This window comes from Andrographis paniculata, unplaced genomic scaffold, assembly GCF_009805555.1.
Source record: "Andrographis paniculata isolate CXL003 unplaced genomic scaffold, ASM980555v1 Contig1END, whole genome shotgun sequence".
NCBI lineage: Eukaryota > Viridiplantae > Streptophyta > Magnoliopsida > Lamiales > Acanthaceae > Andrographis > Andrographis paniculata.
The window spans coordinates 1-55,397 of record NW_026137480.1 but is presented as its reverse complement, the minus strand read 5'-3'; the positions used below and the strand labels follow the sequence as shown (position 1 = coordinate 55,397).

Here is a 55,397-nt window from a genome sequence, read left to right as displayed (position 1 = left end):
ACAGGGATATCCAGTACTTGACAGACACGATGTAGTTGAAGTAGTCGTGCTGAATGTTGAATATGACCATTAATACAATTCATTAGTTTAATCATACCAAGTTGATTATGTAGTCGATAACGAGTTGCTTTAGCACCTGATCGCATTTTAATACTTCCATCAAGCATATGTTGGATATATCGTAGTAGTCGTAGATCTTCAAGTCCCATAGTAATTTCAAGAGAAGTATATCCTTGTTTACTAACTTGAATACTTCCATCACCATCGATAATTCCAGCTAGCCACTCACAGAAGGATTTAGGATAAGTTGTTGCGCATGTAGTCTCTGAGGTTCCTACTAGACTGCTTTTATGTCGTTGGTTACCTGCTGATTGTGTCTTAGATACTCCATTTTGACTAGATCGGGGTTTTACTAGAAAACCACTTATGAACATAGTAGGAGTCCCATTAAGCAGACAGTCCCAGCATACAGCGCAATGCGTATTCAGATTTGAATCTGAAAAGGGCCATTTCAAACCCCATCACTCCAGCAATGGCACCGAAGATGAAATATAGAGTCCCTATATCTTGTGGTTAGTGGAGAACAGCCATCGGACCGGATTTGTCATAAAATGGAGATTCTTTCCTTTCCTTCCTTATCAGAGAGGGAGGGGCCATTTAAAGTTATGGCTTATGAAGCGGGGCTTATTTATTGAAAAAGGGTCCGTGAGGGGGTTTTGGGGAAGGTCCGGAAAGCCCAACCTTTATTGATGGGACATTTGGATCCTCTTTTCCTCTCACCCGGACCCGGTTCTGGTTCAGGAAAGGGTCAACGCAAGGATCTTACTTCGAAGCAATCTCTGAGTTTTCCCTTATCCGAACGGGTCTTGCAAGAAAAGAAAATTGAATATTGAGCGGAAAATATACGCTATTGGGATGGGATGGCTCCTACTAGCTCCCCCCCCTAAGAACCGCACGTGCGAGTTCCCCCGCATACGGCTCAAGTGGCGGAGGCCTTTCCTTCGCGCTTGGTAAGCGCTTCGCTGTAGCCAAGCTTCGACCGCGACTGCTCTAAGCTTTTGGCCGCCTTATTCCGTCACCCGAGATCCAAGTCAGCACCGGCAAAGATCTCTTGATTCCTCGCGGCCGGGCTTTCTAGTGGAAAAGGAATCAAAACCTCTTGCCTATCTCACCCCCTTTCCCCTTTGAAGTTTAAGGTAAGCTTCCCCTCCTTCCTCTCCCCTCGGTCGAGCCCCTAAACTCCCGAGGGTTAGGTTCAAGGGATCGGTCGAGCGGCTTTCGCCCCTGACTTCTTTCTTCAACCAAGGGTGAGCCTTCGCTTTTTGGATCGTCTTCTGCCCAATGCGGTATCCCCGTTTTTTGGTTCCCATTGGGTTTACCTTGTTCACAGGTCGACCCCATGGCAGCAAGAAAAGGCGATCTTGTGCTATACTCCGGTGATCTCTTTCCTACCGAGGCACGCAAACTCCCATCGTGGCCCAGATCACATTCCGTGAATCGAAAGGGGAAGCCTACTCATCTATCAGCTCCTCTCGTAGATCGGTGCGGTTTTACGAAGCGTCTAAGCACAGTTCACTCACGTTGATCAATCAAGAGGTTTGCCGCCACTCCTTAAGGTTACTTCTATCATACACTTCTTGCATTCTTTCCCACGCTTCATACCCCCTCTTTCTTCTTAAGGTAAGGTAAAGGGCCAGGCATGGTGGGAGGAAGTCGGCAATCTTTTTGGCTTGACCAAGAAGTCTTATGTCCTCCGAGTCGCACGGCGTTTTAACCGAAAGAACTTCTTGCGCAATTCATGCCTTTCGGTTTTTATGACAAAAAATTGGTTCTTGATTTTCATTTCAAATTGTTCTCTGGACTTTTTATCAATATGAGGTGATCGTAACACAGTATATAAGACTCGTGATTCAGGCAATCCAATCCGCCTTGTGTAAGGCGGAAGCCCCCAAAAATGGTTTTCAAAAAATGGGTGATCAAAAGATTTCATTACTATGCCTATCTTGGTGGTCGTTACTTTCGGTGATCTTTCTTTTTGGCTGACTCCTCTTCTTCTTCTATTGATCAGAAGCATCCAGCAGCGCCACGCCGGTTTTGAATGAGATTCTAAGGGCTAAGGCCCGGGGGCATAGTTGATCAAATCGAGAAAGTTCCCAAGATCCTCAAAGAACCAACTAGTGGCTCCCCTTAAAATAACATCATAATAGGTATCTTGGAGATGTCCTGGGATTTGAAGAGCGTCGTTTCCCATAACAGTGCGAATAAGATCGGCCATGTTCCACTCCGGCGGGATTTGTCTATTCGACAATAGAACCAACTCTTCGCATTTCTTTTCTATTTCAGCAAATAATTTTTCGAATTCAGGTGGAGCGCTTTCGACCTCGGATGCAACCAACACATCTTGGGCACTCTTGTTAGCCATCAACTCCCACAACTTCTTGCGTATATCAGATGGAAGTTCCACTAGACGTTCACTGGAAGGGTGAAGACCAGGGTGGTCCTGAAAAATCCCTTCCCAAGAAGAAATTTTATGCGAAAGTCTATCAATAGACATCAAACTCTTATGACTCACACTATCAATAGACATAGATGAACTTTTCTTTTCCATGATCAATTATTCTTTTCTATTCCCTCCATACAGCTTAACGAAGCTATATATATAGAGTATAGATAGAGTCTAGTTCAGAACGAAAAGAGAGTTCTTTCTATTTTCCTTGGTTTTAGACTTTGATCTAGGGGATCTAGGGGATCTAGGGGATCTAGGGGATCTAGGGGATCTAGGGGGAAGAATGAGAATTTACGGAACACAAACCCAACCTCGTCTACGATTGCCCTTTCTCTCTTTAGGCAGGAAGATTCTTGGTTTCTTCCCCAGCTGCGGACCCGCAAATCACTTACTTCCTCAGACCTTCCCCCTTCCGCTTTCCTTCTTTCTGTTTTTGATTGAGTTTCTACGGATTTAAACCAGTTCTATTTGGATCTAAGACCACCTTCCTTCCTTAGAAGGCGAACATCTCATGCATCTTTAGAACCATGGAACTACCATCTAATATGGGCGAACGCTAATGCACGCTATATCTCTTAGTAGTTTGGGTTTCCCATGAGGGAGCTCACTCTCTGTATAGGGAATTAGGTAACGAAGGGGCGACGACGAAGGAGAAGGTAACAAGTATCGGAGCGAAGGCTAATATGTTCGAAATAGTTGTAGTCGCGACGAACGCTCCAGACTATGGCGATTAGTATCGAAGATGGTTACCTTCTAAAGCTAGGGAAAGCCCATCGTTCTATGTCTTGGCATTGCTTTCTTTCTCCGAGTCGTGTAGGGCCTGTTCAAGTTCCGCAGGAGTCGTTTCGGTTGGAACTTGGACGCAAGCAAGAAACTTCTTGAATATATCCTGATGGGCGGGAGAGGTCTGCAGCAAGTAGGCGAGGCGAACTATGCTTTCTATCTTTCAATCGGATACTCATTGCTTGGATGCCTTTGAACTCGAGATGACTTGCAGAAAAAATGCTTTCTAGGTTTGTCTTGTGTCTCCGAAATAAATGGTCCATTTATTGATGGGCGAACGACGGGGATTGAACCCGCGCGTGGTGGATTCACAATCCACTGCCTTGATCCACTTGGCTACATCCGCCCCTACCCCCACACAGGTTTCAGTCTCCATCTACGATCAGATCCTTTCTGAACGTACCTATGACTGCTATCAAAGAGAAGCTTTTTCCTATACTATAGTTGCAGGTCTATTGTTGTCTTTCGGAATTCTTAGGGGAAAGAAAGCTTCAAGAAGTAGAAGCTTCCTGGCAAAGCTTCCAACTGCAGAGGTTGGGCTGTTCACTTCATTGATTTGACTTCACTTTACTTAAGATTAAAGATAGGGGCCGGGCGGGCAGTGAAGGCTCATTTAGTAGACAGCGAGCGAGCAGCAAGCACCTACTCCTATAAAAATGAAAAGCAGCAAGCGGAACTTGACGAAGCCCTTTTCTACAAACCTTTCTAGTTTAGTTTATTAAGAGAAGCTCGAAGAGCTTTCTTCGCATGCTTGAGCGCCTTTCTATTAGTAAGGTTCTCAAAGGGCTAGCGATGTGACCGATTCATAGATCTTCATGCACTACCATGTAATATGTTGGGCGACAATAGAATGCATGCCGGAGAAAAGTCAAAAGTCTTCCGCGAGATGTAATGTCCAGGAATCTGCTTGGTTCGAAGGAAGTGCAGCAAGTACTTGAGAAATTCTTGAATATCATGCCCCACGACAGATATACTTACCGACAAGATCAATAGTAGAAGAAGGAAGGGAATGCGCTGGTGCCTTGGGGCAGAAGCTTCGGTTTGCTTTATACTAAGGAAAGTGCATCTCATGCCATGGTTCTTGTTTGCGTATCCGCGGTTGGTCAACTATTAGTTTCCGCTGCAAGTGCTTGAGAAATCAACTCAACCAACGAGTAGGTCGTGCTGGTCTGGAATTCCGTTCAAGAGGAGATGTGGAGATTGGTAAGATCGGAGTCCTGGGCTGATAGCAGTGCGTATAACGGAAAAGAAATGAAAAATTATGCTCCGGTAGTGAATCACCTACTCAAAAAATGGGCAGGGCGGTTCGGTTTCCTATCTGTGCTCTCTCTCTTCTGTCATGTCTCTTGCCGGCTAGAAGCCACAAAGCAAGAGCAGATCTGATCGTATACCCTCATTCGATCTCAGATGGGCAAAGGAAGGCAGGGAAAGTACTATAGTGCCGAAAGGCAAAATGTGAATGCTGGAAAATAGGTCTCAAGGAAAGTTGGCTCCAAAGGCCCCCAAAAAAATAGAAAATATTGTTTAGTCTGAATCTGAAATGGGCTTATTATGAAGTTTCTTTCCGGGGATTTCGTTTCAAATAGGCTGCATTTCAATGAATTATTGAGGGGGGAACTGGAGGATTGATTTCAGTAGGGATAGCAGCGCCAGAACCAAACTCAGGATCTGGTTCAATATGAATGACATCTTTCTCAATCCTTGCTGGTAATTCACGACTAAAATCACGAAGTTCCTCTTCAGTAGCAGCAACAGACACCTTGTCTCCTGTAGAATAACATTTAAAGGGGTCTTTGCGAATTGCTCTTGGTGATAGCACAGCTTGGGTCTCAACCTCCGCACCTGAGATCTGGGCAGTTGGAGCAACTGGCAACAAGTTATTGGTAGAAGTTTGCCCCACGGGTCACATGTATAGGACCAACTGGAACAAGCAAGGGCTTTCGCGCATCCCTTTGATTGCTGGCCATTGAAAGCAATTCTTAGGAATGACACATCTGGCGTTGGATCAAAGAGCTAGTGAGAAGTGGTCTCTTGCGGGGATGCTTGAGGGTATTTCCCGGGATTTCTCTTCATCCATAGAAAGGATATTTTCTTTCTCGGAGGTTTTTCTTTTCGTATATATAACCTCTAAGCAGTAAGACCTTGCAAGCTAGGATCTCAAAACGATAGCACAAACAAAAGCAGCATTTTCTGGCAGCTATAGAATCAGTTGCAATTAGCTCTATTCCGCCCTCTTCGCTCCTCTTCGATGAAAGGGCTTACTGAGGCCAACAGCCTTTGAAGAGAAAGACCCCTGCCCGGGATGATTGCCTATTGTTAGCTTCCTTCGGCCCTTGCTTAGAACTTGACCGCTAGCTTATTTATATGGGAAGGACTAGCCTTTGTTGAATCCAAAAGAGATGCCTTTAGATTCGATAATAGAGTCCCTTTACTTTCTCATTAGCGCCTACGTTGCTTTGCCAGTAGAGTTCCTCTGAGCTTACATCGCTTACTGCTTTATGCCTTTCGCCAGACGGTCTTTGCTCTGATCGGATAGTTTTATCTCAAAATGCCGGGTTTGAAACCCTTTCATCGACACTTTCACTAGCTCTCAGTCTACATCTGAAAGCAAAAGCAACTCCTAAGCTTCTTCTTTAGTTTATTCGATAGAGTCATTTGTATTTAATGCTTTCTCTTCTCACTGTGCTATTACTAATGAGTTTACGCTTCCTTGAAAATGCTTTTCCGAGTGAGATCGTTGACCCCTTTCGTCTTCCTTGTTGGCGAATGAGAGCTCTTACCTATGATAGCTGCTTTTTAGAGCATATAGTTCGAGAAAGTGGGTTTCTGAAAGCTTGGAACCAATTCCTTTCCCGGTCCGTACTTTATGAGTTATGATTCTTCTTTGCTTTGTCGAGATTGTCTGGGTGCTCTATGTACCGTCCCTTTGTCTTTGCCCATCGCGTCATTAACCCTTCCCTTGGGGGCTGGCAGTCTTATCCGGAGACCGCGGAGTGGTCAAAAGTCTTCCCCAAGAGCTTGCTATGTATAATAAAGGGGGCTGGCGGCTAAGCTTGCCTCAACTCAACGGCAAAGTCCCACAACTTAGAAAGCGGTAATAAACACGGCCTGTAACACACTTGCTGGTTACGGAATAGGGGATTAGCCCCCGACCTGTCGATGCTCCGTAGCAAGTCTGGTTGTGTCTCGGGTAGTTCGAGTAGTAGTTGTAGTAGTAGCGAGCCAGTATATACATATATTATTCTATTGAATCAGGATAAAGACCCTTCGGAAAGGCTGAAAAGAGCCTTGTTGCTTGCTTGGCCGTCAAAGAGAGGATAGGAATTGTTAACTATCGGAGTTGCTAGCAGATCGAAATCGGAGGGAAGCGGAATCAGTGCCAATCAGTCACTTATACAGCCAGCCTTGGAATAAGATCAGTCATTCCAGCAAACGTAGGCTTGAAAGCCGGAAGGAAAGAAAGCGAAGTAAGCATCCAACTCTGGTACTAGCAAACAGCGAGTGGTTATCCGGTCCCTTTCAAAAAAATCCTATTCCAAACAGGGATGTCGGTTCGGTATCATACATCTCGGATTGTTTTCCGGACATGTGATCCTAGCTCAGAGAAACAGGCTTTCTCACCTTTGGAAGCAGCTCGTAGAATAGGTCTGGCAGCTTTCTTGCCAGATAGTTCTATTGCTAATTCCTTGTGATCGGATGCAGGGAAGCCTGAGATAGCATGCCCGCTAGCTTCTACGTGAAACCTTAGGCTGACGACTGAAAGATAGGCAGAGGTTGCTTTTGCTATTCGAAGTCAAAGCTTATGAGTTACTCTTCGATGGAAGTTTCTTGGCTTATACCTTGCTCCTTCCCCGGTTGTTGAGATAATGGAAACTTCGATGGAAAGTCAATATCAGCCTAGGTGGGATTTTCAAGCATTTATTGTAATTAAAGTAAAGCTCTCCTTAGTTGTGCCAGTAGTCATTCTACGATTGCACCACGTATACTTTAACCATATGCACCCCAGGTCAAATAACCTGCAATTATCTAAGGCATCCCTTAAGTCCTGAAGTTGCCAATTTTCCCTAAGAGAAGCCCCCTTCCTTTTTGCGGCTATCCATAAAACCCTGTAAATCTCCATCTAGGTTGATTATCGCTAATTTCGTAAATAGCATTAATATGCCTTTGGGAATAGCTCTGAACTACCACCGAAACCTCCTTATCCCACAAGAGTGCCAGCCCTCCTGACTTAGCCCTCACTTCCCCCGCAATGCAATTCCAAACAACCTGAGTGATTCTTTTCACTTTTAGATATTCCCTTACATTTCGTTTCACTAGGGAGGGATCTTCTTTACGAATGAGCTCACGGAGAGCTCGAACTTTTTGTTCCCAAGCCCTCGACAGTTCCAAACGAGGCAATTCATGGAGACCTAGGGACTGGCCGGACCCAATCTCCGCCGAGTTTACAGGTCTGGTAACACGTTTATTGGAATCCATAGCTTCATTCAAGTTAGCCTTACTCGTTCTTTTGAAAGCCATCATCTAAATCTGATTTTCGTTTCTGACCTGCTTCATTCCATCTGACAAAGAACAATGGAATCGATGGTAAGAGTCTTCCTTTCCTCTCGTACCTCTGCTCTCTTCCAATGACCTGTCTTCCTCTTCTTCACACCGTGATCCTTGGCTTTTGAATAAGAGGTCGGATCGGGCGTTTTGGATACAGGAATTGGGCTTTTCCCTTCCTTTGTCTTGAACTGGACTTTTCCGAAAAGGTGCTTTGCACTATTTGCACTATATGCTGGTTCACCCGGTCAAGCTCTTGGCTAAAAAAGATTCACACTCCTCAGCCCCAGGACAATCTCTCAAAATACATTAAGATGTTGTTGACCTCTTTTTCTTTTCTTTGCTGATTCCTCTCAATGAAATTTGCCATGTTGCACTAAGTTACTTACGGATGTATGCATGCAGTCCGGGAACACTTTGGGGTGAACACCCATCCAAACAAGTAGGGTCAATAGTTCAGCATTTAGGCCGTAACATTTAGCAACAAAAAAATCTTTCACCCAACAAGTGCTCTCCGAACCAAGCTAGATAGTCTCCTATCACTAGGCTCACCAACCAACCTGGACTTTTTTTTTTTATTATTCCTGCCGGATATCAAAACAACCCAACCCATAAGGGTTGTTTCCAGCCATGAGTTCCCCTATAACATAAGCGCTCTTGGGTGGAGTGGGCCATCATTCGCCAGGTCTTTGAGTGCCCGTCGTACCACGTGGTTGGTGCACTAGGCTGATCCGAGACTCGACTTTTCGGATCTGGAACCTGCGCCCGGCCTGGTCTGCCAGCTCTTAGTGGCTCTACGTCCGGTCGTGCGTGGTATGTTCGCGATTCGTACAAATGGAACGCATCGCGTACTAACACTTTCCTTTTGGGGCTGGGCCATTCCATCAAATCTTTGAGAAGGAGCCCAATCTCTGATGGTCGGCGTGGCGATAGGCTTTGCTTCTACGACTGCCTTCCCAGCCGTTGAAACACTAAGCGAGAACGGTAAGGGGCGCACAATGTTGTTGTGCGGGGATGCGATTTGCCAAGCTGGGGCAAACAAAGCCGTCCGACCCTACCGGATTAGGAATGCGAAGGCCTCTCCAGAGAAAGGAGACCGGGGAAAGAAAGAGCTATGCTATTGACCAACCCCTTTTTCTCATTTTGTTTGAAGTGGGCCAAATAGAGAATGAAATGGATAAAAAAAATAGGGGAAGGGTGTAACTTTTTTTTGGTTTAAGGGCTTTAGCCCTACCGAAGTACCAAAGGCTTTCGGGGCTTAACCTACCTTATTAGACGACCTAAAAAAGGGCTTTCAGTAGCGCTCTTAGAATCTAAGCCTTTTGAAGGGCCAGTAGTTGTAGCTGTGGCCACACCAACCCTTTCGTTCTTATCGCTCCGGATAGAGACCTATATGACCCCCGGGTGGTACAAAGTCAACCTCTTCCGTAGAAGCAGGTAGTAACCTAACCTTTAAGAATTTGTTCAAGGGGGCCTCTTAGAGATCAATGGAAAAATCTCCATGTGTGGCGTGCAAGAAAAGGTATAAATATTGCATCCATCCTAGAAAAGACCGATTGAGACTCCCTACACGGTCCCACGAAGATCTCTACGTACTTGTTCCAGTCCAGGACAAGTGAGATCTTCCGGTCTGCGTGCGTGGGAGCAGCTCAAACAAAGAAGAGTCTGGCCCGGTCTGAATTCAGGCACGGCCCGCCCGTCTGCTGCTAGGTCCGGGAATGGCGCCAGGCCAGGTCGCCGCTATGCCCCAACATGAATTGAATGGTCCTTCGCCCTTCGTTTGATTCCGGCGGCCGGCATAGATCTCATGAGACCCGCCCACTATTACGGAGAAAAAAGCCCTGCCCTTTTCCTTCGCTACTAGGAAAGTAAGCAACTTCTATTAGCGCCGGGCCTTGAGTCGAATTGATCGTGTCATGTGCAACGTCCATCAATGATGGTTCATTAATGTTCATTGATTTAGACTCCTTCCCCCTTCTCAACTACGAAAAAGATCGAGAGGTTCGCTGACCAAGAACGGAAACGGAAGCCTTTCGACTCACTTGCCATTCTCTCAACAATAAATAAAGCTCGCCCTCGAGCCCTGGGCCGGGTCTTTCCCTGTTGTTCTGTTCCCGCCACGAGAAAGACGCGCGGAAGAGGTATGCCCAGCGCGCCGAGGATCCGTTGAGAGTTTGTCTCGGTAGGGAACTGTACGATCTTTTACCCTATTGTATTGAATGTATTGAATCAAAAAAGGGTCAGCCCCCTATTGTTTGATCCAATATTGACCGGGGGCGAGCTTTCTTTATTGTTGAGAGAATGCTTCCATAGGTCCTTGGTTTGACCTCCTAATGAGAATTGAGGTCCTTGCTTTGTTGAAAGCTCCGCGGGGCCAATTTCTCTTACTTGCGACGTGTGCCCCCCTTTCTTCGAGTGCCCCGCCCGGTTCACTGGGCTGTTGGCCTACCAAGCACTTGCCCGCTGCCCCTGCCGCCCGCTTGGCGGGCTCCGCGCTCGTTATCCTTACTTTGCTCTCTGCTGGGGCCCGTACATTGCTCTAGCCATAAGCTATGGCAGCTCCAGCTCGCAACCACAGGGGCCTGCCCTGCGAGGCCAACTAATATCCCAAAGCTCAGCCGTCAGCCTCCATTCGAATGTTGTTAGGGGTTCTTTCGCTTTTGCCAGATCTAGAGAGATACTACAAGTCCTCCGTCCCAGATTCCATCGCCGCGGCCATCTGGTTCACCGGTACTACCAAAAAGTCTCATGCTTACGTTACTCTTACTGATGGTTTGATTATCTTGGACCACGAAGACCCCAGTCGTGCTTCTGGTTTCCATTCCCATCATCATATTGATGATAAATCTCCTCATGCTCTGCCATAAGAACTTGGAGTCCGTATCATGGTGAAGATAAGGTAAGGCTGTGATTCTTGCTCAAAAAAAAGACCGAACGCGTTCGAGTTATTGGCTCGTCCAACCCGGCAGCATTCATGAGTCGCTCGTTCAACTGTCCCTCGGAGACAGGGTCGAGAAGTACCATGCGCCCCCCGTCCTTTCTTTCTATCGGTCCCACCCAGCAAGATACGGCTCGGCCAAAAAAGGTAAGCGCCTAGCACGAGCCTTTTTTGATTAGTTTAGTAAAGTAAAGCTTTGGCTCCCTAAAGAGTAAAGAAATGGATAAAAAAAGGGGGGGGACTTCTGCAACGGGCTATGCCACCCAAACCAACTGAGGGAAGTCGCATCCGTCCCCATTGCAAGCACCTACAATGTCATGATCACATTGGTTTACCCTTGTTTTTTTGGTAGTTTAACGGACGGTCGCCCCTCCAACAAGAAAAGGTATAAATATGGAAACTTCTCTGCCATTTGGATCGGAGAATTTATGGAGGAAATCGGGTTTGAAATTCCCAGAAACCGCACGATTATATAGCCAAAGGGAATAGGCCGCGCCTAAAATCATCCCAAGCGCTGCTAATGTCGCTACTAAGCTATTTCTTTGGAAAGCTCCTACTAAGATGAGAAATTCCCCGATAAAACTGCTAGTACCAGGTGAACTCATATTGGCCAAAGTGGAAGAGAAGAAAATGGTAGGGAGATTCGGCATGGTGCTCACTGAACCTCCGTAATATCTAACAAGTCGAGTCTTATGTCGGTCATATAGAACACCAACACATAGAAAAAGGGCTGAAGAAACCAGTCCATGACTTGACATCGGTAGAATGCTACCTCCAATTCCCTGTATGTTCGATAGAGCCAAAGATTCCCCCCCACGGATCTCCGTACGCCGATTACCCCCCGAACCGTACAAGATAGTTACCACCTATCATACGGCTTTCTAACTTCACTTCTTTTTTCTGGTCGTTCCGCTCTGTCGATCGATGGTAGTATAAGAGATCTGTAACCCCCCACAATTATTTACATAAAGGTTCCTGCTTCCTACCCATAGTTAGCATGTATCTCCCCGGGTCATACTTGAGTATCACATCGTAGACCCCCACCCCAACTCTATCTTCCAACTCAGTGAATCGGAACATAGTGCATAGGTACTCTTCGATGCAGCGGGGACGAGACGACGTGACATACTACGATCACGTACAGAAGTGCTGCCCTTCGTCTCGGCAATATGGAACCTCTCAACAGCGTACGTTCTGCGGCGTGGTGGCAGGACCGCTAGGTCCGTGGCTCCGGGTGTAGATAGGGTGAAATCTGCAGAGGTCATGCAAATAAATAGGCCCCTTCCCTTCTCTTTTGGATGAATGGGGTGCTTTAGAAGGCGCTTGTAGATCTACGGTCCCTCGGAGCGAAGGGTTAGGCAGGTAGTATGGGCCCTCTGACTTCCAGCTATGTGCTGTGCGGCTACCGCGAAGCGAATTCAGGGAAGCTCGAAGAGCTTACGCTTACTCTCAGCCTCTTTGATTGGTAGGCGGGCGGGCTAAGCCCCCTACTTTAGATTCCATTCATAAGGCTAATTGGATCTTGTCGTGACGCTTTGGTTAGGCCGACTACTATTACTATTACTATTACTATTACTATTACTATTACTATTACTATTACTATTACTATTACTATTACTATTACTATTACTATTACTATTACTATTACTATTACTATTACTATAGGCTAGCTACTTCTAGCTTCTATAGTGGCCCTTCCACTTTGGCGTAGTTTTCGTTTGTATTGGTACTGAATGAACATATCAAACAAAGGCGATCATATCATGCAACTATGTATAGAGAGACTATGTATAGAGAGATGGAATAGATGTTCATGGATAGACAAACATTCCATGGATTCAACGTTTTTGGGCTGAAAAAGCTCGTCGATCCAAATGAATCATTCTTCTGGTCTCTCTTCACTCTCCGCCCCGAAACTGACCCACGGCACAGCGCCCATTCGCTTCTTAGCGGGAAGGCAACGAAGTGAAGTTCATCAGACCGCAGCGGAGTGGAGCAGCCGCGACACGACCTTACCTTAGCTGGATCTCGCTGGTGCCACCTAAACGTACGGTAGGCGGCGGATGTGTGACGTTTGGAGTTGTCGTTCGTGCACCTGTCCCCAATGGAAGAATGAGTGATATTTTCCCCTGCATATCATGGCCTTACCACTCGGTCCCCGATGGCCAGCGGGGGATTCGGTATAGCAGCTCACGTTCGTTTGCGCTGCGCGTTCCCGCAGGACTGGACACATCTTAGCTGTAGGAAGTATGGTTCCGAAAGTGACTTCGGTTCGCTAGTTCAGGCTCAACTCCTCGCTTTACGTTAGCGGACCTACAGGTCGGGCCGGGGCTCTGCGCTCTTTCTTTCTGTGTGGGACGATACCGGGGAGAGAAGGGAATGCGTCGAGGCGGCGAACAAGACAAGGTAATTTTGGCTTTTCCCTCCATGAGATGAGCCCAGTGCATTGGACCGATGGATAAGAGAACTGAGCTGGCCTAAAAAGCGCTTGGGCGCTCTATGTACGATGTAGACGTAATCAGATACATATCGATTTCTTTCTTTTCTGATGGATCATGAAAAGAGAATTGTCTCATCAATAGATAGAAATAGGGTTCCAAACCTTATTCTTGATAGATTCCCTCTCTATCTCTAGAGATCTATCAGAACAGATAAGGCTATCTATCAATCGATTTGAAAATAGCACGTTCATATTGCTTTTCGTTCATTTCCGCCGCGAAAAGATAGCCGCCAAAAGAGCGGGCGAAGCAGCTAGAAGCACTCGCTTCACGCCCTTGAATTCTTATTCACGGATGAATTGGGAAAGCCAAGAGAAAGATTCGATATTCGATTCTTACTTTCGTAGAGCCGGTCCTGCTGTTGCCTGCGCGTAGGGCCGCCCTCCACTCCCGTCCCGGGGCGCGTTGGGGCTTTTGTTTTTGGAACAGACGGCTTTGCTGACGCCTCGAATCAAGCTTTTATTGCGACATGCTATGTTTTCTCCCCCATTGCTAGTAGGTTGATGGGTCGCACGCCCGGCACACATGTTTTGGCCTTGTGTGTCCATAACTCAAAATAGGTGACCTAACGGCCGCCGCCCGACTAAACATACCAATAGTCACCAGATTCATATGAGCTACTGAGGAGTAAGCTATGATCTTCTTAAGATCGATCTGTCTTAAAGTGGTCGAGGAAGTATATATTATAGCAATCGCGCTTGGAGTATAAATGAAAGGAGTGGAACAAAGTGTCGCTTCGGGAAACATGGGTATTGAAAATCTTAAAAACCCGTAGGTTCCCAATTTTAAAGGAATTCCTGCCAAGATGACGGATCCTGCCGTAGGTGCCTCTACATGAGCTTCGGGTAACCAAATATGAACTGGTACCATAGGCACTTTGACGGCGAAAGAGGCGAAAGAAGCAATCCATAGAAAGATTTGGCGCCGCTCACTAAATTCTGTGGTTAATGAAATTTGTAAATCGGTGGTTCCTGTTTGGAGAAGAATCAACAGAATAGCTAATAGCATAAAAACAGATCCAAGTAAAGTATAAAGGAAAAACTGATATGCTGCCTTGATCTTTCTTTGTCTCGAACCCCATACCCCTATAATAATGGTAGAGTAAGGGGTGGCCCAAAAGCTCTATTGACCGGTGGTGGTTGGTCGAAGCTCCAGTAGGTAGCCACTCCCTTCTCAGAGAACCGTACGTGAGACTTCCGCCTCATACGGCTCCGTCCCGAGCTTCCGTCGTCGGCCTTGGCATTAGACCACTATCTATGCACGTATTTTCCGCCTGGACTCTCGCATCTTTTGCTTCTCGGGTGGTGGCGAACAATGGTGCTTGCGTTGCAGTAGATGCCCGCCCGAAAGAACCGCTCACTAGCTAGCCGGACTAGTGGGGCCCTATTTTCCGACATACTGAAAACCATGCCTTTCGAACCGAACGCAACGCCCGTCTTCCAAATCAAAAGCAAAAAGTGCTCGTTGGGAAGAAAGATTCCGTGCGGCCTGTAGAGCACATGTAAGGCCTTCTAGTATAGATAAGGTTGCTCACGCAGCGGATCTCTCTCGTACTATAGATAGAGAGGTGTGAAAGGAATAGCCAACTGTTATGGCTGCCCCTCGACTTACGGCCTTTACGCTACGACTACTGTGATGTGAGCGGTTCCAATTGGTTTGATCTTTCCCAATCATTCTGGACGGAACTTGTACGGAGGTGCATGCATAAAGGTTTGGAACTCTTTTCTTATCTGAATCTTAAGGACAGGACCCTACCCTATTCTCGAACCCTCTGCCGAGCTCTACCCTGCCCGCATTTCCTTTTGAAGGGGCCAAAAAAATGTCTCCACCTGCTGCCAACATCTGCTTTCTTCGGAATTCTACTGAACGGGTCGATCCTCCCCTCCCCCGTTTGTTTTAGCAACAACTCCTAAGGTCTCCTCACCAAGAGCTCGCCGGCGACGACAGAGGAAGCAACCCGCCTGCTGTGGCGGGGCGGCTTTTTTCTTTCACAATAAGACCTGGACGATTATCCCTACCCTCGGCAGCTTACGAGTTTACGTCCATCCCCGGTCGGGTACAGTTTCCTTTCGATTTCTCCCTTGTAGCCGTTACCCGAATTCGCGCAAGTGTGTCCACACCCCCCATTTAGAGGAATCCATTCTCGCGAACAAACACAACCCCTACACACACCTAGGAGCACCCCTTCCTGCATATCCATACAAGACCCGAGTAGGCGGGTCGAGGTCCTACGAGGTACCCACTACTCTACGTACCCTCCCAAAAGGAAAAAGATGTGTCTGTCAGGTTCGGTTCTTCTTAGTTGGGTTGGGCGGGTTCGACCAGAAATGCTATGCTTACACACAAGACTACCCCTCTTCCCGAAAGCTTCGCGGGGACTACTTTACGACGACGGACGACCGCCCGTAGGGGGTTTACTGCACAAGGCCCCTGCAGAGGAAAAGCTTTATCCCAGCGAATAGAGGATGCTCAGCTCCGCACAACATAGGGATTGGCACACTTTCGGGAAGAACATAGAATAGTAGAGGATCCAGCATGCAGAACACGGCGATCATTAGAAATTCACGAATTAGAGATGCTGTAATATACTCTTTCCCATAACTTCTCATACCAGACCAACCCACTAAAATGCAAATAGGGATCAGAAATGTGGTCAATATCACGCAGAATAAAGAGATACCGTCTATACCCAAATCCAAATTGATGTTTTCATAAGGAAGCCATCGAAGGCTTTCCACAAATTGAGATTTGGCCGTAGAAGGATCGAATTGTATCCGAAGAACAGGGGGATACAAAAAAGTAATAAGAGAGGCGCACAGACCAATCAATCGTATCGGTCGTATTCTTGAATTTGGAATGAAAAGAGGAGTAATGCTTCCTAGCACGGGAGAAAGAATAAGACCACTTAGATCAAAATACCATTGTTCTAACATAGAGTAGAATCGAACATTGAAGAAATGAATTGACAACAGTCAAAAGATGGGCGCCTAATTCCAATACAATAGGGGTCTATCAGTGCAAGTCAGCTGAACACCGTGATTGATGAGTGGGTAGGTGGGTTAGGTGCACCTCTCGCCCAGTGGGAAGTAATGAGGCTAGTCTCCCCCTCCCCCCCTGAATGAAAAAGTATTGGGGCCCCCTTCCCGCGTATGCGCTTTTATTTTCTTTATTTTGAATTTCCAATAGAGAATCTTTCTAACTCAAAAAATATCTCTGGCAAAATGCAATTCGTCGAGTTCAATCCAAGGTGCACCTTGCCTTTTTTCAGGTAGCTTTCTTACGCCTATTCAGCTAGTGGGGCATTGGTCATAGCCGAAATTCGTCGAAGGGATAAAAAGAAGAGAAAGAAAGGAATGCCAAGACATAGAACAATGGGAGTTGAGTTGAATTCAATCCAAATAAATAAGAGAACAAAGAAAGCACTCAAAAATGAAAGTTAGATCAAGAAGTGTCAGTAAGAACTAGCACGTCACTTCTTCCCCCCTTTCTACTTTTCCTCTCTCCTTTTGTCCTGTAACCCGGGCTTTTCATTCTGTTTTATAGAGACCCGAGGAGGAAATTATTGACATCCAAATTCATGTATAAAGGTGAGGATGGATGGAATTCAGCTTTTCTTATGTTATGAAGCTCGGGTGGGGAATATTGACTCTTCCTAATGCGCTATGGGTGAAGGTGTTACGTAGTAAATACATTCGAGATTGGGTTGGTCTTCCTCAACCCGTGGCCAAAGGAATTTTCAAGGTGTGGGATTCTATTCTTAAATCTTAAAGGGATTCAGTGGGTAATTGGCAATGGGCGGATTCCAAATTTATTGAAGGATTCATGGTGGATGAGGAATAAAAAACCTTGATAAAGCTATAGCTGCAGTTCCTCAAGAGGACTTGTCAAGATGCATGGCTTCTTTTTTTTGATGAGAATGGGTGTTGGAAGTGGGATAAATTTCAGCATCTCTTACCAGCGGCATCGTGTCTTAAAAAAGCGGGCATTAAGCCGCCGAATCAAAGAGGTAATGGTGATCGAAGGGGACCATCAAAGAATGGAACATTCTCTAGTTGCACAGCTTATGAGCTCATTGAAGGGGAAAATTGGGACCAACGTAGCAGGGAGTGGGAGATTGTTTGGAAATGGCAAGGGCCTCGCTTAAAAGCTCCTTTGGCTTGTGTTGCATAATAGCATAATAGATAACAAATAACAAATGAGCAGCGGAAACGAAGGCATATGAAAGATGTTAGCACCTGTCCAAGATGCAAGAAAGCTGAGACTACTATAATGCATGCTCTTAGGGATTGTGAGACCATTAAACCTATATATGGCTGCGCACGGTGAAAAAGCCCCGCCTAAAGCTACAAAGCCTAAGAAAAAACGAAGAGGTAGGCCTAAAAGAAGAATATGGAGCCAGAGGGAATGGAAGCTGCTTCCACCTCAGATAATCCTCCGGACTCCTGTTTGCCATTTAGTCTCTCTATTTCCTGTCGCCGTTCGATGCTTTCGTCACCAAAATCCCTATGTACATCTTCTAGCACTTCCCCGGCCTTTTTTACTCAATTACAGCCATCTCAGGTAGTCGTTTTTCGTATGTGCAAATTCTCTTTAATAAACTCCTTAGATCTCTGGGTCAGGTCAGACTCCGATAGTTTCTATTCCTTTATTATTAGTTCGGAAAGAGCTTCTGGGTCAGCAGAAGACCCCGTTGTATATAAAATCATTGTTCGAAAAGCAGAGAATAGATTAGACTAGCGGATCGCTTTCTTTAGGTTGAGTTGACAGCTTCGCTAGAGATTCTTTTTTTAGGGCTGCTAGAATGCGGTTTGTGGTTTATGTCACCTTACACCAATCAAAGGAAAGGAGGTGAAACGTTTGAAAAAGATGCCTTTTCGGCTTCGCGGGATGAGTCTTTTTAACCAGTCCGCCCTGTAAAAAGCAGTTGAACCTCGTAGCCTATATATTCATAGAGGAATGAATTTCTTGAAAGGCTTTCCCCTCCCTCCTAAGGAGGGGCCATTCAGGGGATACTTCTGCTCATGAATAGAATCTTCTACTTCAAGAGAATCCACAGCAATCGATGAACTGAGCCTTATGATTATTGCTTCTTGGAAGGTTGATAGCTATGTCTTGAGTACGTGGTTCTGTGAGTCAAATAGGATCTTTGAAATCTACTTTTTTGTGACCGCTAGTGGTAGACTGCCTTTACTGACTAGCCTCGCCGCTAACTCTTGCTAACTTCTTGCTGGAGGGCCTCTTGCTTTCCGTCTTGAGTTGGCTTTCCTACCTGAACTACCAAAGCGAGAACTAAGGCAGGTCTTGCTTACACTAAGAGTAGGAGCAGACCCCCCTTTCGATCTATCTCTAATTGCTAGAAAGAAGAAGCATTATTGATAGAAGAAAAAAAGCCTCTAATGCTAAGATCTCTAACTCTACTATTGCTATCAATAGAGGAAACGTAGCAGTTCCACTATTCCAATACTGAATTCAGAGTTGAGCTCCTTCCTTCCATTGACTTTATCGTCTTCTAATGCCAAGCCTCAGCCAGTTCTGGTACTACGGATATTGCTAGTTGAGAGCCTATAAGAATAAGAGAGCCCTCCCGTCTTACTAGTAGCTTTAGTCCTCGCCGCAAAGCATCTCTTTTGGATTCAAGAGAGCATGCCTTTATGATTTATGAATAGACCTAGGAAAGAGATAAGCCAATTCTCCAAAGCGGAAGAGTACGTGTCATTGGTGACGGCAAGGACACCAATCTATGGCAATCTGCTTGGCTCAATGGTTATCCCCCGCGTGACCAACCAGCCAGGATCACTCCTTCGCGACCTCTTACTCCCATCTCATCCCATTGATTAGCTTAGGAACGAGAAGATAAGCTTTCACTAGTGAGGGGTGCTAAGACCCAAAGGAAATCCGGAAAAAAGAGTGGCGCTTTGACTAAACTCGTGGACACGATAGTTCGCTCCGTCCCTTTCGAGAGAAATCTCTATTGCTGGAAGGTTGTCTAGATCTTTCTTTTCAAAGTTCTGTTAGGTTCTTAGTAGCAATCGTCGACCTTTTCTTCTTTTACTTCACATAGCTTTTCGTCTCTTTGATAGCTGGAAGTTCGGAAAAAGTATGAAAAGCTGGAGGACTTTGTACCATCCATTCCGGTGTGGTTGGATTCTGTTCAACAGCCCAAGGACTTTCCGCACATCTTTTGTTCTTTCCACTGCTTGAAGTGATTGTTACGACCACGAAGAAACGACAAATCCCAACTACGGATATATAAGAGCCAAAACTGCTAAGGGCATTCCATCCAGCGTAAGCATCTGGATAATCTGGAATGCGACGTGGCATACCCGAAAGCCCTAAGAAATGCATAGGAAAGAAGGTCAGATTAACCCCGAAAAAAGTGATCCAAAAATGGATTTGACCTAAAGTTTCAGGGTATGTCCGACCAAAGATTTTACCTACCCAATAGTGAAATCCTGCAAATAAAGCAAAAACGGCTCCCATAGAAAGTACATAATGGAAATGTGCAACCACATAATAAGTATCATGTAGAGCAATGTCTAGCCCAGAATTTGCCAGAACGATTCCCGTGAGTCCTCCTATGGTGAACAAAAAGATGAACCCTACAGCAAATAACATGGGTGTTTTGTATTGTATCGAACCCCCCCACATGGTAGCGATCCAACTAAAGATTTTGATTCCAGTGGGGACAGCTATGATCATGGTAGCTGCGGTGAAGTAGGCGCGGGTATCAACGTCTAAGCCCACAGTAAACATATGATGAGCCCAAACAAGAAATCCAAGGACGCCTATACTGATCATGGCATAAACCATGCCTAGATACCCGAAAACCGGTTTTCCCGAAAAAGTCGAAACAATATGACTTATGATACCGAATCCGGGCAGAATTAGGATGTAAACTTCAGGGTGCTTCTCTCTTCGTATAATAGAAGCGGATGAATAGAAGAAAGGTGGACTATATCATCAACTTATGTAATTCCATTTGTCTAGGAAAGCTAGCCATGCTTTATGGTGAATACTGTCAGGTTTAAATGCTTTGAGATCGTAAAGACTGTAATATTCCTCAATAAGGAAGAATCGTCGTGATTTATGACTTCGGAAAGTACTTGATTTAAAGTAATCTAGCATCATGATAACATCTTTTCGACTTTGTACAGACCAGTTATAGTAACCATTTTGACTACTAGAAAAGTGGATATTTCCTCCAAATACTACCTTAGTTGACTCTACATCTTGTAGAAGTTTATTAGTTACTCGAATACTTAGTTGAGGTAGTCGATTCTTCATAGCGATACTAATGGTACCATCAGCATCAAAGAATCCTGCAAACCAATTTGATTGAGCATCTAGTGTAATAGGTAGAATTACAGGGATATCCAGTACTTGACAGACACGATGTAGTTGAAGTAGTCGTGCTGAATGTTGAATATGACCATTAATACAATTCATTAGTTTAATCATACCAAGTTGATTATGTAGTCGATAACGAGTTGCTTTAGCACCTGATCGCATTTTAATACTTCCATCAAGCATATGTTGGATATATCGTAGTAGTCGTAGATCTTCAAGTCCCATAGTAATTTCAAGAGAAGTATATCCTTGTTTACTAACTTGAATACTTCCATCACCATCGATAATTCCAGCTAGCCACTCACAGAAGGATTTAGGATAAGTTGTTGCGCATGTAGTCTCTGAGGTTCCTACTAGACTGCTTTTATGTCGTTGGTTACCTGCTGATTGTGTCTTAGATACTCCATTTTGACTAGATCGGGGTTTTACTAGAAAACCACTTATGAACATAGTAGGAGTCCCATTAAGCAGACAGTCCCAGCATACAGCGCAATGCGTATTCAGATTTGAATCTGAAAAGGGCCATTTCAAACCGAAGAACCGAAAGAGATGCTGGTATAATATTGGGTCTCCCCCTCCAGCAGGATCAAAAAAGGTTGTATTAAAGTTTCGATCAGTTAATAACATGGTAATTGCCCCTGCCAGTACCGGAAGTGATAATAAAAGTGGGAATGCTGTCACTAGAACGGACCAAACAAATAGGGGTGATCTATGCATAGTCATTCCAGGTCCACGCATGTTGGAGATAGTTGTTATAAAATTGATAGAACCTAAAATGGATGAAACACCAGATAGATGAAGACTAGAAATTGCTAAATCAACTGCTCCTCCAGAATGGCTGGTAATACCACTTAAGGGCGGATAGACCGTCCACCCAGTTCCGCTACCCACTTCTACTAAGGCTGAGCTTAATAGGAGCAAGAGACTTGGTGGCAACAACCAGAATGAAATATTATTTAATCGTGGAAATGCCATGTCAGGCGCACCTATCAGAATCGGAACAGACCAATTACCAGATCCACCTATCATCGCCGGCATAACCATAAAAAAGATCATTAAAAAGGCGTGAGCCGTTATTAAAACATTATAAAGTTGATGATTCCCACCAAGAATTTGATCGCCGGGTCGTGCTAATTCCATACGAATCAGTACTGAAAAGCATGTGCCCATCACTCCAGCAATGGCACCGAAGATGAAATATAGAGTCCCTATATCTTTGTGGTTAGTGGAGAACAGCCATCGGACCGGATTTGTCATAAAATGGAGATTCTTTCCTTTCCTTCCTTATCAGAGAGGGGCCATTTAAAGTTATGGCTTATGAAGCGGGGCTTATTTATTGAAAAAGGGTCCGTGAGGGGGTTTTGGGGAAGGTCCGGAAAGCCCAACCTTTATTGATGGGACATTTGGATCCTCTTTTCCTCTCACCCGGACCCGGTTCTGGTTCAGGAAAGGGTCAACGCAAGGATCTTACTTCGAAGCAATCTCTGGAGTTTTCCCTTATCCGAACGGGTCTTGCAAGAAAAGAAAATTGAATATTGAGCGGAAAATATACGCTATTGGGATGGGATGGCTCCTACTAGCTCCCCCCCCTAAGAACCGCACGTGCGAGTTCCCCCGCATACGGCTCAAGTGGCGGAGGCCTTTCCTTCGCGCTTGGTAAGCGCTTCGCTGTAGCCAAGCTTCGACCGCGACTGCTCTAAGCTTTTGGCCGCCTTATTCCGTCACCCGAGATCCAAGTCAGCACCGGCAAAGATCTCTTGATTCCTCGCGGCCGGGCTTTCTAGTGGAAAAGGAATCAAAACCTCTTGCCTATCTCACCCCCTTTCCCCTTTGAAGTTTAAGGTAAGCTTCCCCTCCTTCCTCTCCCCTCGGTCGAGCCCCTAAACTCCCGAGGGTTAGGTTCAAGGGATCGGTCGAGCGGCTTTCGCCCCTGACTTCTTTCTTCAACCAAGGGTGAGCCTTCGCTTTTTGGATCGTCTTCTGCCCAATGCGGTATCCCCGTTTTTTGGTTCCCATTGGGTTTACCTTGTTCACAGGTCGACCCCATGGCAGCAAGAAAAGGCGATCTTGTGCTATACTCCGGTGATCTCTTTCCTACCGAGGCACGCAAACTCCCATCGTGGCCCAGATCACATTCCGTGAATCGAAAGGGGAAGCCTACTCATCTATCAGCTCCTCTCGTAGATCGGTGCGGTTTTACGAAGCGTCTAAGCACAGTTCACTCACGTTGATCAATCAAGAGGTTTGCCGCCACTCCTTAAGGTTACTTCTATCATACACTTCTTGCATTCTTTCCCACGCTTCATACCCCCTCTTTCTTCTTAAGGTAAGGTAAAGGGCCAGGCATGGTGGGAGGAAGTCGGCAATCTTTTTGGCTTGACCAAGAAGTCTTATGTCCTCCGAGTCGCACGGCGTTTTAACCGAAAGAACTTCTTGCGCAATTCATGCCTTTCGGTTTTTATGACAAAAAATTGGTTCTTGATTTTCATTTCAAATTGTTCTCTGGACTTTTTATCAATATGAGGTGATCGTAACACAGTATATAAGACTCGTGATTCAGGCAATCCAATCCGCCTTGTGTAAGGCGGAAGCCCCCAAAAATGGTTTTCAAAAAATGGGTGATCAAAAGATTTCATTACTATGCCTATCTTGGTGGTCGTTACTTTCGGTGATCTTTCTTTTTGGCTGACTCCTCTTCTTCTTCTATTGATCAGAAGCATCCAGCAGCGCCACGCCGGTTTTGAATGAGATTCTAAGGGCTAAGGCCCGGGGGCATAGTTGATCAAATCGAGAAAGTTCCCAAGATCCTCAAAGAACCAACTAGTGGCTCCCCTTAAAATAACATCATAATAGGTATCTTGGAGATGTCCTGGGATTTGAAGAGCGTCGTTTCCCATAACAGTGCGAATAAGATCGGCCATGTTCCACTCCGGCGGGATTTGTCTATTCGACAATAGAACCAACTCTTCGCATTTCTTTTCTATTTCAGCAAATAATTTTTCGAATTCAGGTGGAGCGCTTTCGACCTCGGATGCAACCAACACATCTTGGGCACTCTTGTTAGCCATCAACTCCCACAACTTCTTGCGTATATCAGATGGAAGTTCCACTAGACGTTCACTGGAAGGGTGAAGACCAGGGTGGTCCTGAAAAATCCCTTCCCAAGAAGAAATTTTATGCGAAAGTCTATCAATAGACATCAAACTCTTATGACTCACACTATCAATAGACATAGATGAACTTTTCTTTTCCATGATCAATTATTCTTTTCTATTCCCTCCATACAGCTTAACGAAGCTATATATATAGAGTATAGATAGAGTCTAGTTCAGAACGAAAAGAGAGTTCTTTCTATTTTCCTTGGTTTTAGACTTTGATCTAGGGGATCTAGGGGATCTAGGGGATCTAGGGGATCTAGGGGATCTAGGGGGAAGAATGAGAATTTACGGAACACAAACCCAACCTCGTCTACGATTGCCCTTTCTCTCTTTAGGCAGGAAGATTCTTGGTTTCTTCCCCAGCTGCGGACCCGCAAATCACTTACTTCCTCAGACCTTCCCCCTTCCGCTTTCCTTCTTTCTGTTTTTGATTGAGTTTCTACGGATTTAAACCAGTTCTATTTGGATCTAAGACCACCTTCCTTCCTTAGAAGGCGAACATCTCATGCATCTTTAGAACCATGGAACTACCATCTAATATGGGCGAACGCTAATGCACGCTATATCTCTTAGTAGTTTGGGTTTCCCATGAGGGAGCTCACTCTCTGTATAGGGAATTAGGTAACGAAGGGGCGACGACGAAGGAGAAGGTAACAAGTATCGGAGCGAAGGCTAATATGTTCGAAATAGTTGTAGTCGCGACGAACGCTCCAGACTATGGCGATTAGTATCGAAGATGGTTACCTTCTAAAGCTAGGGAAAGCCCATCGTTCTATGTCTTGGCATTGCTTTCTTTCTCCGAGTCGTGTAGGGCCTGTTCAAGTTCCGCAGGAGTCGTTTCGGTTGGAACTTGGACGCAAGCAAGAAACTTCTTGAATATATCCTGATGGGCGGGAGAGGTCTGCAGCAAGTAGGCGAGGCGAACTATGCTTTCTATCTTTCAATCGGATACTCATTGCTTGGATGCCTTTGAACTCGAGATGACTTGCAGAAAAAATGCTTTCTAGGTTTGTCTTGTGTCTCCGAAATAAATGGTCCATTTATTGATGGGCGAACGACGGGGATTGAACCCGCGCGTGGTGGATTCACAATCCACTGCCTTGATCCACTTGGCTACATCCGCCCCTACCCCCACACAGGTTTCAGTCTCCATCTACGATCAGATCCTTTCTGAACGTACCTATGACTGCTATCAAAGAGAAGCTTTTTCCTATACTATAGTTGCAGGTCTATTGTTGTCTTTCGGAATTCTTAGGGGAAAGAAAGCTTCAAGAAGTAGAAGCTTCCTGGCAAAGCTTCCAACTGCAGAGGTTGGGCTGTTCACTTCATTGATTTGACTTCACTTTACTTAAGATTAAAGATAGGGGCCGGGCGGGCAGTGAAGGCTCATTTAGTAGACAGCGAGCGAGCAGCAAGCACCTACTCCTATAAAAATGAAAAGCAGCAAGCGGAACTTGACGAAGCCCTTTTCTACAAACCTTTCTAGTTTAGTTTATTAAGAGAAGCTCGAAGAGCTTTCTTCGCATGCTTGAGCGCCTTTCTATTAGTAAGGTTCTCAAAGGGCTAGCGATGTGACCGATTCATAGATCTTCATGCACTACCATGTAATATGTTGGGCGACAATAGAATGCATGCCGGAGAAAAGTCAAAAGTCTTCCGCGAGATGTAATGTCCAGGAATCTGCTTGGTTCGAAGGAAGTGCAGCAAGTACTTGAGAAATTCTTGAATATCATGCCCCACGACAGATATACTTACCGACAAGATCAATAGTAGAAGAAGGAAGGGAATGCGCTGGTGCCTTGGGGCAGAAGCTTCGGTTTGCTTTATACTAAGGAAAGTGCATCTCATGCCATGGTTCTTGTTTGCGTATCCGCGGTTGGTCAACTATTAGTTTCCGCTGCAAGTGCTTGAGAAATCAACTCAACCAACGAGTAGGTCGTGCTGGTCTGGAATTCCGTTCAAGAGGAGATGTGGAGATTGGTAAGATCGGAGTCCTGGGCTGATAGCAGTGCGTATAACGGAAAAGAAATGAAAAATTATGCTCCGGTAGTGAATCACCTACTCAAAAAATGGGCAGGGCGGTTCGGTTTCCTATCTGTGCTCTCTCTCTTCTGTCATGTCTCTTGCCGGCTAGAAGCCACAAAGCAAGAGCAGATCTGATCGTATACCCTCATTCGATCTCAGATGGGCAAAGGAAGGCAGGGAAAGTACTATAGTGCCGAAAGGCAAAATGTGAATGCTGGAAAATAGGTCTCAAGGAAAGTTGGCTCCAAAGGCCCCCAAAAAAATAGAAAATATTGTTTAGTCTGAATCTGAAATGGGCTTATTATGAAGTTTCTTTCCGGGGATTTCGTTTCAAATAGGCTGCATTTCAATGAATTATTGAGGGGGGAACTGGAGGATTGATTTCAGTAGGGATAGCAGCGCCAGAACCAAACTCAGGATCTGGTTCAATATGAATGACATCTTTCTCAATCCTTGCTGGTAATTCACGACTAAAATCACGAAGTTCCTCTTCAGTAGCAGCAACAGACACCTTGTCTCCTGTAGAATAACATTTAAAGGGGTCTTTGCGAATTGCTCTTGGTGATAGCACAGCTTGGGTCTCAACCTCCGCACCTGAGATCTGGGCAGTTGGAGCAACTGGCAACAAGTTATTGGTAGAAGTTTGCCCCACGGGTCACATGTATAGGACCAACTGGAACAAGCAAGGGCTTTCGCGCATCCCTTTGATTGCTGGCCATTGAAAGCAATTCTTAGGAATGACACATCTGGCGTTGGATCAAAGAGCTAGTGAGAAGTGGTCTCTTGCGGGGATGCTTGAGGGTATTTCCCGGGATTTCTCTTCATCCATAGAAAGGATATTTTCTTTCTCGGAGGTTTTTCTTTTCGTATATATAACCTCTAAGCAGTAAGACCTTGCAAGCTAGGATCTCAAAACGATAGCACAAACAAAAGCAGCATTTTCTGGCAGCTATAGAATCAGTTGCAATTAGCTCTATTCCGCCCTCTTCGCTCCTCTTCGATGAAAGGGCTTACTGAGGCCAACAGCCTTTGAAGAGAAAGACCCCTGCCCGGGATGATTGCCTATTGTTAGCTTCCTTCGGCCCTTGCTTAGAACTTGACCGCTAGCTTATTTATATGGGAAGGACTAGCCTTTGTTGAATCCAAAAGAGATGCCTTTAGATTCGATAATAGAGTCCCTTTACTTTCTCATTAGCGCCTACGTTGCTTTGCCAGTAGAGTTCCTCTGAGCTTACATCGCTTACTGCTTTATGCCTTTCGCCAGACGGTCTTTGCTCTGATCGGATAGTTTTATCTCAAAATGCCGGGTTTGAAACCCTTTCATCGACACTTTCACTAGCTCTCAGTCTACATCTGAAAGCAAAAGCAACTCCTAAGCTTCTTCTTTAGTTTATTCGATAGAGTCATTTGTATTTAATGCTTTCTCTTCTCACTGTGCTATTACTAATGAGTTTACGCTTCCTTGAAAATGCTTTTCCGAGTGAGATCGTTGACCCCTTTCGTCTTCCTTGTTGGCGAATGAGAGCTCTTACCTATGATAGCTGCTTTTTAGAGCATATAGTTCGAGAAAGTGGGTTTCTGAAAGCTTGGAACCAATTCCTTTCCCGGTCCGTACTTTATGAGTTATGATTCTTCTTTGCTTTGTCGAGATTGTCTGGGTGCTCTATGTACCGTCCCTTTGTCTTTGCCCATCGCGTCATTAACCCTTCCCTTGGGGGCTGGCAGTCTTATCCGGAGACCGCGGAGTGGTCAAAAGTCTTCCCCAAGAGCTTGCTATGTATAATAAAGGGGGCTGGCGGCTAAGCTTGCCTCAACTCAACGGCAAAGTCCCACAACTTAGAAAGCGGTAATAAACACGGCCTGTAACACACTTGCTGGTTACGGAATAGGGGATTAGCCCCCGACCTGTCGATGCTCCGTAGCAAGTCTGGTTGTGTCTCGGGTAGTTCGAGTAGTAGTTGTAGTAGTAGCGAGCCAGTATATACATATATTATTCTATTGAATCAGGATAAAGACCCTTCGGAAAGGCTGAAAAGAGCCTTGTTGCTTGCTTGGCCGTCAAAGAGAGGATAGGAATTGTTAACTATCGGAGTTGCTAGCAGATCGAAATCGGAGGGAAGCGGAATCAGTGCCAATCAGTCACTTATACAGCCAGCCTTGGAATAAGATCAGTCATTCCAGCAAACGTAGGCTTGAAAGCCGGAAGGAAAGAAAGCGAAGTAAGCATCCAACTCTGGTACTAGCAAACAGCGAGTGGTTATCCGGTCCCTTTCAAAAAAATCCTATTCCAAACAGGGATGTCGGTTCGGTATCATACATCTCGGATTGTTTTCCGGACATGTGATCCTAGCTCAGAGAAACAGGCTTTCTCACCTTTGGAAGCAGCTCGTAGAATAGGTCTGGCAGCTTTCTTGCCAGATAGTTCTATTGCTAATTCCTTGTGATCGGATGCAGGGAAGCCTGAGATAGCATGCCCGCTAGCTTCTACGTGAAACCTTAGGCTGACGACTGAAAGATAGGCAGAGGTTGCTTTTGCTATTCGAAGTCAAAGCTTATGAGTTACTCTTCGATGGAAGTTTCTTGGCTTATACCTTGCTCCTTCCCCGGTTGTTGAGATAATGGAAACTTCGATGGAAAGTCAATATCAGCCTAGGTGGGATTTTCAAGCATTTATTGTAATTAAAGTAAAGCTCTCCTTAGTTGTGCCAGTAGTCATTCTACGATTGCACCACGTATACTTTAACCATATGCACCCCAGGTCAAATAACCTGCAATTATCTAAGGCATCCCTTAAGTCCTGAAGTTGCCAATTTTCCCTAAGAGAAGCCCCCTTCCTTTTTGCGGCTATCCATAAAACCCTGTAAATCTCCATCTAGGTTGATTATCGCTAATTTCGTAAATAGCATTAATATGCCTTTGGGAATAGCTCTGAACTACCACCGAAACCTCCTTATCCCACAAGAGTGCCAGCCCTCCTGACTTAGCCCTCACTTCCCCCGCAATGCAATTCCAAACAACCTGAGTGATTCTTTTCACTTTTAGATATTCCCTTACATTTCGTTTCACTAGGGAGGGATCTTCTTTACGAATGAGCTCACGGAGAGCTCGAACTTTTTGTTCCCAAGCCCTCGACAGTTCCAAACGAGGCAATTCATGGAGACCTAGGGACTGGCCGGACCCAATCTCCGCCGAGTTTACAGGTCTGGTAACACGTTTATTGGAATCCATAGCTTCATTCAAGTTAGCCTTACTCGTTCTTTTGAAAGCCATCATCTAAATCTGATTTTCGTTTCTGACCTGCTTCATTCCATCTGACAAAGAACAATGGAATCGATGGTAAGAGTCTTCCTTTCCTCTCGTACCTCTGCTCTCTTCCAATGACCTGTCTTCCTCTTCTTCACACCGTGATCCTTGGCTTTTGAATAAGAGGTCGGATCGGGCGTTTTGGATACAGGAATTGGGCTTTTCCCTTCCTTTGTCTTGAACTGGACTTTTCCGAAAAGGTGCTTTGCACTATTTGCACTATATGCTGGTTCACCCGGTCAAGCTCTTGGCTAAAAAAGATTCACACTCCTCAGCCCCAGGACAATCTCTCAAAATACATTAAGATGTTGTTGACCTCTTTTTCTTTTCTTTGCTGATTCCTCTCAATGAAATTTGCCATGTTGCACTAAGTTACTTACGGATGTATGCATGCAGTCCGGGAACACTTTGGGGTGAACACCCATCCAAACAAGTAGGGTCAATAGTTCAGCATTTAGGCCGTAACATTTAGCAACAAAAAAATCTTTCACCCAACAAGTGCTCTCCGAACCAAGCTAGATAGTCTCCTATCACTAGGCTCACCAACCAACCTGGACTTTTTTTTTTTATTATTCCTGCCGGATATCAAAACAACCCAACCCATAAGGGTTGTTTCCAGCCATGAGTTCCCCTATAACATAAGCGCTCTTGGGTGGAGTGGGCCATCATTCGCCAGGTCTTTGAGTGCCCGTCGTACCACGTGGTTGGTGCACTAGGCTGATCCGAGACTCGACTTTTCGGATCTGGAACCTGCGCCCGGCCTGGTCTGCCAGCTCTTAGTGGCTCTACGTCCGGTCGTGCGTGGTATGTTCGCGATTCGTACAAATGGAACGCATCGCGTACTAACACTTTCCTTTTGGGGCTGGGCCATTCCATCAAATCTTTGAGAAGGAGCCCAATCTCTGATGGTCGGCGTGGCGATAGGCTTTGCTTCTACGACTGCCTTCCCAGCCGTTGAAACACTAAGCGAGAACGGTAAGGGGCGCACAATGTTGTTGTGCGGGGATGCGATTTGCCAAGCTGGGGCAAACAAAGCCGTCCGACCCTACCGGATTAGGAATGCGAAGGCCTCTCCAGAGAAAGGAGACCGGGGAAAGAAAGAGCTATGCTATTGACCAACCCCTTTTTCTCATTTTGTTTGAAGTGGGCCAAATAGAGAATGAAATGGATAAAAAAAATAGGGGAAGGGTGTAACTTTTTTTTGGTTTAAGGGCTTTAGCCCTACCGAAGTACCAAAGGCTTTCGGGGCTTAACCTACCTTATTAGACGACCTAAAAAAGGGCTTTCAGTAGCGCTCTTAGAATCTAAGCCTTTTGAAGGGCCAGTAGTTGTAGCTGTGGCCACACCAACCCTTTCGTTCTTATCGCTCCGGATAGAGACCTATATGACCCCCGGGTGGTACAAAGTCAACCTCTTCCGTAGAAGCAGGTAGTAACCTAACCTTTAAGAATTTGTTCAAGGGGGCCTCTTAGAGATCAATGGAAAAATCTCCATGTGTGGCGTGCAAGAAAAGGTATAAATATTGCATCCATCCTAGAAAAGACCGATTGAGACTCCCTACACGGTCCCACGAAGATCTCTACGTACTTGTTCCAGTCCAGGACAAGTGAGATCTTCCGGTCTGCGTGCGTGGGAGCAGCTCAAACAAAGAAGAGTCTGGCCCGGTCTGAATTCAGGCACGGCCCGCCCGTCTGCTGCTAGGTCCGGGAATGGCGCCAGGCCAGGTCGCCGCTATGCCCCAACATGAATTGAATGGTCCTTCGCCCTTCGTTTGATTCCGGCGGCCGGCATAGATCTCATGAGACCCGCCCACTATTACGGAGAAAAAAGCCCTGCCCTTTTCCTTCGCTACTAGGAAAGTAAGCAACTTCTATTAGCGCCGGGCCTTGAGTCGAATTGATCGTGTCATGTGCAACGTCCATCAATGATGGTTCATTAATGTTCATTGATTTAGACTCCTTCCCCCTTCTCAACTACGAAAAAGATCGAGAGGTTCGCTGACCAAGAACGGAAACGGAAGCCTTTCGACTCACTTGCCATTCTCTCAACAATAAATAAAGCTCGCCCTCGAGCCCTGGGCCGGGTCTTTCCCTGTTGTTCTGTTCCCGCCACGAGAAAGACGCGCGGAAGAGGTATGCCCAGCGCGCCGAGGATCCGTTGAGAGTTTGTCTCGGTAGGGAACTGTACGATCTTTTACCCTATTGTATTGAATGTATTGAATCAAAAAAGGGTCAGCCCCCTATTGTTTGATCCAATATTGACCGGGGGCGAGCTTTCTTTATTGTTGAGAGAATGCTTCCATAGGTCCTTGGTTTGACCTCCTAATGAGAATTGAGGTCCTTGCTTTGTTGAAAGCTCCGCGGGGCCAATTTCTCTTACTTGCGACGTGTGCCCCCCTTTCTTCGAGTGCCCCGCCCGGTTCACTGGGCTGTTGGCCTACCAAGCACTTGCCCGCTGCCCCTGCCGCCCGCTTGGCGGGCTCCGCGCTCGTTATCCTTACTTTGCTCTCTGCTGGGGCCCGTACATTGCTCTAGCCATAAGCTATGGCAGCTCCAGCTCGCAACCACAGGGGCCTGCCCTGCGAGGCCAACTAATATCCCAAAGCTCAGCCGTCAGCCTCCATTCGAATGTTGTTAGGGGTTCTTTCGCTTTTGCCAGATCTAGAGAGATACTACAAGTCCTCCGTCCCAGATTCCATCGCCGCGGCCATCTGGTTCACCGGTACTACCAAAAAGTCTCATGCTTACGTTACTCTTACTGATGGTTTGATTATCTTGGACCACGAAGACCCCAGTCGTGCTTCTGGTTTCCATTCCCATCATCATATTGATGATAAATCTCCTCATGCTCTGCCATAAGAACTTGGAGTCCGTATCATGGTGAAGATAAGGTAAGGCTGTGATTCTTGCTCAAAAAAAAGACCGAACGCGTTCGAGTTATTGGCTCGTCCAACCCGGCAGCATTCATGAGTCGCTCGTTCAACTGTCCCTCGGAGACAGGGTCGAGAAGTACCATGCGCCCCCCGTCCTTTCTTTCTATCGGTCCCACCCAGCAAGATACGGCTCGGCCAAAAAAGGTAAGCGCCTAGCACGAGCCTTTTTTGATTAGTTTAGTAAAGTAAAGCTTTGGCTCCCTAAAGAGTAAAGAAATGGATAAAAAAAGGGGGGGGACTTCTGCAACGGGCTATGCCACCCAAACCAACTGAGGGAAGTCGCATCCGTCCCCATTGCAAGCACCTACAATGTCATGATCACATTGGTTTACCCTTGTTTTTTTGGTAGTTTAACGGACGGTCGCCCCTCCAACAAGAAAAGGTATAAATATGGAAACTTCTCTGCCATTTGGATCGGAGAATTTATGGAGGAAATCGGGTTTGAAATTCCCAGAAACCGCACGATTATATAGCCAAAGGGAATAGGCCGCGCCTAAAATCATCCCAAGCGCTGCTAATGTCGCTACTAAGCTATTTCTTTGGAAAGCTCCTACTAAGATGAGAAATTCCCCGATAAAACTGCTAGTACCAGGTGAACTCATATTGGCCAAAGTGGAAGAGAAGAAAATGGTAGGGAGATTCGGCATGGTGCTCACTGAACCTCCGTAATATCTAACAAGTCGAGTCTTATGTCGGTCATATAGAACACCAACACATAGAAAAAGGGCTGAAGAAACCAGTCCATGACTTGACATCGGTAGAATGCTACCTCCAATTCCCTGTATGTTCGATAGAGCCAAAGATTCCCCCCCACGGATCTCCGTACGCCGATTACCCCCCGAACCGTACAAGATAGTTACCACCTATCATACGGCTTTCTAACTTCACTTCTTTTTTCTGGTCGTTCCGCTCTGTCGATCGATGGTAGTATAAGAGATCTGTAACCCCCCACAATTATTTACATAAAGGTTCCTGCTTCCTACCCATAGTTAGCATGTATCTCCCCGGGTCATACTTGAGTATCACATCGTAGACCCCCACCCCAACTCTATCTTCCAACTCAGTGAATCGGAACATAGTGCATAGGTACTCTTCGATGCAGCGGGGACGAGACGACGTGACATACTACGATCACGTACAGAAGTGCTGCCCTTCGTCTCGGCAATATGGAACCTCTCAACAGCGTACGTTCTGCGGCGTGGTGGCAGGACCGCTAGGTCCGTGGCTCCGGGTGTAGATAGGGTGAAATCTGCAGAGGTCATGCAAATAAATAGGCCCCTTCCCTTCTCTTTTGGATGAATGGGGTGCTTTAGAAGGCGCTTGTAGATCTACGGTCCCTCGGAGCGAAGGGTTAGGCAGGTAGTATGGGCCCTCTGACTTCCAGCTATGTGCTGTGCGGCTACCGCGAAGCGAATTCAGGGAAGCTCGAAGAGCTTACGCTTACTCTCAGCCTCTTTGATTGGTAGGCGGGCGGGCTAAGCCCCCTACTTTAGATTCCATTCATAAGGCTAATTGGATCTTGTCGTGACGCTTTGGTTAGGCCGACTACTATTACTATTACTATTACTATTACTATTACTATTACTATTACTATTACTATTACTATTACTATTACTATTACTATTACTATTACTATTACTATTACTATTACTATTACTATAGGCTAGCTACTTCTAGCTTCTATAGTGGCCCTTCCACTTTGGCGTAGTTTTCGTTTGTATTGGTACTGAATGAACATATCAAACAAAGGCGATCATATCATGCAACTATGTATAGAGAGACTATGTATAGAGAGATGGAATAGATGTTCATGGATAGACAAACATTCCATGGATTCAACGTTTTTGGGCTGAAAAAGCTCGTCGATCCAAATGAATCATTCTTCTGGTCTCTCTTCACTCTCCGCCCCGAAACTGACCCACGGCACAGCGCCCATTCGCTTCTTAGCGGGAAGGCAACGAAGTGAAGTTCATCAGACCGCAGCGGAGTGGAGCAGCCGCGACACGACCTTACCTTAGCTGGATCTCGCTGGTGCCACCTAAACGTACGGTAGGCGGCGGATGTGTGACGTTTGGAGTTGTCGTTCGTGCACCTGTCCCCAATGGAAGAATGAGTGATATTTTCCCCTGCATATCATGGCCTTACCACTCGGTCCCCGATGGCCAGCGGGGGATTCGGTATAGCAGCTCACGTTCGTTTGCGCTGCGCGTTCCCGCAGGACTGGACACATCTTAGCTGTAGGAAGTATGGTTCCGAAAGTGACTTCGGTTCGCTAGTTCAGGCTCAACTCCTCGCTTTACGTTAGCGGACCTACAGGTCGGGCCGGGGCTCTGCGCTCTTTCTTTCTGTGTGGGACGATACCGGGGAGAGAAGGGAATGCGTCGAGGCGGCGAACAAGACAAGGTAATTTTGGCTTTTCCCTCCATGAGATGAGCCCAGTGCATTGGACCGATGGATAAGAGAACTGAGCTGGCCTAAAAAGCGCTTGGGCGCTCTATGTACGATGTAGACGTAATCAGATACATATCGATTTCTTTCTTTTCTGATGGATCATGAAAAGAGAATTGTCTCATCAATAGATAGAAATAGGGTTCCAAACCTTATTCTTGATAGATTCCCTCTCTATCTCTAGAGATCTATCAGAACAGATAAGGCTATCTATCAATCGATTTGAAAATAGCACGTTCATATTGCTTTTCGTTCATTTCCGCCGCGAAAAGATAGCCGCCAAAAGAGCGGGCGAAGCAGCTAGAAGCACTCGCTTCACGCCCTTGAATTCTTATTCACGGATGAATTGGGAAAGCCAAGAGAAAGATTCGATATTCGATTCTTACTTTCGTAGAGCCGGTCCTGCTGTTGCCTGCGCGTAGGGCCGCCCTCCACTCCCGTCCCGGGGCGCGTTGGGGCTTTTGTTTTTGGAACAGACGGCTTTGCTGACGCCTCGAATCAAGCTTTTATTGCGACATGCTATGTTTTCTCCCCCATTGCTAGTAGGTTGATGGGTCGCACGCCCGGCACACATGTTTTGGCCTTGTGTGTCCATAACTCAAAATAGGTGACCTAACGGCCGCCGCCCGACTAAACATACCAATAGTCACCAGATTCATATGAGCTACTGAGGAGTAAGCTATGATCTTCTTAAGATCGATCTGTCTTAAAGTGGTCGAGGAAGTATATATTATAGCAATCGCGCTTGGAGTATAAATGAAAGGAGTGGAACAAAGTGTCGCTTCGGGAAACATGGGTATTGAAAATCTTAAAAACCCGTAGGTTCCCAATTTTAAAGGAATTCCTGCCAAGATGACGGATCCTGCCGTAGGTGCCTCTACATGAGCTTCGGGTAACCAAATATGAACTGGTACCATAGGCACTTTGACGGCGAAAGAGGCGAAAGAAGCAATCCATAGAAAGATTTGGCGCCGCTCACTAAATTCTGTGGTTAATGAAATTTGTAAATCGGTGGTTCCTGTTTGGAGAAGAATCAACAGAATAGCTAATAGCATAAAAACAGATCCAAGTAAAGTATAAAGGAAAAACTGATATGCTGCCTTGATCTTTCTTTGTCTCGAACCCCATACCCCTATAATAATGGTAGAGTAAGGGGTGGCCCAAAAGCTCTATTGACCGGTGGTGGTTGGTCGAAGCTCCAGTAGGTAGCCACTCCCTTCTCAGAGAACCGTACGTGAGACTTCCGCCTCATACGGCTCCGTCCCGAGCTTCCGTCGTCGGCCTTGGCATTAGACCACTATCTATGCACGTATTTTCCGCCTGGACTCTCGCATCTTTTGCTTCTCGGGTGGTGGCGAACAATGGTGCTTGCGTTGCAGTAGATGCCCGCCCGAAAGAACCGCTCACTAGCTAGCCGGACTAGTGGGGCCCTATTTTCCGACATACTGAAAACCATGCCTTTCGAACCGAACGCAACGCCCGTCTTCCAAATCAAAAGCAAAAAGTGCTCGTTGGGAAGAAAGATTCCGTGCGGCCTGTAGAGCACATGTAAGGCCTTCTAGTATAGATAAGGTTGCTCACGCAGCGGATCTCTCTCGTACTATAGATAGAGAGGTGTGAAAGGAATAGCCAACTGTTATGGCTGCCCCTCGACTTACGGCCTTTACGCTACGACTACTGTGATGTGAGCGGTTCCAATTGGTTTGATCTTTCCCAATCATTCTGGACGGAACTTGTACGGAGGTGCATGCATAAAGGTTTGGAACTCTTTTCTTATCTGAATCTTAAGGACAGGACCCTACCCTATTCTCGAACCCTCTGCCGAGCTCTACCCTGCCCGCATTTCCTTTTGAAGGGGCCAAAAAAATGTCTCCACCTGCTGCCAACATCTGCTTTCTTCGGAATTCTACTGAACGGGTCGATCCTCCCCTCCCCCGTTTGTTTTAGCAACAACTCCTAAGGTCTCCTCACCAAGAGCTCGCCGGCGACGACAGAGGAAGCAACCCGCCTGCTGTGGCGGGGCGGCTTTTTTCTTTCACAATAAGACCTGGACGATTATCCCTACCCTCGGCAGCTTACGAGTTTACGTCCATCCCCGGTCGGGTACAGTTTCCTTTCGATTTCTCCCTTGTAGCCGTTACCCGAATTCGCGCAAGTGTGTCCACACCCCCCATTTAGAGGAATCCATTCTCGCGAACAAACACAACCCCTACACACACCTAGGAGCACCCCTTCCTGCATATCCATACAAGACCCGAGTAGGCGGGTCGAGGTCCTACGAGGTACCCACTACTCTACGTACCCTCCCAAAAGGAAAAAGATGTGTCTGTCAGGTTCGGTTCTTCTTAGTTGGGTTGGGCGGGTTCGACCAGAAATGCTATGCTTACACACAAGACTACCCCTCTTCCCGAAAGCTTCGCGGGGACTACTTTACGACGACGGACGACCGCCCGTAGGGGGTTTACTGCACAAGGCCCCTGCAGAGGAAAAGCTTTATCCCAGCGAATAGAGGATGCTCAGCTCCGCACAACATAGGGATTGGCACACTTTCGGGAAGAACATAGAATAGTAGAGGATCCAGCATGCAGAACACGGCGATCATTAGAAATTCACGAATTAGAGATGCTGTAATATACTCTTTCCCATAACTTCTCATACCAGACCAACCCACTAAAATGCAAATAGGGATCAGAAATGTGGTCAATATCACGCAGAATAAAGAGATACCGTCTATACCCAAATCCAAATTGATGTTTTCATAAGGAAGCCATCGAAGGCTTTCCACAAATTGAGATTTGGCCGTAGAAGGATCGAATTGTATCCGAAGAACAGGGGGATACAAAAAAGTAATAAGAGAGGCGCACAGACCAATCAATCGTATCGGTCGTATTCTTGAATTTGGAATGAAAAGAGGAGTAATGCTTCCTAGCACGGGAGAAAGAATAAGACCACTTAGATCAAAATACCATTGTTCTAACATAGAGTAGAATCGAACATTGAAGAAATGAATTGACAACAGTCAAAAGATGGGCGCCTAATTCCAATACAATAGGGGTCTATCAGTGCAAGTCAGCTGAACACCGTGATTGATGAGTGGGTAGGTGGGTTAGGTGCACCTCTCGCCCAGTGGGAAGTAATGAGGCTAGTCTCCCCCTCCCCCCCTGAATGAAAAAGTATTGGGGCCCCCTTCCCGCGTATGCGCTTTTATTTTCTTTATTTTGAATTTCCAATAGAGAATCTTTCTAACTCAAAAAATATCTCTGGCAAAATGCAATTCGTCGAGTTCAATCCAAGGTGCACCTTGCCTTTTTTCAGGTAGCTTTCTTACGCCTATTCAGCTAGTGGGGCATTGGTCATAGCCGAAATTCGTCGAAGGGATAAAAAGAAGAGAAAGAAAGGAATGCCAAGACATAGAACAATGGGAGTTGAGTTGAATTCAATCCAAATAAATAAGAGAACAAAGAAAGCACTCAAAAATGAAAGTTAGATCAAGAAGTGTCAGTAAGAACTAGCACGTCACTTCTTCCCCCCTTTCTACTTTTCCTCTCTCCTTTTGTCCTGTAACCCGGGCTTTTCATTCTGTTTTATAGAGACCCGAGGAGGAAATTATTGACATCCAAATTCATGTATAAAGGTGAGGATGGATGGAATTCAGCTTTTCTTATGTTATGAAGCTCGGGTGGGGAATATTGACTCTTCCTAATGCGCTATGGGTGAAGGTGTTACGTAGTAAATACATTCGAGATTGGGTTGGTCTTCCTCAACCCGTGGCCAAAGGAATTTTCAAGGTGTGGGATTCTATTCTTAAATCTTAAAGGGATTCAGTGGGTAATTGGCAATGGGCGGATTCCAAATTTATTGAAGGATTCATGGTGGATGAGGAATAAAAAACCTTGATAAAGCTATAGCTGCAGTTCCTCAAGAGGACTTGTCAAGATGCATGGCTTCTTTTTTTTGATGAGAATGGGTGTTGGAAGTGGGATAAATTTCAGCATCTCTTACCAGCGGCATCGTGTCTTAAAAAAGCGGGCATTAAGCCGCCGAATCAAAGAGGTAATGGTGATCGAAGGGGACCATCAAAGAATGGAACATTCTCTAGTTGCACAGCTTATGAGCTCATTGAAGGGGAAAATTGGGACCAACGTAGCAGGGAGTGGGAGATTGTTTGGAAATGGCAAGGGCCTCGCTTAAAAGCTCCTTTGGCTTGTGTTGCATAATAGCATAATAGATAACAAATAACAAATGAGCAGCGGAAACGAAGGCATATGAAAGATGTTAGCACCTGTCCAAGATGCAAGAAAGCTGAGACTACTATAATGCATGCTCTTAGGGATTGTGAGACCATTAAACCTATATATGGCTGCGCACGGTGAAAAAGCCCCGCCTAAAGCTACAAAGCCTAAGAAAAAACGAAGAGGTAGGCCTAAAAGAAGAATATGGAGCCAGAGGGAATGGAAGCTGCTTCCACCTCAGATAATCCTCCGGACTCCTGTTTGCCATTTAGTCTCTCTATTTCCTGTCGCCGTTCGATGCTTTCGTCACCAAAATCCCTATGTACATCTTCTAGCACTTCCCCGGCCTTTTTTACTCAATTACAGCCATCTCAGGTAGTCGTTTTTCGTATGTGCAAATTCTCTTTAATAAACTCCTTAGATCTCTGGGTCAGGTCAGACTCCGATAGTTTCTATTCCTTTATTATTAGTTCGGAAAGAGCTTCTGGGTCAGCAGAAGACCCCGTTGTATATAAAATCATTGTTCGAAAAGCAGAGAATAGATTAGACTAGCGGATCGCTTTCTTTAGGTTGAGTTGACAGCTTCGCTAGAGATTCTTTTTTTAGGGCTGCTAGAATGCGGTTTGTGGTTTATGTCACCTTACACCAATCAAAGGAAAGGAGGTGAAACGTTTGAAAAAGATGCCTTTTCGGCTTCGCGGGATGAGTCTTTTTAACCAGTCCGCCCTGTAAAAAGCAGTTGAACCTCGTAGCCTATATATTCATAGAGGAATGAATTTCTTGAAAGGCTTTCCCCTCCCTCCTAAGGAGGGGCCATTCAGGGGATACTTCTGCTCATGAATAGAATCTTCTACTTCAAGAGAATCCACAGCAATCGATGAACTGAGCCTTATGATTATTGCTTCTTGGAAGGTTGATAGCTATGTCTTGAGTACGTGGTTCTGTGAGTCAAATAGGATCTTTGAAATCTACTTTTTTGTGACCGCTAGTGGTAGACTGCCTTTACTGACTAGCCTCGCCGCTAACTCTTGCTAACTTCTTGCTGGAGGGCCTCTTGCTTTCCGTCTTGAGTTGGCTTTCCTACCTGAACTACCAAAGCGAGAACTAAGGCAGGTCTTGCTTACACTAAGAGTAGGAGCAGACCCCCCTTTCGATCTATCTCTAATTGCTAGAAAGAAGAAGCATTATTGATAGAAGAAAAAAAGCCTCTAATGCTAAGATCTCTAACTCTACTATTGCTATCAATAGAGGAAACGTAGCAGTTCCACTATTCCAATACTGAATTCAGAGTTGAGCTCCTTCCTTCCATTGACTTTATCGTCTTCTAATGCCAAGCCTCAGCCAGTTCTGGTACTACGGATATTGCTAGTTGAGAGCCTATAAGAATAAGAGAGCCCTCCCGTCTTACTAGTAGCTTTAGTCCTCGCCGCAAAGCATCTCTTTTGGATTCAAGAGAGCATGCCTTTATGATTTATGAATAGACCTAGGAAAGAGATAAGCCAATTCTCCAAAGCGGAAGAGTACGTGTCATTGGTGACGGCAAGGACACCAATCTATGGCAATCTGCTTGGCTCAATGGTTATCCCCCGCGTGACCAACCAGCCAGGATCACTCCTTCGCGACCTCTTACTCCCATCTCATCCCATTGATTAGCTTAGGAACGAGAAGATAAGCTTTCACTAGTGAGGGGTGCTAAGACCCAAAGGAAATCCGGAAAAAAGAGTGGCGCTTTGACTAAACTCGTGGACACGATAGTTCGCTCCGTCCCTTTCGAGAGAAATCTCTATTGCTGGAAGGTTGTCTAGATCTTTCTTTTCAAAGTTCTGTTAGGTTCTTAGTAGCAATCGTCGACCTTTTCTTCTTTTACTTCACATAGCTTTTCGTCTCTTTGATAGCTGGAAGTTCGGAAAAAGTATGAAAAGCTGGAGGACTTTGTACCATCCATTCCGGTGTGGTTGGATTCTGTTCAACAGCCCAAGGACTTTCCGCACATCTTTTGTTCTTTCCACTGCTTGAAGTGATTGTTACGACCACGAAGAAACGACAAATCCCAACTACGGATATATAAGAGCCAAAACTGCTAAGGGCATTCCATCCAGCGTAAGCATCTGGATAATCTGGAATGCGACGTGGCATACCCGAAAGCCCTAAGAAATGCATAGGAAAGAAGGTCAGATTAACCCCGAAAAAAGTGATCCAAAAATGGATTTGACCTAAAGTTTCAGGGTATGTCCGACCAAAGATTTTACCTACCCAATAGTGAAATCCTGCAAATAAAGCAAAAACGGCTCCCATAGAAAGTACATAATGGAAATGTGCAACCACATAATAAGTATCATGTAGAGCAATGTCTAGCCCAGAATTTGCCAGAACGATTCCCGTGAGTCCTCCTATGGTGAACAAAAAGATGAACCCTACAGCAAATAACATGGGTGTTTTGTATTGTATCGAACCCCCCACATGGTAGCGATCCAACTAAAGATTTTGATTCCAGTGGGGACAGCTATGATCATGGTAGCTGCGGTGAAGTAGGCGCGGGTATCAACGTCTAAGCCCACAGTAAACATATGATGAGCCCAAACAAGAAATCCAAGGACGCCTATACTGATCATGGCATAAACCATGCCTAGATACCCGAAAACCGGTTTTCCCGAAAAAGTCGAAACAATATGACTTATGATACCGAATCCGGGCAGAATTAGGATGTAAACTTCAGGGTGCTTCTCTCTTCGTATAATAGAAGCGGATGAATAGAAGAAAGGTGGACTATATCATCAACTTATGTAATTCCATTTGTCTAGGAAAGCTAGCCATGCTTTATGGTGAATACTGTCAGGTTTAAATGCTTTGAGATCGTAAAGACTGTAATATTCCTCAATAAGGAAGAATCGTCGTGATTTATGACTTCGGAAAGTACTTGATTTAAAGTAATCTAGCATCATGATAACATCTTTTCGACTTTGTACAGACCAGTTATAGTAACCATTTTGACTACTAGAAAAGTGGATATTTCCTCCAAATACTACCTTAGTTGACTCTACATCTTGTAGAAGTTTATTAGTTACTCGAATACTTAGTTGAGGTAGTCGATTCTTCATAGCGATACTAATGGTACCATCAGCATCAAAGAATCCTGCAAACCAATTTGATTGAGCATCTAGTGTAATAGGTAGAATTACAGGGATATCCAGTACTTGACAGACACGATGTAGTTGAAGTAGTCGTGCTGAATGTTGAATATGACCATTAATACAATTCATTAGTTTAATCATACCAAGTTGATTATGTAGTCGATAACGAGTTGCTTTAGCACCTGATCGCATTTTAATACTTCCATCAAGCATATGTTGGATATATCGTAGTAGTCGTAGATCTTCAAGTCCCATAGTAATTTCAAGAGAAGTATATCCTTGTTTACTAACTTGAATACTTCCATCACCATCGATAATTCCAGCTAGCCACTCACAGAAGGATTTAGGATAAGTTGTTGCGCATGTAGTCTCTGAGGTTCCTACTAGACTGCTTTTATGTCGTTGGTTACCTGCTGATTGTGTCTTAGATACTCCATTTTGACTAGATCGGGGTTTTACTAGAAAACCACTTATGAACATAGTAGGAGTCCCATTAAGCAGACAGTCCCAGCATACAGCGCAATGCGTATTCAGATTTGAATCTGAAAAGGGCCATTTCAAACCGAAGAACCGAAAGAGATGCTGGTATAATATTGGGTCTCCCCCTCCAGCAGGATCAAAAAAGGTTGTATTAAAGTTTCGATCAGTTAATAACATGGTAATTGCCCCTGCCAGTACCGGAAGTGATAATAAAAGTGGGAATGCTGTCACTAGAACGGACCAAACAAATAGGGGTGATCTATGCATAGTCATTCCAGGTCCACGCATGTTGGAGATAGTTGTTATAAAATTGATAGAACCTAAAATGGATGAAACACCAGATAGATGAAGACTAGAAATTGCTAAATCAACTGCTCCTCCAGAATGGCTGGTAATACCACTTAAGGGCGGATAGACCGTCCACCCAGTTCCGCTACCCACTTCTACTAAGGCTGAGCTTAATAGGAGCAAGAGACTTGGTGGCAACAACCAGAATGAAATATTATTTAATCGTGGAAATGCCATGTCAGGCGCACCTATCAGAATCGGAACAGACCAATTACCAGATCCACCTATCATCGCCGGCATAACCATAAAAAAGATCATTAAAAAGGCGTGAGCCGTTATTAAAACATTATAAAGTTGATGATTCCCACCAAGAATTTGATCGCCGGGTCGTGCTAATTCCATACGAATCAGTACTGAAAAGCATGTGCCCATCACTCCAGCAATGGCACCGAAGATGAAATATAGAGTCCCTATATCTTTGTGGTTAGTGGAGAACAGCCATCGGACCGGATTTGTCATAAAATGGAGATTCTTTCCTTTCCTTCCTTATCAGAGAGGGGCCATTTAAAGTTATGGCTTATGAAGCGGGGCTTATTTATTGAAAAAGGGTCCGTGAGGGGGTTTTGGGGAAGGTCCGGAAAGCCCAACCTTTATTGATGGGACATTTGGATCCTCTTTTCCTCTCACCCGGACCCGGTTCTGGTTCAGGAAAGGGTCAACGCAAGGATCTTACTTCGAAGCAATCTCTGGAGTTTTCCCTTATCCGAACGGGTCTTGCAAGAAAAGAAAATTGAATATTGAGCGGAAAATATACGCTATTGGGATGGGATGGCTCCTACTAGCTCCCCCCCCTAAGAACCGCACGTGCGAGTTCCCCCGCATACGGCTCAAGTGGCGGAGGCCTTTCCTTCGCGCTTGGTAAGCGCTTCGCTGTAGCCAAGCTTCGACCGCGACTGCTCTAAGCTTTTGGCCGCCTTATTCCGTCACCCGAGATCCAAGTCAGCACCGGCAAAGATCTCTTGATTCCTCGCGGCCGGGCTTTCTAGTGGAAAAGGAATCAAAACCTCTTGCCTATCTCACCCCCTTTCCCCTTTGAAGTTTAAGGTAAGCTTCCCCTCCTTCCTCTCCCCTCGGTCGAGCCCCTAAACTCCCGAGGGTTAGGTTCAAGGGATCGGTCGAGCGGCTTTCGCCCCTGACTTCTTTCTTCAACCAAGGGTGAGCCTTCGCTTTTTGGATCGTCTTCTGCCCAATGCGGTATCCCCGTTTTTTGGTTCCCATTGGGTTTACCTTGTTCACAGGTCGACCCCATGGCAGCAAGAAAAGGCGATCTTGTGCTATACTCCGGTGATCTCTTTCCTACCGAGGCACGCAAACTCCCATCGTGGCCCAGATCACATTCCGTGAATCGAAAGGGGAAGCCTACTCATCTATCAGCTCCTCTCGTAGATCGGTGCGGTTTTACGAAGCGTCTAAGCACAGTTCACTCACGTTGATCAATCAAGAGGTTTGCCGCCACTCCTTAAGGTTACTTCTATCATACACTTCTTGCATTCTTTCCCACGCTTCATACCCCCTCTTTCTTCTTAAGGTAAGGTAAAGGGCCAGGCATGGTGGGAGGAAGTCGGCAATCTTTTTGGCTTGACCAAGAAGTCTTATGTCCTCCGAGTCGCACGGCGTTTTAACCGAAAGAACTTCTTGCGCAATTCATGCCTTTCGGTTTTTATGACAAAAAATTGGTTCTTGATTTTCATTTCAAATTGTTCTCTGGACTTTTTATCAATATGAGGTGATCGTAACACAGTATATAAGACTCGTGATTCAGGCAATCCAATCCGCCTTGTGTAAGGCGGAAGCCCCCAAAAATGGTTTTCAAAAAATGGGTGATCAAAAGATTTCATTACTATGCCTATCTTGGTGGTCGTTACTTTCGGTGATCTTTCTTTTTGGCTGACTCCTCTTCTTCTTCTATTGATCAGAAGCATCCAGCAGCGCCACGCCGGTTTTGAATGAGATTCTAAGGGCTAAGGCCCGGGGGCATAGTTGATCAAATCGAGAAAGTTCCCAAGATCCTCAAAGAACCAACTAGTGGCTCCCCTTAAAATAACATCATAATAGGTATCTTGGAGATGTCCTGGGATTTGAAGAGCGTCGTTTCCCATAACAGTGCGAATAAGATCGGCCATGTTCCACTCCGGCGGGATTTGTCTATTCGACAATAGAACCAACTCTTCGCATTTCTTTTCTATTTCAGCAAATATTTTTCGAATTCAGGTGGAGCGCTTTCGACCTCGGATGCAACCAACACATCTTGGGCACTCTTGTTAGCCATCAACTCCCACAACTTCTTGCGTATATCAGATGGAAGTTCCACTAGACGTTCACTGGAAGGGTGAAGACCAGGGTGGTCCTGAAAAATCCCTTCCCAAGAAGAAATTTATGCGAAAGTCTATCAATAGACATCAAACTCTTATGACTCACACTATCAATAGACATAGATGAACTTTTCTTTTCCATGATCAATTATTTTTTCTATTCCCTCCATACAGCTTAACGAAGCTATATATATAGAGTATAGATAGAGTCTAGTTCAGAACGAAAAGAGAGTTCTTTCTATTTTCCTTGGTTTTAGACTTTGATCTAGGGGATCTAGGGGATCTAGGGGATCTAGGGGATCTAGGGGATCTAGGGGGAAGAATGAGAATTTACGGAACACAAACCCAACCTCGGATGCTATTTCAACACAAGATCGTGGACACTCTTGCTTGAGAACAGCGCTTGATCACGCCTAAAAGTCTCATTCTTCTCTTACGAGATTTCCAGTTTCCTGAAAAGATCGCTCCTAAAAGAAACCGCTCTCAACTAGAAGATACCGCCAAAGCAAAGGAAGAAGGAATGAATGTCCGAACAAGACCCTAAAAGCCGCTCCTGCGACCCAGGAGTGAATTCTTCTCCTAAGCGCAGGTCTAGCTCCCCATGGAGCTCATTCCTGTTCTCATCCATCCCGCTTTGTGTTGGTAAATATTTAGTACGTGGAAGTCTTTCCCTCGTTCATGGGAGATGTAGCATAGATAGAAAGAGAGCATTCGGTAGGGCTCGATTCAGACTTGCTCAGGTCACACTCTCTTTGTCTGTTGCTGCTAAGATTTGACTCCTTTTTATGGAACCCGGGGCCGTAACTGAGGAGAATGCTACTCTAGCTCTCCTTACTAGATCAAATAAGGCACCTACGAACCGCTAAAGAGAGTTTGTCTTTCCTTTAAGCGGGACTTTTTTTTCTCTCGTCTCGGCTTCTTCAACGACTCTTTCCGAAAGTCCTATGTTGTAAGGAATGGAAAAATCGCTAAAGCCAGCTATTTGGAAAGCAAGATGGTTTCGAATACAGACCGGATTAATGCTCTTGAAGAGCGGCTTAAGCCATTAGGTGTAGGCGCTTTCCAGAGGCGGAATCTTCTAGTTCTTCCTATTTGACCCGAAACCGATCGATCTATCCCTAACTATGGATCGAGCTGGGGTAGGCAAAAGCTTAATTAATGTCAATCAGAGAGATGAAAGAAAGCAAAGGATTCGAGGCTTTTATCTTCTATATAGTATCTAGAAAGGGAACGGCTGCTTTTATGAGTTTCCCTCTCCGGTGGTGATCTCACTTTCGAAAGAGAGTTTCTTAGCGGCAGTCTACATTAGGCTCCGATAGCGATTTAAGCAGTAGTTAGGAATATCACTCAACGAAATTCTACCATCTATCTGTCCTCTGGGGCTGCTTTTATTAGCTCATATATAAAGGATCCGTCTAGTTCCGTATTCACTGCCAAAGTCTAGGGAGCAAAGAATAGAGAATAATGAGACCAATACAATTAGCCGGTCGCCCAAAGGTAAATGGAGGAAGGGAAGAATTAGTAGACTACTATAGGATTTCAAGCAGAGATAGGGGATCATTTAAAGTATCCGAAAGAGGTATTTACTGAATAAGCAAGTTCTCCGACAAAATGAATCTACGAACTGGAAGAGTCTTATTCATTCTCGGTCTCAGACTAGCAGCTATTAAATCGGTAGGACTCCGCTTGCAAAGTTTCTTTCCAAAAGGTGCCTCTACAAAGGATGCCTTCCTTCGTACAATTATTGCAAGCCCGAGGACGATTCTTCAAAGGCTTAGGCCACGAAGTTGTAAAGAGAACGGTTCGTGACTAGCTAGAGCTCGCATTATGAAATATCAAAATCAAGGCCTGCCTATTACTTTCTTGCCTACGTTCGAGGTTCGAGTTCTTGGCCCTTCCTTTGCATAGGCTAAAGAAGGAGCTAGCGCTCACTCCCTTAGAGCTTACCTTCTGCTGCCCTAGGGAAAATGCCCGGAAGCCTGCATTCATAGCTTCAGGGGAGAGGCAAGGTTTTGATTCATCTTCCGTCTTCAAAGAATACATAGCTTTAGTTTCACCAGTGGTAGCATAAAGATAGGTTTTTATTCCTTGGCTTAAGAGCAAGGGACTAGCAATAGAATTCAGAAGAGGTAAGGCGCTATGTAATTGCCCTCGCGGTGCTTAGACCTCTCCTTGCTCGGTCCTTTGATCATGCGTCTGAGATCCGGTAACTGTTATGAATGTGGAGGAGTGGGGCATTTTGCCGGGTTGGGAAAGCAAATACTGATTTTCCATTCGTACTCGTTCACTTTCAAAGGCGCCAGCCGTTGACTAGCCAACCAGAAAAGAAAGACATAACTAAAGAAGCCAAAGCGACGTACCTACCGAATTCCACGACTTCGCCAGCCAAGCATTATGTTCCAACTCCCACTCGAACTGGAAGAGGAGCCGCAAAACACAATACCATATAGTCAGAAAGGTCAACAGAATAAGGAACGAATAGAAAAAGTGACGGAACCTAGGTATCACGTTGCTCAGAGCAGTTCAGGGAGTAATTCAAAGGATAAAGAGAAAAGGGTAACGACCGAAGCCCCTTTAGAGATAGGGCGAGTCTTTCTAAGGAAACGATGGAGAAAGCCCAGACTTCATAAAAGGCGGTAGGTCTTATCTTAAGAAAGGACTAAGAAAGCAAGGCTCGTCAGTGAAAGCAGAAGACGAAGAAGACTCTCGGATGGCACTTGCTTTCCCAACTGTAACGGGATCTTATTCTTTTGAAAAGTTACCACCTCTTCTTCACTTCACATAAAACCATTCGTTCAGAGTCGACAACTGTAGCCCCTCCCCAATGCTCTTATTCCTACTTGCGGATTCTCTCCATCTAGGAAAGAAAGCCAACACAACATACAACATGTTGGCCCTTTCTTTCGGGCGATGATTCGATTCTTCAACGCTTGGCCATTCGATGTTGGTTCTTTCGATCGAGAAAGAGAACTCTTATTCATCCGGAAGTGACTGAACTAGCCTTTGGGCTTAAAAAAGTGCTGTCACACCGTCCCTCTTTGTATTTGTCGGCCTTACTAGCGCTACTGCTAATGTCGGCGTAAGGAGTGTGCTAGCACTATCAGTAGTAAAGACGAATGTTGAGATGAAGTCTACGTAACGACTCTTTACCCTCGATTCTTAGCATCTCAAAGAGACGATCTTCTGGCAAAGAGTTCAACATCTGAAACTCTATCTCTTGAAATGAATGCTATCTTGCTAAACCCTTCCTTGCCTTATGCCATTTACCTTCTCAATCACAGTAAAGCGCGGTTTCATGCTCGCAAAGAGACCCGGCATTCATCTAAGCCTGAATTTCTGTAGGATTCTCTCGGCTACTTCCAACGTGGGTAGTGGGAGACCTGAACAACCTACTCCCTCCTTCTCGGATAGAGATGCTGGCCGACTCGCTTGGCTCGCCTATCTGAATCTCTCGAGCGACTTCCAACGCTTTCGCCTCTTGGGCGATTTGCTATCGGTGTCGCAGCTCTTCTTCTCTTCTATCTTTCTTTGAGATTCGGCTAAAGGGTGTGAGGGAATTGCTATCTGGGTGGAGTGTAATAGCCCCAAAGGGTCATGGGGAAGAAAACAAGAGGCCAAAGGCTTCTTGGCTAAGGAATTTAGAAAGACTAGCGCAGTAAAAGATACTCAGCACTCGCACTTCTATTTCTTCTCTTACGTCATTTGAGATTTGAGTTCTTGCAGTAGCCACTGCGGCTTTGGACGACTTTAGAGATCCTGATGAAGTAATATTGATCCAGCCTTAGCAAGCAGAAAAGCTTCATGGCCTGGAGGTGGACGACATATGAGAAAGTGGTCTCGAAGGTGCTAGTCTTCAATACGTTGCACCAGGTTGAGTATGAAGGATTCAATATGATCTCTTTTCAGTGTGGCCGCTATGGACATCGTCAAGAGGATTGCCCCTATGTTAGATGTTAGAGAGGTGGTTGAGAAGAAGGAAATGATGGAAGCAAGCACGGAAGCCTTTCCGGTACAAGTTGTATCGCAGAACAGGGGCGATACGAGTTGGCCTCAGGAGACAAACCTCTCAACGAATTGTGCTCGCTAGCCTACTCGCGCTCCTTGGCCGGGTTCCTTATCGGATTGTGCCATCGCTGCCCTAGTGAATTCTTAGAGGACGCTAGAGGTTAAAGTCAATGCTTGAACCTGGGCTTTCCTCATTAGTGCTCGCTTTGTAGGCTCATCTAAGTTTAGAGGTTGATAGCGTGCCTTTTATCGCGACTTTTGCCCCACAGATGTGTAAACACAGACGGGTTGGTCTCACCTCGCCTTATTTAGCACTTTTCTCACTTCCTCGGTAGGCGCTACCAGCAACTCTACAGCCTAAGGTGAAAGAACCCCTTTTAAAGCGGATATTACTTTGTTCCAACATCGTCTAATGCCTTTAGCTCCCCTTTCTTCTCGGCAAAAGCTTTTTCTGTTGCCGCTCTTCTCTCTTTTAAAGCAAAGAAAGAAGTGACTTGTTCAGCTCTTCTTGTTTACGACTCTACTGCTATTGATTAATCCGCTGGGATTTCCATGCTTGACTTGCTTTAAAAGCCTTTCTAGGCTAACTCTTCACTAAGTCCCAACAAGGGCAAGCGAAGGTTCGAGCTCGACCACCGGGACTAGGTCAGACTAGCAGTTAGTTGAGTCAGCTACCCTTTTCGGGACTAGCATTTCTGCTACGCAGCTTAGGTTTGTCAATGACATTCTTGCTGCTTAGCTCACTTTCAGTGACCCGGGAATGAGTGCCCCTTTCAGCGCGGAGGCACATCCGGAACAGGTTGAGAGATAAGCTTTTATCGGTGTAAAGGTCTGCAAACAAGAGTTGGACAGCTTGACCCGCATTGCTTTATTGACTATACTATAGAGGCTCGAGTAAGAGAGGAGAGAAGTTCCCTGTATGCTTCACACATGAAGTCTGTCTTCTCCCTCTTCTCCCTTACGTGATAGGGCTCTAAAAAGCCAAGTGCTTTCTTTACCGGCACACAAACTATATATCACGACCCAACCTTGTGAACAAACTCGACTTCTTTTCTTTTATGAGGATTAGAGAATATCGGTTCTTGGCCCAAGGGTATTCCTAATTGCGGAGATGACCTATATGATGTGGAGGGGATATGATTGGAAGCTTTTCCAAGAGACAAGGAGACATACGGAATACCAGACAATGAGATGTACCGGGGCTACAAAAGGAAGAATAGAGCATATTAGGATATGGATCGGGTTTCCCCACTACTGAATCTTAAGGTTTTTGCTTGGCCTAAAATGTTGTTATGTGCATTTTTCCCTTTTTCCGTTGGTGTCATCCTCACTCGTAAATGATTGGTGTCAGAATTCTCATTTTTCACACTGATTTCCTATTTTCTTTTCTTTTTTGAATTTCATTATCCGTGTAAGAATTAGGAATTCCTTTTCCAACTCGTCCCATAATGGGCGTTATGGCAAAAAAGCAAAAGAAAAGAAAAGGAGAAATTTGTCCAATAGTAACAAATGGTGCCTCCACAGGTTGACACCCGATCCAACCTAGTAGTAAGCGATCCGCCAAAAGTAACCAAAATATTCCTTGGTGAATCGGGCGAAAACTTGAACTACGTACATACATTTTTTAAAAAACGGTAAAGCCAACAGACATATAAAAACTGGTGCTATTGCGGCTACACCCCCCGATTTGTCAGGTATACTACGAAGAATGGCATGGATCGGTAGGAAATACCATTCCGGCACAATATGAGGCGGGGTGGACATCGGATTAGCAGGTATATAATTGTCGGGATGCCCCAAAACATTAGGAGCATAAAAAATCCAAATGGAAAAAAAGATAGCAAAAGCTACCCAACCTACTAGATCCTTTACATAAAAATAAGGGTAAAAAGCTATTTTATCCATCTCAGAATGTACACCCAATGGATTATTTGATCCATATTGATGCAATGCGGCCAGATGAAGAAGACTGGCGCCTACTAAAATAAAGGGGAGTAAATGATGAAGACTAAAAAAACGATTTAAGGTGGCATTGTCCACGGAGAACCCACCCCAAAGCCAGGTTACTATGGTATCTCCTACTACAGGTATGGCGCTAGCTAAGCTTGTAATTACTGTAGCTCCCCAAAAACTCATCTGACCCCAAGGTAGTACATATCCTATAAAAGCTGTCACAATCATTAATAGGAAGATTACAACTCCGAGACACCGAACAAATTCCCTAGGACTGCTATAACTCGCATGATATAGACCACGAAAAATATGAAGGTGAACCACAATGAAAAACATACTTGCCCCATTAGCATGCATATAACGGAGCAACCAGCCCCCCGAAACATCTCTCATAATGTGTTCTACGCTGTTGAAAGCTAGATCCACATGAGGTGTGTAATGCATAGCTAAAAAAACGCCAGTCACTATCTGAATGACTAAACAAATACCAGCTAACGAACCGAACCCCCACCAATAACTAAGATTGCTCGGGGTTGGATAATCTATCAAATGCTGATTAAGTGTGGAGGATATAGGTTGTTTAAGAAGAGAGAATCGTTGGTTCCTTAGAGTCATTTCTTTTTTTCTCGTGACCACTCTTGCTTTTTGGCATTCTGGGGCCCTACTATATAGAAAGAGAAATTGTCCGTACCCTTTCTTCCACCTCCGAAGGGGTATAGAGCGAAAGAAGCGTCGAAGGGGTCGGGTCATCCTGGTTTAACAGAAGAGCATTTTTTTGAGCTAGATTTAGAGGAATTTGGTTCAGACTAAGAAGGTTGATTCGGTAAGTCCACCTTGGGCTATCCTTTTTGCGATTACTTGCTGGAAATTGTGGATTTGGAGGAACCGACGTACCTACCTTCCAAGGGCGGAGTTTCCAACCGAGACTTGCTAGCAGGTGGCTACGCGAGTTTGCTATGTTTGAAGATGACGCTTGGAGCAAGTTTAGGAGCTTGCAATATCCTGGTAGAAACTATCATTGGCGCCTAGTTAGGTGGTATCCGGGTTTTCTCAAAATTCATGTTGATGGGAGTGCGGGTTATCTTGCTGCAGGAGGGGTTCTACGTGATAGTATTGGTCAATGGATTTACGGGTTTACAGCTAATGTTGGTTTTGGCACCATCCTTACGCTGTGTTAGTTCCGGCATGCCGGGCTCTTATGCCGTATTTTCAGGAGTGTATTGTCCATCAACATTTTCGGGAATCTAATCAGGTTGCAGATGGTCTAGCCCATAGCCCATATGGGACATGATATTCCGTTTGGTATGCAAGAGTTTACATCACCGCCATCGGAAGTTTACTATAGATTGCTTTTTGATTATGTTGGTGGCTCTGTAGGCCGTAGAGTGGTTACTTTTGATTGATTGTATTGGGTTTGAACCCCCCTTGGAAGCAAAAAAAAGAAACCAATTTGACCAGTACTGGTGTCTTGCTAGTGAACTTACAGAGCGAGCTGTAAAGGGGACTTTCTTGACTTGGCAAAAGCAAGCGTCTGATCAGATCTATCAAGAGATAGTGGTTCGGCCAAACCTCTTTTTCCTAAGCAAGGACGGAGCTGCTGTCGAGTGCTTTGATCGAGCTGCCAAGGTCCATCATGTTGCTAGGTATAAGCCAGTTAATAAAGACGAGTCGGAAGGGCTAAATAGTGCTTTGGGGTACGTAAACTAGGACAGATCACATGGTTTTTTGTACTGGTCCGCTTTGAGCTGTCGAGTAAGGATTGCTCTATCTCAACATTCTATCTCAACATAAAGGGGCTTTGGAACCCAAGCTTACCTTATTATGTTATGTTGAAAAGGGGAAGGTTTGAGAAAGGGTAGTAGGTTTAGGTCTCTGCTCGGCCTTGAAGATTATTCTTTCCTCCTCGGTGAAAGAGGGCTTCGGTGTGCGGGAGAAAGAATTCGAAAAGGAGATTTCATAGAACTCACCCAACCTTTTCTATCTATCTTTAGTAAGGTATGGCGCTAGATAAGCTTGTATTTGCTGTTGCTCCCCCAAACTCCACTAAACCCCAAGGTAGTCATATCTATAAAACTGTCACAATCATTAATGGGAACAACCTCCGCACTCCGGCGCTTCAATGAACAAGAGTTCTCCGCCTTACTCTATTTAGAATCGCATCGAGGGAGACATTCGTAACAAATATGTTAGGTGAACCACAATGAAAAACATACTTTGCCCCATTAGCATGCATATAACGGAGCAACCAGCCCCCCGAAACATCTCTCATAATGTGTTCTACGCTGTTGAAAGCTAGATCCACATGAGGTGTGTAATGCATAGCTAAAAAACGCCAGTCACTATCTGAATGACTAAACAAATACCAGCTAACGAACCGAACCCCCACCAATAACTAAGATTGCTCGGGGTTGGATATCTATCAAATGCTGATTAAGTGTGGAGGATATAGGTTGTTTAAGAAGAGAGAATCGTTGGTTCCTTAGAGTCATTTCTTTTTTTCTCGTGACCACTCTTGCTTTTGGCATTCTGGGCCCTACTATATAGAAAGAGAAATTGTCCGTACCCTTTCTTCCACCTCCGAAGGGGTATATAGCGAAAGAAGCGTCGAAGGGGTCGGGTCATCCTGGTTTAACAGAAGAGCATTTTTTTGAGCTAGATTTAGAGGAATTTGGTTCAGACTAAGAAGGTTGATTCGGTAAGTCCACCTTGGCTATCCTTTTTTGCGATTACTTGCTGGAAATTGTGGATTTGGAGGACCGACGTACCTACCTACCTTCCAAGGGCGGAGTTTCCAACCGAGACTTGCTAGCAGGTGGCTACGCGAGTTTGCTATGTTTGAAGATGACGCTTGGAGCAAGTTTAGGAGCTTGCATATCCTGGTAGAAACTATCATTGGCGCCTAGTTAGGTGGTATCCGGGTTTTCTCAAAATTCATGTTGATGGGAGTGCGGGTTATCTTGCTGCAGGAGGGGTTCTACGTGATAGTATTGGTCAATGGATTTACGGGTTTACAGCTAATGTTGGTTTTGGCACCATCCTTACGCTGTGTTAGTTCCGGCATGCCGGGCTCTTATGCCGTATTTTCAGGAGTGTATTGTCCATCAACATTTTCGGGAATCTAATCAGGTTGCAGATGGTCTAGCCCATAGCCCATATGGGACATGATATTCCGTTTGGTATGCAAGAGTTTACATCACCGCCATCGGAAGTTTACTATAGATTGCTTTTTGATTATGTTGGTGGCTCTGTAGGCCGTAGAGTGGTTACTTTTGATTGATTGTATTGGGTTTGAACCCCCCTTGGAAGCAAAAAAAGAAACCATTTGACCAGTACTGGTGTCTTGCTAGTGAACTTACAGAGCGAGCTGTAAAGGGGACTTTCTTGACTTGGCAAAAGCAAGCGTCTGATCAGATCTATCAAGAGATAGTGGTTCGGCCAAAACCTCTTTTTCCTAAGCAAGGACGAGCTGCTGCTGTCGAGTGCTTTGATCGAGCTGCCAAGGTCCATCATGTTGCTAGGTATAAGCCAGTTAATAAAGACGAGTCGGAAGGGCTAAATAGTGCTTTGGGGGTACGTAAACTAGGACAGATCACATGGTTTTTTTGTACTGGTCCGCTTTGAGCTGTCGAGTAAGGATTGCTCTATCTCAACATTCTATCTCTCACATAAAGGGGCTTTGGAACCCAAGCTTACCTTATTATGTTATGTTGAAAAGGGGAAGGTTTGAGAAAGGGTAGTAGGTTTAGGTCTCTGCTCGCCTTGGAAGATTATTCTTTCCTCCTCGGTGAAAGAGGGCTTCGGTGTGCGGGAGAAAGAATTCGAAAAGGAGATAATTTCATAAGTCACTCTCTCCACCTTTTCTATCTATCTTTAGAAGTAGGGCGAGAGAGTCAATATGATATTTGTATTTTGCGTTGGTTTTTCCACGGAAACGTTGCACTTTTTTCTTTCTCATTCGGAAGGCTCAGTCCCACACTCTGACTTCAATGATGGGAACAACCTCCGCACTCCGGCGCTTCAATGAACAAGAGTTCTCCGCCTTACTCTATTAGAATAGTGGTCGATACCTCGGGAGGGAGTTACATTCGTAACAACATGTTATGTTCACGCGGTGATATTCTTCTCTTTCCAAGAGTACTACCCGAGCGCTCGTTATTATTTATTTAAACTAAAGCTGGGGAGCATATTTGACAGGAGATAGACACAGGCTATCGAGAGGTCCCCCACTTCGATTCCCGACCTGTTAGCATCTCCCGATCCGAGATCAGGGGATTACGTAGTTAGGTCTTTTCGGTCCGAAGCCGGCCGGTAATGGACCTACTTACCTTGCTTGTAGACTAACTGCTACGCTAACCCTTTTCTTGGTGGTTGCTACCAAGACGATTTCTTTATGCCCATCAAAGGACCGTCGAGATGCTAATCCACGAAAAACGATACGAGAAATTCTAAAGAACTT

At 45.4% G+C, this 55,397-nt stretch overlaps 5 protein-coding genes and 3 pseudogenes across 5 annotated transcripts; all 8 read right to left on the bottom strand.

The window, feature by feature from the left end:
• Window positions 1–12,026: 12,026 nt before the first annotated feature.
• Window positions 12,027–15,394, bottom strand: LOC127244593 (NADH-ubiquinone oxidoreductase chain 4-like; annotated as a pseudogene).
• LOC127244587 (NADH-ubiquinone oxidoreductase chain 4-like) lies at window positions 12,027–18,196 on the bottom strand. Its single transcript, XM_051265154.1, has one exon. It carries the CDS (start codon window positions 16,198–16,200, stop codon window positions 15,682–15,684), a length of 519 nt encoding a protein of 172 aa, XP_051121111.1. The 5' UTR covers window positions 16,201–18,196; the 3' UTR covers window positions 12,027–15,681.
• Window positions 18,197–18,768: 572 nt separating this feature from the next.
• Window positions 18,769–20,972, bottom strand: LOC127244589 (cytochrome c oxidase subunit 1-like). The gene is made up of 3 exons (XM_051265156.1): window positions 20,767–20,972; window positions 20,633–20,679; window positions 18,769–20,180 (listed from the first exon to the last, which is right to left on the bottom strand). The coding sequence occupies exons 1-3, from the start codon at window positions 20,893–20,895 to the stop codon at window positions 19,316–19,318; spliced, it is 1,041 nt and encodes a 346-aa protein (XP_051121113.1). The 5' UTR covers window positions 20,896–20,972; the 3' UTR covers window positions 18,769–19,315.
• On the bottom strand, window positions 20,968–24,814 carry LOC127244592 (cytochrome c oxidase subunit 1-like). The gene is made up of 2 exons (XM_051265159.1): window positions 21,044–24,814; window positions 20,968–20,994 (listed from the first exon to the last, which is right to left on the bottom strand). Exons 1-2 carry the CDS (start codon window positions 21,869–21,871, stop codon window positions 20,968–20,970), a joined length of 855 nt encoding a protein of 284 aa, XP_051121116.1. The 5' UTR covers window positions 21,872–24,814.
• An 8,472-nt stretch (window positions 24,815–33,286) lies between these two features.
• Window positions 33,287–36,654, bottom strand: LOC127244591 (NADH-ubiquinone oxidoreductase chain 4-like; annotated as a pseudogene).
• LOC127244586 (NADH-ubiquinone oxidoreductase chain 4-like) lies at window positions 33,287–39,456 on the bottom strand. The gene has a single exon (XM_051265153.1). It carries the CDS (start codon window positions 37,458–37,460, stop codon window positions 36,942–36,944), a length of 519 nt encoding a protein of 172 aa, XP_051121110.1. The 5' UTR covers window positions 37,461–39,456; the 3' UTR covers window positions 33,287–36,941.
• A 570-nt stretch (window positions 39,457–40,026) lies between these two features.
• On the bottom strand, window positions 40,027–42,231 carry LOC127244588 (cytochrome c oxidase subunit 1-like; annotated as a pseudogene).
• Window positions 42,227–44,252, bottom strand: LOC127244590 (cytochrome c oxidase subunit 1-like). The gene is made up of 2 exons (XM_051265157.1): window positions 42,303–44,252; window positions 42,227–42,253 (listed from the first exon to the last, which is right to left on the bottom strand). The coding sequence occupies exons 1-2, from the start codon at window positions 43,128–43,130 to the stop codon at window positions 42,227–42,229; spliced, it is 855 nt and encodes a 284-aa protein (XP_051121114.1). The 5' UTR covers window positions 43,131–44,252.
• Between the last annotated feature and the right edge of the window lie 11,145 nt (window positions 44,253–55,397).

Excerpts from the sequence above, each read along its gene's own strand:
- LOC127244592 (XM_051265159.1), bottom strand. The coding sequence starts at position 21,871 with ATGACAAATCCGGTCCGATGGCTGTTCTCCACTAACCACAAAGATATA. Across the intron at positions 20,995-21,043 it reads TGTTCATAAGTGGTTTTCTA|GTAACCAACGACATAAAAGC; the intron begins GTAAAACCCCGA and ends CACAATCAGCAG.
- LOC127244589 (XM_051265156.1), bottom strand. The coding sequence starts at position 20,895 with ATGGTGATGGAAGTATTCAAGTTAGTAAACAAGGATATACTTCTCTTG. Across the intron at positions 20,680-20,766 it reads AAGTATTAAAATGCGATCAG|CACGACTACTTCAACTACAT; the intron begins GTGCTAAAGCAA and ends TTCAACATTCAG. Across the intron at positions 20,181-20,632 it reads GTCAAGTACTGGATATCCCT|AGAGAAGCACCCTGAAGTTT; the intron begins GTAATTCTACCT and ends TATTATACGAAG.
- LOC127244587 (XM_051265154.1), bottom strand. The coding sequence starts at position 16,200 with ATGTTAGAACAATGGTATTTTGATCTAAGTGGTCTTATTCTTTCTCCC.
- LOC127244590 (XM_051265157.1), bottom strand. The coding sequence starts at position 43,130 with ATGACAAATCCGGTCCGATGGCTGTTCTCCACTAACCACAAAGATATA. Across the intron at positions 42,254-42,302 it reads TGTTCATAAGTGGTTTTCTA|GTAACCAACGACATAAAAGC; the intron begins GTAAAACCCCGA and ends CACAATCAGCAG.
- LOC127244586 (XM_051265153.1), bottom strand. The coding sequence starts at position 37,460 with ATGTTAGAACAATGGTATTTTGATCTAAGTGGTCTTATTCTTTCTCCC.